Here is a 72,089-nt window from a genome sequence, read left to right on the forward strand (position 1 = left end):
GTGTGTGTGTGTGTGTGCACACGTGCACGTGCGTCCTCACCACCCACCCTCCAGTCCCTTGTTTTTGTATCAAAAGTTTCTGGAACTTTCAGGCCATTGGGTGAAACCTGAAGCTGAGACCTTGTCTGCTTCTCATGGTTAGTCTGGTGCATTGTGAGTTCAGAGCAGTGGAGACAGAACTACTTGAGTATGTTGGCCTCTTGGCCCTGAAGCTCCAGACAAGCACTTTGAAACCAGTTTATGTGGTTCATAAACTGATTTACGTGGCCTTCTTTGATCTTATTGCCTTTTTACCTACTTCCAACATCCATCCTCAGGGAGCTGAATTAGAGTTGCAGCTCCATGAGCATGTGACTGGGGTATCTTTCTGCTATCAAAGGAGAAGCTTCTGGTTGAAAAACTCTCACTCATCACAGCAGGACACCCAGTTCAAAATCAACATTTTGAAAACATGTTGAGAGAACATGAGTGAGAGAACACTGCAAGCAGGCACCATTTCCTGCGATGTCATAGGGCTCCAACCCTCCTCCCGCAAATACCCCAGGATAAGTGAGAGAGGCGGACTCAGAGCCGTGGGCCCGAGGACATCACCCTCCTCTCATATCCGCCCGGCATCTCGCCTCCCCACCGCATGGCTTCTCTGCATGGACAGGAGGGTGCTGGGCAACCAAAGATAGCTCACAGCTTACGACAGAGTGGCCCTTCATGCCTGTCTCCTGCCCAGATCAAGAGAGTTTAACTTTGGATAAAGAACACAACTTTGGAACTGACGGGACTGAGTCATCACAAAGACAGGAGCTGAACACTCAGGAGCCTGAAACCAAATGAAAAGCAGCCTGGGGCCCGCGTACCCTGCTCTCACATTGCTTATGGATTTGCAGGGAAATTATTGAGAGTTTATGTGGCCAACTGCTCCTTGAAATCCTGGTTAAGACAAAACTGTTAAGTGTCCAAGAGAAGAAATACAGGGTGAGGTCCAGAATTCAGAATTAGCAGCCAGTGCAGCTGGAGGGGCAGCTGGGGGAGTGGGGCGCACTGGACAGGGTGAAAGCCTGGGGTAAGGCGGGTTGGTTTACCCCAGCTCAGCCTCTGGGAGTGTCAGAGCATTCCACAGCCTCTCAGACGACGTGCACAGATACAATGCTCTTAAAATGTGCCCTGTCACAGTGAAGGCATTTTAAAAAATCAATGTTTGACCAAATAACATTGGATTCTTTTGTGTCTTTGTAAAAACTAGTTTCCTGTAGGTGGGTTTTTTTTTTTTTTTTTCCCATTCCATGGCTGAACTTACATTTTTAGGGCATAGAAACAGACTTTCAGAGCAACCACTGTAAAATAGGATAATCTCATAAGCTGCTCTTTACAATCATCTGTCAGCTGAAATAACAGGCTCACAGCTGGCCTGAGTCTCAATCTCTGCCTCCCCAGATCCAGGTGCTGTGTGAGTCCCCCTGGTCCCCCAGTCCCCGACTTTGGGAGAGTTGGTACCCAGAAACACAGAAGTGGCCTGAGACAGAACCAGAACTGGATCTCAGCATCTCTGTGGCACTGGCTTGTGGCCCAGCAACCACAAGCACCAGCCGGTCAATATTAAACCCCAACATGTGCCAGACTCGGAATGAGTCCTTTTTCATGAAGAAACTCAATTAATCCTCACCTCCCTCCTAGGAGACTGGCACTATTATTAAGCTCATTGACAGATGAATAAAAGGAAACCCAGAAGGATTAAGTGTCTTCTCCAAAGTCAGCTTCTGCGGGGAACCCAGAGAGGTGTGCTGGGCTGAACATGGCCCAGGCATCCAACCACATCACCTGATCCACAAAGCCCATGAGTGGCGCCAAGATGGACCCAGACCCTGGCATGGGATGTTGAGAGAGGAAGACCCTGTGAGGTCTTCCAGCTGCCATGCCCAGAGCTGCTTGCTCTGTTCCCCTAGATTTTGCCGTGGGCCCCTCTTCTCCCCTCCGCCTTGCTTCATCTGTATCATCAACCCCAAACTATCCTCTCAGTGCACTGAACTCAGCGTTCCTGGTTTAAGTTTTCTCAATGGCTCACTGGACACAGAGGCTGCTTTTAATTCAATCATGTCCATAATCGGTTGGTCCCATGAACTCAGTCATGAGTTTCCACATGGGCCAGTTGCTGAGTTATTCACAGCTGAAACTTGGCCTTGTGCTCATGAACCACAGCAGCCTTTGAAAGAGTTCTGAGTCCCACTCAGTTCGTCTGGAATGGGTGCACAGCCGTGTTCATTTCGGCCCTGGCCAGCAGCTGGGAAAGATTGCCATCCTAGTTTTGCAAGTGATGGTGATGAATCATAGCTCCAGCTCTCTCTGAGGCAGGAGCCAAGCTGACCTAATCTTGAGGTGAGGCGGGGGGATGGGTCCACCCCGTTCCGTGAACGTTTCTGCTTTACATTTCTGCTGGGTTTTATGAAGCCTGAATGTCAAGGGCCCCACGGTTTGCTAATAGAATCACCAGTAATGTAAGGAAGGAAAAAAGGGAGGTAGAAAGAAAGTCAGTCAGTTCATAAAGCCGCCCACACACCTGTTGGGCCAGAGTGTTGGGTTCAGTCAAGCCCCAAGAAGCCCACACTCCTGTAAAATGTCTCTGAGGACAGCCCCAACCATGAACCTTGAGACTGTCAGTCTTCCTTCCAAGGAGGAAAGAGGAGAAAACATGGGCAGAATGTGAGTGTCCCCTAATGAGATCTCGGAAAACATTTCTCCAAACAGTCAGCTGGAGGCTTGGGTCTTGGGTTTGTAGGAAGCTGGGCAGGGAAAGGGGTGCTGACTAAAGGGGAGGAGAGATTATTTTTCATGCAGAAGAGTTCACGAAGTCATGACGGCTTGGCTCCTGATCTGGCTGGTGACTATTCAGATGCTCAGAAGTCCCAGAGGAAATGAGAATGGGAAAATGAAGATAAATAAGAGTGGGAAAAATGAAGTCTGAGACTTGTAATAAGGCCAACAAGTCACTGGATGATTTGCTTTTGTGCCTAAAATATTTAACAAAATACTTCACTAATTGAATAATATAGCCAGGATCTATGTTGGTTATCAAACATAATTATAAAAGACATAGCTGAGAACCATCACTTAACAACCAGACCAATACTTTTGAAATGACCTACATGTTTCCTCCTGATTGGCCTGTGATAAGGAAAATCCTGAAACTTGTGTTTATCATTGCACCTTTTAAAAATAGTTTACACATGTATCTTTCAGCAGTACATGGCTTGTTTTTGAGCCTTATAAAAATGGTACCATAAAAATAGCTAGCTAGCAGGAAGCTGCTGTACAGCTCAGCTTGGTGCTCTTTGATGACCTAGAGGGGTGGGATGGGGGTTGGGAGGGAGGTTCAAGAGGGAGAGGATATGTGTATGTCATAGTTGATTCACATCATTGTACAGCAGAAACCAGTGCAGCACTGTAAAGCAATTATACTCCAATTTTAAAAATAAATGGAAAATAAAATAAAATGCAGATCTGGCCTCAAAAAAAAAAAAAGTACCATTGTGAATATGCAACCTTCTTTCACTTGGTTATTGCACTCAGAATTTTTTCCAAGATTCATCCAGTTTGTTCAGTTCAGTTCAGTCGCTCAGTTGTGTCTGACTCTTTGCGACCCCATGAACTGCAGCACACCAGTCCTCCCTGTCCATCATCAACTCCCGGAGTTCACTCAAACTCACGTCCATCAAGTAGGTGACACCATCTAGCCATCTCATCCTCTGTCAGCCCCTTCTCCTCCTGCCCCCAATCCCTCCCAGCATCAGAGTCTTTTCCAATTAGTCAACTCTTCACATGAGGTGGCCAAAGTACTGGAGTTTCAGCTTTAGCATCACTCCTTCCAGAGAACACCCAGGACTGATCTCCTTTTGGTCCGTCTAGTCAAGGCTATGGTTTTTCCAGTAGTCATGTATGGATGTGAGAGTTGGACTGTGAAGAAGGCTGAGCACCAAAGAATTGATGCTTTTGAACTGTGGTGTTGGAGAAGACTCTTGAGAGTCCCTTGGACTGCAAGGAGATCCAACCAGTCCATTCTAAAGGAGATCAGTCCTGGGTGTTCCAGTTTGTTATATGTTGCTAAATTAATTCATCTTCTTTGCTATTTAATATTCCATTGTATGGGTATACAACACATTTATCCAGTCCTAACAATGAACATTTGGGCTGTTTCCAGAGTTTTTGCCCTAATAACACTATTAAGGATGCAATTGCACCTATTTTCCAACCCACATACACAGATGTTCTCTATGGTGCATGTACCCACTCCTGGGAGTGGAATTGGAACTTCTGGCTTGGAGAGTGTGTTCAGCACATTCTCAGCTTTACAAGATAATGCTGCATTTTTCTCCAAAGTGATTGTACCAACTTACATTCTCACCTCTACAGCATTTAAATCTTCTCCAGTACTTAGTGTTTTCAGCCATATTGATTTTTGTTAATACAGTTCAGCCAAGATATATATTGTATGTTCTTAGTTTACATTTCCCTGATTAAAAAAGATATTGACTATATTTTGTATGCTTACTTGCCATTTATACTTCCTTTTCTATAAAATATCCAGTTGATTTTTTTTATTGCATTATTTCTCTTTTCCTTGGGCTTCCCTAATAGCTCAGTTGGTAAAGAATCCATCTGCAATGCAGGCGACCCCAGTTCGATTCCTGGTTCTGGAAGATCCTCTAGAGAAGGGATAGACTTGCAGTATCCTTGGGCTTCCCTTGTGGCTCTGCTGGTAAAGAATCTGTCTGCAATTCGGGAGACCTGGGTTTGATCCTTGGGTTGGGAAGATCCCCTGGAGAAGGGAAAGGCTACCCACTCCAGTATTCTGGCCTGAAGAATTCCATGGACTGTATAGTCCATGGGGTCACAAAGAGTTGGACATGACTTTTACTACACCGACAATTTGAAGGGATTTTTAATGTACAAAGAGTAACTTTACTTGGTTAAATTAAAAAACATATTCTAGACAGGAGCATGTTTCATTTTATTTTTACTATCTTTTTCATTTTATTTTTACTCACAGAAATCCTTCCTTTCAGTGCAGTTGAGTATATCAATTTTTCTTTTATAGTTAATGCTTAGGGTAAACTTCTCTGCCTCCAAAGTCTTAAAGATACTCTCCAGTATCTTTTTCTTTAGGTTCAAGACTTTGCCTTTCACATGGAAGGCTTTACATCCATCTGGAATTGATTTTTGTGTATGGTGTGATGTCTGGGTCCAATTTCATTTTTTCCCATCTTGATAGCAAACGGTCCCAACAGCACTTATGGAACAGTTAATCCTTTTCTAGTAATCTACGCTGCCACCTGTATCATATTTCAAATTTTAAAAAGGTGTGGGACTGTTTTTGGTTCTCTGTTGTTACGTGGGTCACTATGTCTCTCACGGAGCCAATACCATACTATTTCAGTTAGCCTTACTTTATTTTTTTATTATTTTTTGCAGCCCATAATAAATTTATTGTGTCTTCAAGACACTGCAATGTACACTCCTCTCCCAGAGAAGGTTCTTTCAGAGACCAAAAGTCCTTATCCAAATGGGTTGGTCATTTGTCATTTGCATAGGCAGCTGGATTCTTCCTCTTGGATTTCTCAGACACCTGCATTCCCCATGTGAAGACAAGATAAAACACTAGGAAGGGCGGTGCGAAGCAAAGGATGTACTCCAGAGTTCCACAAAGCACGTTGGCGATGCCCTAACAAGTGTGCTGATCCTATTATACTAGAGCCTTTGTTTTCCATTTAAATTGTATAGAAACTGCTGCATTCCTTGAAAACCTGTTAGACATTTGAGACAATTGACTTACTGGATGGCTAAAAAAAAACAACACACAAAAACCATGTTCTCTCTCTCCATTTGTTTAGAACTTTGATATCTGTTAACAGTATTAAAATGTTTCTTCACACAGCTCTGGCATAACTTTTGTTAGATTTCTTTCCAGTACTTAACTTTGAAAACAGGTGTGTTACAGCAAATAGCAGCTATTACTGTATTTTATAAATTGTTGCTGGTGTTTTATAAATGCAGTTAACTTTTTATGTCAATCTTTTAAATTTTTGTTTATTTTAATTGGAGGCTAATTACTTTACCATATTGTGATTTTTCCCATACATTGATGTGAATCAGCCATGGGTGTACATGTGTTCTCAATCCTGAGCCCCCCTCCCCTCTCCCTCCTCATCCCATCCCTCTGGGTTGTCCCAGTGCACCGGCTTTGAGTGCCCTGTTTCATGCATTGAACTTGGACTGGTCATCTATTTCACATATGGTAATATACATGTTTCAATGCTGTTCTCTCAAATCATCCCACCCTCACTTTCTCCTACAGAGGCCCAAAAGTCTATTCTTTATATTTATGTCTCTCTTGCTGTCTTGCATGTAGGGTCATCATTACCATCTTTCTAAATTCCATACATATGGGTTAATATACTGTATTGGTATTTTTCTTTCTGGCTTACTTCACTCTGTATAATAGGCTCCAGTTTCATCCACCTCATTAAAGCTGACTCAAACACATTCTTTTTTAATAGCTGAGTAATATTCCATTGTCTATATGTACAACAACTTTCCTAGCCATTCATCTGCTGATGGACATCTAGGTTGCTTCCATGTCCTGGCTATTGTAAACAGTGCTGCAGTGACCATTGGGGTACATGTGTCTTTCAATTCTGATTTTCTCAGTGTGTATGCCCAGCAGTGAGACTGTTGGGTCATATGGCAGTTCTATTTCCAGTTTTTTAAGGAATCTCCACACTGTTCTCCACAGAGGTGTAACTAGTTTGCATTTCCACCAACAGCGTAAAAGGGATCCCATTTCTCGACACCCTCTCCAGCATTTATTGTTTGTAGACTTTTTGATGGCAGCCATTCTGACTGGCCTGAGATGGTACCTCATTGTGGTTTTGATTTGCATTTCTCTGATGATAAGTGATGTTGGAGCATCTTTTCATGTGTTTGTTAGCCATCTGTATGTCTTCTTTGGAGAAATGTCTGTTTAGTTCTTTGGCCCATTTTTTGATTAGGTCGTTTACTTTTTCTGGTATTGAGCTGCATGGGCTGCTTATATATTTTGGAAATTAATTCTTTGTCAGTTGTTTCATTTGCTATTATTTTCTCGCATTCTGAAGGCTGCTTTTTCACCTTGCTTACAGCTTCCTTTGTTGTGCAAAAGCTTTTAAGCTTAATTATGTCCCATTTGTTTATTTTTACTTTTATTTCCATTACTCTGGGAGGTGGGTCATAGAGGATCTTGCTGTGATTTATGTCAGGTAGTGTTCTGCCTATGTTTTCCTCTAGGAGTTTTATAGTTTCTGGTCTTACACTTAGATCTTTAATCCAGTTTGAGTTCATTTTTGTATATGGTGTTAGAAAGTGTTCTAGTTTCATTCTTTTACAGGTGGTTGACCAGTTTTTCCAGCACCACTTGTTAAAGAGATTGTCTTTCCTCCATTGTATACTTTTGCCTACTTTGTCAAAGATAAGGGGTCCATAGGTGCATGGATTCATCTCTGGGTTTTCTGTTTTGCTCCACTGATCTGTATTTCTGTTTTTGTGCCAGTACTGTACTGTCTTGATGACTGTAGCTTTGTAGTATAGTCTAAAGTCAGGCAGGTTGATTCCTCCAGTTCCATTCTTCTTTCTCAAGATTGCTTTGGCTATTCAAGATTTTCTGTCTCCATGCAAATTTTGAAGTTATTTGTTCTAGTTCTGTGAAAAATACCATTGGTAGGTTGATAAGGATTGCATTGAATCTATAGATTGCTTTGGGTAGTATACTCATTTTCACTATATTGATTCTTCTAATTCATGAACATGGTATATTTCTCCATCTATTTGTGTCATCTTTGATTTCTTTCATTAGTGTTTTATAGTTTTCTATATATAGGTGTTTTTTCTTTAGGTAAATTTATTCCTAAGTATTTTATTATTTTCATTGCAATGATGAATGGGATTGTTTCCTTAATTTCTGTTTTCTCATTGTTAGTATATAGGAATGCAAGGGATTTCTGTATTAATTTTATATCCCACAACTTTATTATATTCATTGATAAGCTCTAGTAATTTTCTAGTGGTGTCTTTAGGGTTTTCTATGTAGAGGATCATGTAATCTGCAAACAATGAGTTTTACTTCTTTTCCAATCTGGATTTTTTTTTATTTCTTTTTCTTCTCTGATTGCTGTGTCTAAGACTTCCAATGTTGAAGTCACCACTACTATGTTGAATAGTAGTGGTGAGAGTGGGCACCCTTGTCTTGTTCCTGACTTTAGAGGAAATGCTTTCAATTTTTCACTATTGATGATAATGTTTACTGTGGGTTTAACATAGATGGCTTTTATCATGTTGAGGTATATTCCTTCCATCCCTGCTTTCTGGAGAGTTTTTTTTTTTTTATCATAAATGGGTGCTGAATTTTGTCAAAGGCTTTCTCTTCATCTATTGAGATAATCATATGGTTTTTATCTTTCAATTTGTTAATATAGTGTATCACACTAATTTATTTGTGAATATTGAAGAATCCTTGCATACCTGGGATAAAGCCCACTTGGTCATGATGTATGATCTTTTTAATATGTTGTTGGATTCTGTTTGCTGTAATTTTGTTGAGGATTTTTATATCTATGTTCGTCAGTGATATTGGCATTGTTTTCTTTTTTGTGGCATCTTTGGTTTTGGTATTAGGGTGACAGTGGCTTCATAGAATGAGTTTGGAAGTTTACCTTCCTCTGCAATTTTCTGGAAGAGTTTGAGTTACTGGTGTTTTATAAATGCAGTTGGCTTTTTATATCAATCTTAAATCCAGTCATCTTGCAGAAACACTCTTAATGAATTTTCTATAGATATTTTGAGGCTTTTTAATGTAGATTGAACCATATCACCTAATAAGTAGTGATAGTTTTGTCTTTTTCTTTTCTTAACTTCATGACTTGTAATGTTATTCTCTTACTGTGCTAGCTATAATTTCTACTGTCAAAAAGATGGTGATTGTGGTATCTTCATCTTGCTCCTAAATGGTATCCAGTTTAAAATTAATGCTTCTAGCATTTCACCATTGAGAATAATGTGGGCTATCATTTTGGTACACACCATTGATCAATTATTAAGGAAGTCCCTTTCCATTCTTGACTTACTATATATATATATATATATATATATTTTTTACTTTTATGAAATGCTTCATCTATTGAAAAGCAGGAGATAATATGTTACATCTATAAATTTTTTAATAAACAACTCTTACGTTATTAAGACAAATTCATCTTTATCTTGGTGTATTCTCTGCTTTGTTACAATCCTATCTTTGATTTCTTAATATTTTATTTAGGATTTTTGCATACATGTTCATGAGTGAGATTGTCTGGCAGCTTCCCTTTATTCAGTCTTTGTTTGGTTTTGTCATCAAGGTCATAATGACCTCTTATACTACATATCTCTTATGCTACACTACATTGCTTCCTCTTTTGTGTATTCTCTGAAAGGGTTTGTGTGAGACTGAATGAATAATATTTCCATAACATCTTATGGAAAAATACAAATCATTTTTTGGCCAACGCAATAATCCAAAATTTTGTTTTAAAACTCACCTATAAAACCATCTGAGTCTCTGAGGAAAGGTTATATAACTTTCCATAAATTCTTTAAGAATAATGGAATTATCAAAGCTTTCTATTTTTTCTTGAGTATGTTTTGATAAGTGATATTTTCCTTGAATTTTTTATTTCACTTTTTAATTTTCATGTTTATAGTATATTGTTATATATAGTATATATATATATTTATTGTTAAATATATGATTTAAGGGCTTCCCAGATGGTAAATAGTGATAATGAACCTGCCTGCCAATGCAGGAGAAATAAAAGACACGGGTTCAATCCCTGGGTCAGGAAGATCCCCTGTAGGAGGGCTTGGAAATCCACTTCAGTATTTTTGCCTGGAGAATCCCATGGACAGAGGAGCCTGGTGGCTGCAGTCCATGGGGTCACACAGAGTCATAGGTCACACACGACTGAAGCAACTTAGCTTGCACACATGCATATGATTTAAATATAATTATATAATATATAAATAATATAAATATATAACACAATAATTTAATATAATTACATTATAATGAATATATAATATGTTATATATATTACAATATATTATATATATTTTATATAACATATGTTATATATTATATATATATTTCATAGCATTCTTTCTTAATATCTCTCTCTATCTATATTTATGGTATTCTTTCACTCCTAATTTTTTGTTTATGACTTCTCTATATTTTTCTTGATTCATCTCAGCAATGCTTTGTCTATTTTATTAATCTATTTAAAAATTCCTTTTGACATTGTTGCTTATGTCTTTGCTTCCTACTTCACTTATTTTTGCTCATTCCTTCTTTTACTTTTTAAATATTTTCTGGAGTTACTTTGATAACTTCTTGCATTGGATACTCAGCTTCTCAAGTTTTTGCCTTTTCTTCTTTCCTAAGAAAAACTTTTAAGGCATATATATATATCAAACTATTGCTTTGGCAATATCTCATGAATTATATATATATACATATTGTCATTCAATTGTATTTTAAATTTCCATTAAATTAAATGTTGTTCCTTTTTATATACATTCTTCAGAAGCATACTTGTTAAGCTAAAAATTGTAGGTTTTCACATTTAATTTTTGCTATTTATTTCAACTTAACTGGGTCTTCCCTGGTGATTCAGAGGTAAAGAATCCACCAGCCAAGCAGGAGACATGGGTTCGACCCCTCACTGGGGAAGATCCCCTGGAGAAGGAAATGGCAACCACTCCAATATTCTTGCTGGGGAAATCCCATGGACAGAGGAACCTGGCAGGATATAGTCCATGGTGTCACAAAAGAGTCAGACATGACTTAGCAACTAAACAATTACATAGTAGCCAAAGAATATGTTGTGTGTGATTCCAGTTCTTTGAATTTATTGAAATTGGTTTATGGCTTAGCATGAGGTCTCTCTAAGTTTTGTGAATGTTCCATGTGTAGAGTGTAGAGATGAATGTGTATTCCCTAATTTCTGGTTCTGTGCATGCATGCATGCTAAGTCACTTCAGTTGTGTTCAACTCTGTGCTACACTATGGACCGTAGCCTGCCAGGCTCCTTCGTCCATGGGATTCTCTAGGCAAGAATACTGGAGTGGGTTGCATACCCTCCTCCAGGAGATCTTCCAAACCCAGGGATAAAACCTGCATCTCTCATGTCTCCTGCACTGGTGGGCAGGTTCTTTACCAGCAGTACCATGTGAGAAGCCCCCTTCTGATTCTATAAATGTCCACTATATCTAACAAGTTGATCATTCATTTCAATTTTTTCCACATTTTTACATTTATTTTGGTCTGCTTGACATACCAGTAATTGAGAGAAATATGTTAAATTCTCACACCAGGATCATGAATATGCTTATTTTTCTTGATTGATAGATACAATCAATCATATTTTGAGGCTATGTTATTTTACCAAATTCAGAAATCAAGAATTATATATTTTAAATGAACTTAACCTTTCTTTGTAGTGAACTTTTTATCATAATGATTGTTTTTTCTTAAAGTTTTTGTGTTGGATATAACTGCAGATACCACTTTTTTTTGCTTTATGTTTTTCTAATATGTATTTTTTCATCTTGTTTTTCTAACTTTCCATGAAGTTTTAGTTGTTCATGTAAATTAGCAATCTTGTAAGCTACCTAGAACAAGACCTGGCCTAGAGTAAATATTCAAGAATGACCAAGATTAATTAATATCTTTGGAGAAGAGAGGAGAGTTTCCAATGTTAGGGCAGCCTAGGAATTGGACATAAGTCAGCTTTCAGTCAAATTCATTTTGTACTTTGGTTTTCCCTTCGGCAACACAGTTTTCCATCTGTCAAGAGAAATCTACTGCGTCCAAAACCTTAGAAGTGTTTATGAAAGGACTATATAAGTAAAGTATGCGATAGCTTTGGTTTCAGGATCCAAGACAAATTCAGTAGGAAAAAAAATCTCACAAACTTTCTCTACTGGAATGAAAAGTCCGTTGTTTTTTTCCTCAAGGAGTAGCAGTTGAGGAGCAGGTGGAGTTATTAACATCCCTAGAGGCTTTCAAAACAGTGCCGTCTGGATCCTGAGATAAAAAATCCTGACACAGTCAAGTTGGGACTAGAAAGTCTCCTCTCACACATCAAGCAGCAAATGGAGCCTGTTTTGTTCCTCATTAAGATGTGTCCAATCCCAAAGAAGGGCAATGCTTGAGAATGTTCAAACTGCCACACACGTGCTCTCAGTTCACATGCTGGTGAGGTAATGCTCAAAATCCCTCAAGGTAGGCTTCAGCAGTATACGAACCCAGAACTTCCAGATGTCCACACTGGATTTAGAAAAGGCAGAGGCACCAGAGATCAAATTGCCAACATTCACTGGATCATAGAGAAAGCAAGGGAATTCCAGAAGAACATCTATTTCTGCTTCATTGACAATGCTAAAGCCTTTGACTGTGTGCATCATGACACACTGTGGGAAACACTTACAGAGACGAGAGCACCAGGCCACTTCACCTGCCTCCTGAGAAATCTGTACACAGGTCAGGAAGCAACAGTTAGGACTGGACATGGGAAAGGAGTACGCCAAAGCTATATATTATCACCCTACTTATTTAACTTCTATGCAGAGTACCTCTTGCAAAATGTAAGGCTGGATGAATCTCAAGCAGGAATCAAGATTGCTGGAAAAACTATCAACAACCTCAAGTATGCAGATGATACCACTCTAATGGCAGAAAGCAAAGAGGAACTAAAGAGCCATTTGATGAGGGTGAAAGGAGAGTGAAAAAGCTGGCTTAAAACTCAGCATTGAAAAAACTAAGATCATGGCATCCAGTTCCATCGTTTCATGGCAAATAGAAGGGGGAAAAGTGGAAACAGTGACAGATTTTATTTTGGGGGGCTCCAAAGTCACTGCAGATGGTGACTGCAGCCATGATTTTAAAGACACTTGCTCCTTAGAAGGAAAGCTATGACAAATCTAAACAGCGTATTAAAAAGCAGAGATATCACTTTGCCAACAAAGATCAATAGAGTCAAACCTATGGTTTTTCCAATAGCTAAGTATGAATGTGAGAGTTGGACCATAAAGAAGGCTGAGCACCAAAGAACTGATGCTTTCGAATTGTGGTACATAATAAGACTCCTGAGAGTCCCTGTAGACAGCAAGATCAAACCAGTCAATCCTAAAGGAAATCAGTCCCGAATATTCATTGGAAGGACTGATGCTGAAGCTGAGGCTCCAGTACTTTGGCCACCTAATGCAAAGAGCTGACTCATTGGAAAAGACCAATGCTGGGAAAGATTGAAGGTGGGAGGAGAAGGAGGCAGCAGAGGATAGGATTGTTAGATGGCATCATTGACTCAATTGGGCATGAATTTGAGCAAACTCCAGGAGACAGTGAAGGACAGGGAAGTCTAGTGTTCTGCAGTCTATAGGGTTGCAAAGAGTCGGACATGACTGAGCGATGTGAACAACGACAACAAGATCTGTCTGGGGGATCTTCCCCAGCAGTCCAGTGGTTAAGACTTTGCCTTCCAATGCAGGGGGCACTGGTTCAATCCCTGGTTGGGGAGCTGAGACCGCCATGCTTCATGGCCAAAAACCAAAAACATAAAACAGAAGCAATGTTGTAACAAATTCAAAAGAGACTTTTAAAAAGGGTCCACATCAAAAAAAAAAAAAAAAGATGTGTCAGATGAAGAGAGTAGGGAACCATGCCTGTCTCTAGCCTTTCACAAACAGTTTAAGCCAAAACTATACAAAATCCCAATTGTGTTCAGTAGACTTTGTGCCCACCTGTGGATCAGACAGCTGTCCTACCAGCAGTTCCCAGCTGGGCTGATGGATAATGCAACAACCTAATTATTCAACTTGGAGTTTCATCAGCAATGTGTGCCAATGCTGGACCAGGGGCTAAGGCTCCTTGCTCCCAGTGCAGGGGGGCCAGGTTTGATCTCTGGTCAGAGAACTAGACCCAAATGCTGCAACTAAAGATCCCGTGTGCCCCAGTGAAGACTGAAGATCCTGTGGGGGGAGACTAAGAGCTGGCCCAGCCAGATACATAGATCAGTGTTAAATAAACCAACGAACGTGTGCTTTGCTAACCAGGGACGACATCGTAAAGCTGGGATGCGTACATATGAAAGAGTAAATGGATAAAAGTGGGAGTGTTGGCCATGGAGAAGCTGCCTGACGCCTTTCAGACTGTCAGCAGGGATTCGGAATCAGACACGCAGCAGCAGCCACTTTGAGATCAGGACTCCAGCCCTCCTTTCTCCATTGGACAGCTAAGGGCCTGTGTGGGGGGCAGAGAGGGGCTCAGCTTGGTGTGGCAAACACACAACAGGAGAGAGGAAAATTGAAACTAAATATTGTAATAAAGTAAAAAAGTAACACACAAAGTTCATCAGAAAGGAAACAGAGGTCTGTGAGTGCTGCCATAGCACAGAGAAGGTGACAGTTCATGGGACGAGTCTGTGTGTGTGAGTGTGTATGATAGAGTGTGCGAACATGTGTGAGTGTGTGTATGTGAGTGTGCGTGTGAGTGTGCATGTGCATGTGCATGTGGGTATGTTTGAGTGTGTGTATATGTGTGAGTATGTGTGTGGACATGTGTGAGTGTGTGTATGTGAGTGTGTGTGTGAGTGCATGCGCATGTGTGGGTATGTTTGAGTGTGAGTGTGTGTATATGTGTGAGTGTATGTGCATGTGAGTGTGTGTGTAAGTGTGTGAGTGTAAGTGTGTGAGTGTGTGTGTATGTTTGAGTGTGTATATCTGTGAGTATGTGTATGTGTGAATATGTTTGAGTGTGTATATATGAGTATATGAGTATGTGTGTGAGTGAGTATGTGTGTGAGTATGTGTGTGAGTGTGTAGACAGGAGGCTCATTTTTAGGGACTGGCTTGCATGTGTGCTGGATTGACAGTGCTGAAATCCACACGCAGGGCAGGCTGGCGGGCAGGTAGCTCAGGTGAACGCTGGTGCTGCCGTCCTGGTCTTGAGTTTGAGTCCCGCAGGCAGCTAGCTAGAAGCTGGGGGCACCTGTGTTTCAGTCTTGGGGCAGAAAGGCCCCTTCTTTCAGGAACCCCGTCTTTGCTCTTAAGGCCTTCCACTCGTCAGATGAGGCTTACCCACACTCTGGAGGATGGTTTTCTTTACTCAAAGTCTGCTGGTTGTAGACATGAATCACATCTAAGAAACGCCTTCCCAGCTGCACCTGGGCTGGTGTTTGAGCCACGTCTGGGCCTCGCGGCCCTGCGGATGGACAGGTGCCGTGAGCTGTTGCCATCAGGGAAGCCGTCTCTGGGGACATGCTGGTTTATCAGAGAGGGGACCCCAGGAAGGATCCAGAGTAGGGGAGGGGAAAGGCCATCCAGGGAGTGGAGAAAAGCTGATGAAGAGTGTGCCCATGGGCTAGTTGTTGCTACGGGCAACTGGGACCCATTCCTGCCAGGGACCCTCTGTGGCCTTGCGGGCTTTGAATTACAACCAGCTGGCGACAGCACCTGTGCAGCAAAGCCCAGTGGCCTCATCCTAAGCCTGAGCCCTGGTGTCAGGGCTGCCTGGTGGCCCATTACAGACCCTGACCCTGAACTTCACAAGCAGGAGTGATTAACCCCTGTGTTCCTACCTGGACACATCCCCAGACAGTGACCCCTCAGCTGTGTCAGTCTGGCTGAACTGCCCTGCGTGTGGGCTCAAAAATTTCCTGGTGGGGCTGGAGAAAGCTTCTAGCATACCACCCCCCTCCAAAAAAAAAAAAAGACTCAAAATCAGGGAGCAGGCCTTAGCCTCATCTGCCAGCCTCGCCCAATTCAACCTTTTACTGTGTGACTTTGGCAAACTAACCCCTCTGAGCCTCTAATTCCTTATCTGTGGATGGGTGGGCTTGAAAATTAAGGAGAACATGCTGAGAATGAGGCTGAAATTTCAGTCGACCTTTCTCCTCTCCCCCGCCCTGGGCCAAGTTGAGCAGTCTGGATTCACTGTTTCCAAAGCAGGGAGGCTCTGCTCTCCTTTCCTGCCTGCAAGCTCCAGAACCTCCCAGCAAAGCAAGGAGGTCTGCGTCGAGGGGTCAAGGTCATCAGACTTTGCCTCCCATGACTCACTTTCTCAAAGAAGATGGGCTGGAGATGCCAACATGGAAGAGAAGGATTCCTTTGATTCTCCAGAGTCGAGTCCGTTTTGATGTCAATGGCCTAACCCAGTTCCCATAGGACTGACCCCACTTCATAGTCTTATCTGGGAATGACTCAGGCCACTCTCATAAAGTGCTTTCTATGGTGACCTTCTCATAACCTCCACATGGAGTCTGCCATCCGAGGACAAAGCAGCTGTCCTAGGAGCCGAGGCACCCCCTCCATCTATATTGACCATCGAGTCTTTCACGGCACCGTCCTGCCCTCCATTCTCTTTGCTGACCATGACCCAGTGCCTTGCCCTCAGTAGGAGAGGCTCTTGGCCATCTTCCCAGCTCTTGCACCATTAACACACTTCTATAGGGACTCTCCACCTTCTCTGATCCAGAAGGTGACAGGCTCTCTGAAGGGTTTCTCATAATTTTAGCTGGTATGTATGCAGGCATGGTATTCAGTGGCTCGTTTAATCTCACAGAAGCCCTACGAGATAGGGGCTAGTCTCTGCCCATCTGAGAGCTAAGGGGATGGATGCAGGTTGTTGCTGTTGTTGTTCAGTTGCTGAGTCGTGTCCTACTCTTTGCGAACCCAGGGACGGCAGCACGCCAGGCCTCCCTGTCTCTCACCATCTCCCAGAGTTCACTCAAGTTCATGTTCATTGAATCAGGGGGATTAATAATGTGGTTAGTGTTTAATCAGTATGCAGTGGAGTCAGGATGGGAAGCCGTGAAGTCCAGCTCTGGAATCTGCTCTCTCTCTCTTTTTTTTTTTTTTTAATTTTCTGTCTTATATTGGGGTATAGACAATTGACATGTTGTGATGGTTTCAGGTGAAAGGCGAAGGGACTCAGCCATACATATACATGTATCTGTTCTCCCGCAGACCCGCCTCCCATTCAGGCTGGCACATAACATTGAGCAGAGTTCCACGTGCTACACAGTAGGGCCTTACTGGTGATCCATTCTAAATATAGCATTATCTGCCACGTTGTCTTTCCTCCTCTCTGAATATCTTGAATTCTCTCTGGCTGAGAGAGAATGGTTTATGAAACGAGTGGTGGGCCTGATCCACCAGGAAAAGAATTGTTTGTCTGAACTGTGTGTCTGAGAGGGAGAGGTGAGCAATTAAGGTAGAACCACGCTGTATAAATGGGATAAGCACCTTCCTCCCCTCCCACCCCGAGGAGCCGAGGAAGCCTGTCCACCAAGATGGGCCTGCAGACATGCTGACCTGGGCGTCGGGGGCGTGGTGGGGAAGATCCCCTCCTCCAAAGGCCTGCCCCAGGCCTAGCGCAGGGCAGCCTCAGTTCCATGGGACGTTTCAGAATTTGGGCCACCTCAAGACACCCCAAACCAGAGAAGACTGAGCCCCCTGCCCACCCCTGCACAAGTCACTGATTATAAAAATAGAGCTCGACTATGAACTAAGCATAAAGAAGTCCTGAAAAGTTATGATTTGCACCTGCGAGCCACTCCATTTATTTAAAATCAAACAACGGGTTCTTTTTCAGTTCTGTTTGTGCTCTGCTGTGCTCTGAGCACCTTCCTGGTCTGGCCTTTGGGCAAGTCCAGCAGTGCTCCTGTGTTTATAATAAAGTCCTCTTTCTCACTTGAGTTTCCATGCCTGTGGTTTCTGCTCCTGCATCTGACTTCCAGTGGCTGAGTCGCTCAGTTGAATATCTGATTTTGCAGGAAGCACCCCCCACACCAAGCCCTTTGCAAACACAGCAACCATCTGCAATGAATTACAAAGGCCTTTTAGGCTATGTTTTGACCCATTACTGTAAGTCTTACTGTTCTCAGTTGAACGTAGGTTTTTGGTAAATGTGTTTGCCTGAAGATGTGCTCAATGAATTTTTAATGACATCTTCATAGAGTTGAGAACGAGTATGTAGACAGGGAAACTTTGTTTATGGGAAACAGCATGTGCTGGGAATGGGCTGGGGGACCTTTAAACATCTGGTGCTATTTTGGAGGAAGCGTGATCAACCAGTTTCATTGTGTATGGAGACGCGGAGGGAGCACTCGGTCAGGGAAGACAGCCATCCATGTCATGACCAGAATTGTCTCAAAATCAAGTTTGCTGGTGCCATGAAAGGTCCCGGGGGGTGTGATACATCTGCTCCTGCAGCCACAGGACATGGTACCCTGGGTCACTGGGCCCGTGCATGGTACCAAAGTGGTCCCATTTCAAAGGGATGCACCCAACCACCCTCCCTGTGTTTGTCTCCAAGGCCGCCTGTGCAAAGCACCAGGCACTTATTCTCTCTCAGTTCTGGAAGCCCGAAATCGAGGGGTCAGCAGGGCCACCGTCTCTCAAAGCTCTTCTGGAGGGTCTGTGCCCTGCTCTCCTCCTGGCGCCTGTGTCCCCAGCAGTCTCAGGGTCCCCGCTGGTAGACACGAGGTGCTGACCTGCATCGTCACGCCATTCTCCCCCTTGTCTTCACAGGATTCTTCTCCCTCTGGGTCCATCTGTCTCTGTGTTCCATCTCTTTTTCTTACAAGGACCCTAGTCATACGGACTTAATGACCTCATCTTAGCTCCATTTCACTGCCAAGACTCTATTTCCAAATCGGGTCCCTTCACAAGTGCAGGGGCTAGGATTTCAGTGCATCTTTGGGGGCCGGGGGACACAATTCTGCTCAGCGCAATGTCCACCCAGAGCAATGTCCAGACTTCCCGCTTCTTCCCCACACCTTGCCTCCAGCTCTGAGTGGGAGCCCAGGCCTGCCCTGTTTGGTTCCCTCGCCCCCTCCAGCAGCTCCCCCAGTTCCCCCACATGCCCTGGGCTCAGCTTGTGGGCCCAGTGGTCTTGGGCCTTCCTGCAAGCCTCCTCCCACCCCAGGTTCTACCCACCAGCCTCCAGACCCTGCTTGGATTCGCCTTCCCCCAGGCTAATCCAGGAAGGATTCTGGAAATCTCACAGGGCCTCCTTGTCTGCTGATCATGGGGCCTGGGGCCCACTCCTGAGGCTGGGGTTCGGTCTTCTCCATGGGGGAGAGCTTGGCCCCCTCCAGCACCTGTGAGGGTTGGGTCTTTCTTGGCCCCCCAGGACCACTCAGATGGTTGGCATCTGCTCCTGGTGGAGGGGACACCTTCCCTGGAGGTGAAAAAGGCTGCCGCTTGCTTGACAATCTTATCTCGTCTCTAAAACTTTTAGAACATTAAGGGTGCACAATGCTTTGTACTTCGCAGGGGGCACACAAGAGCATAAGTAGGTGCTGCAGCCCTTACTAAATCAACGAACAAACAGATCATTGTCTCTGTGAGACGTAGCAAACCATTTGACTTGGTACTGATGCCAAATTGACCAAACTACTTGGGCATCTCCGAGCCAGGAGTTCTACACCACAGTTTGCAGAAGGATTCCTTCCGGCTGCTCATTGCACATCAGATTTCTGCAGTTCCCTAATTCCTGCATCTTGTGAGCAAAACACCCAGATCAGAGCCCATTGGGTCCAGGCCCTCAGCCTTGCTGCCCCTTGGGGTGGGGGCAGTGGAGATGGTGGTAACACTGCACATGACTCCAGAATCCAGGGGCCTGGAATGTTCCCTGAGCTCACTCTCCTGTCCTGCCTCTTAAATTCTATTCTCTCTTCTCTTCTCAGAGAAGGCCATGGCACCCCAGTCCAGTACTCTTGCCTGGAAAATCCCATGGACAGAGGAGCCTGGTGGACTGCAGTCCATGGGGTCATGAAGAGTCAGACACTTACTGAGTGACTTCACTTTCACTTTTCACTTTCATGCATTGGAGAAGGAAATGGCCTGAAGAAGGCCAGGGACAGAGGAGCCTGGTGGGCTGCCGTCTATGGGGTCGCACAGAGTCGGACACGACTGAAGCGACTTAGCAGCAGCAGCAGCTCTTCTCTTCTCTTCTATACTCCCTATTCTCTTCTTGCTTTACTTACAAGGTTAAAAAAAAAGAATTGCTGTACACCTGAAACTAACACAGCATTGTAAATCAACTCTACTTCAATTAAAAAAAAAAACAACAACCAAAATTGGGGCGAGGGGAGCAGCAGGGAAGGGGTGAGTGTCCAGACAGTGGAGAAAAAGGAAGGGGAAAAGAAGAGACAATGAATGGAAGCACAAACAGCCCAGGGGCACGTGGTCACTCACTGCGGGATTTCCTCAGCCACAAGGAGAGGTGAGGGCCCAGAGCAGTGGCTACACAGACAGAGGAGAGCCAGCACGGAGGACAGTTCTCTCTGGATTTCTGCTCAGCCCACCCAAGACCCCAGCTGAGCTTCAGTGAGCTTTTCAGGTCTCAACGTCCATCTCCCACTTTTGTTCCTTGTGAAGCAGGGAGGGGATGTTCTCATTTGGATTGCTTCTTAGCTCGGTTTCTTTTTTCTCCTTCTGGGAAGATTTCCTGCATAAACGATCTCTCTCCAAAAGTTCATTTACAGGGGCTTGTTTTTCTTTAAAAAAAAAAAAAAAGTCTACGGATTTTTCTCTGCAGACTTACGTCTGAAATACACCCCGTTCCCGCTCCTGAATAGTTTCCTCTGTACATTTCTCCTTGTGGGTTTTATGCTAAATGGAGCCAGGGTGGCTACCACCAGACAAGGCCCTTTGTGCTCCCCTCCTGGAGGCCAGGGGTGGTTCGGCAGGTTGTCAACACAGAGAGAAAGCAGGGTTCCTGCTGGACCCTTGCCAGAGAGCATGCTCCTTTTTCAGACAAATGATGAGCTCCCCTTCTTGAGCCCCTTGAACAGGCTCCCCTTCATGAGAACTGCGTTGGCTCCCCTGCTGCAGATCTGGAATCCTTTGAACACACCATGTTGTCAAGTAAAGGCCTAGACCCTAGGGAGCACGGCCACCATCATGAAAACATCATGAGAATGTGAAGTTGGCCAGGGAGCACAGCCACCTTCATGAGAACTGCATTGGATCCCCTGCTGCAGATCTGGAATCCTTTGAACACACCATGCTGTCATCAAATAAAGCCCTGGACCCCTCCCTGGTCACCATCCGCCAGCCCTGGTCCACTGACAGGTGTCCATCACGTAGGCTCTGGGCCGGCAGAACTGGGAGGACGCGTGTCAGCAAGGAAGTGAAGCTGGAGTGTGGAACATATAACATTAAGCTTAAGGTTGGAGGCTGGAAGGAATGAACGCTTTATTTGCTTAAGGCAGCTCGGTTGCACCTGATTTTCATAAACTAAATCAGACCGAACGGTATTTAAGACAACCGGACACACTGGAACATGGGATAGAACATGAAGAAAATCCAGAAGTTGGCAATAAATACACTGAATAAATTCAGCCAGTCATTTCAATTCCCTTTTGGTAAGACATTCATGGGAATCGGATGTTTGGAGGGTCTCCACGAGTTTTTACTTTGCGGAACGCTTAATCCCCTTGTGTTGTGACAACAAGCTGCACTGCAGCGTCGATGGGAAGAAGGAGCTGGTGTCTGAGACACAGCTGGGTCTGATGCAAACTGTGCTTCCTGCTGGAAATTTTGGAGGCTCCCCAAAATATAGGTAAAGACGATATTCAGGAAAATAGCAATAACTAACAGTTTTTTAAAGAATCTTTTTTTATGTGGACCATTTTTAAAGTCTCTGTTGAATTTGTTACAACATTGCTTGTTTTCTGTTTTGGTCTTTTGGCCATGAGTCATGGGGGAGCCTAGCTTCCCGACCAGGGATCGAACCCGTACCCCCTGCAATGGAAGGTGAAGTCCCAAGCACTGGAGCACCAGGGAAGTCCCAAAAACTAACATTTTTGAGTATGGGCCTCAGGTACTTGGTTAACTGCTTTGCATAAATTATTTCATTTAACCCTCATAAACCTCATGATGGGTTTCCCAAGCAGTTCAGTGGTAAAGAATCTGCTTGCAATGCAGGAGACATAGTTTCGATCCCTGAATCAGGAAGATCCCCTGGAGAAGGGAAATGGCAGCCCACTCTAATATTTTTGCCTGGGAAATCCCATGGACAGAGGGGCCTGGCGGGCTATAGTTCCTGGGGTCACAAAGAGATGGACACAGCTTAGTAACTAAACAACAAAGCCTCACGATACAGTATGATTCCACTTTCTGTGTGGGAAAGCTGGGAGCCAGCCCAGGGACTCACCCGCAGTGACACACCTCGTAGCTGTGACATGAACTCAGCTCGTCTGGCAGTTGGACTCCATAACCTGTGCTCTCCTTGCCTACAGTTATTAACCGACTCTCGGTTATCCAGGAGCTGATCACTTGGAGTCGTCTTTTTCATTGTTGTTCTAGCTTTACTGAAATGTCATTGACAGATCACAGCATAAGGTTAAGGTGCTGACATGATGTACTTGTATGCTGTAAAATGATCACCACTTCAGGGTTAGCTGATACCTCCCTCATGCAGAGTTATGATTTCTTTCCTGTGGAGAGAACATGGACGATCTACTCTCTTAACACTTGTTAAATGTATCATACATGGTATCAATGTCAATTACCATGCTGCACATTAGATCCCCAGAACTCATTCGTCTTCTAACTAGAAATGTGAACGCTTTTGCTCACCCCCTTCTCCTGGTGACCACCACTCCACTCTGATTGTATGACTTCAGTTGTTTCAGATTCCACATGGAAGTGAGGTCATACAGAATGCCTTCTCTAACTTATTTAACTTAACACCCTCAAGGTCAGTCCATGTTGTCACAAATGTCAAAATTTCCTGCTTTCTTATGGTTGAATAATAAATAGTCCATTATATAGGCGTCCCTGGTGGCTCAGACAGTAAAGAATCTGCCCGCAATGCAGGAGAAGTGGGTTTGATCCCTGGGTGGGAAAGATCCCCTGGAGGAGGAAATGGCCACCCATGCCAGTGTTCTTGCCTGGAGAATCCCATGGACAGAGGAGCCTGGTGGGCTACAGTCCTCGGGGTTGCAAAGAGTCAGACACGACTGAACGACTAACACTTGTACTTCACTTCATATATGTTGTATATGTAATATACATCTTCTTTATCCATTTGTCTGTTGATGGACACTTCCCTTGTTTCTTAAGTCTTGGTTACAGTGAATTACCCTACAATGAACATGAGGGTGCAGATATCTCTCTAAGACTCTGATTTCCTTTCCTTTGGTGGGCATATATCTGGTCTCATCTTCAACCCACTCCAGTATTCTTGCCTGGAGAATTCCATGGACAGAGGAGCCTGGAGAACTATAGTCCGTGGGATTGCAAAGAGTTGGATACCACTGAGCAACTGAGCACACAGCACACATTATAATATTACTGCAGAGGCAGTAATATTAGCTGTGTTACCATTTCCTGTGAAAGGCACAAAGCTAATACAGCATGAAATCTCAACCCACGAGACATTTATAGTCCATTTGTAGAGATAAGACTAAAAATAATTTCAGTTACAATTCAAGCTGACATCAAATGTTTATTGAAATCCTATTTTATCAAAGCTCAGGATCTACACAAGTAATCAGCAACTCCCAATGTCCAGATCTCTCCCGTGAAGTCAGCACGGCTATCACATAGAGACTCCTATCTGAGTGTCATACAATCTTCAGAATTCTGGAGTGAAGATGGGACCCAGATGAACCTATCTGCAGGGCAGCAGTGGAGACGCAGAAATAGAGGACAGACTTGGGCACACAGTGTGGGAAGGAGAGGGCAGGATAAATTTAGAGAGGAATGTTGAAATATGTACATTACCATATGTAAAACAGATAGCCAGTGAGAATTTGCTGTATGATGCCGAGAGCTCAGCCTGGTGCTCGGTGACAACCGGTGGGGTGGGATGGGGTGGGAGGTAGGAGGGAGGTTCAAGAAGGAAGGAACTTATGTATACCTATGGCTGATTCATGTTGATGTATGGCAGAGACTCACACAATATTGTAAAGCAATTACTCTCCAATTAAAAATAAACAACAACAACAACAAAACGATGGGACCCAGCAGAGGGCGCATGGGCAGGAAGGGAGGGTCAGAGGTCAAGGAAGAAACAGAAAGATCCCATGGCCAGTTCAAGCCTCCCTCTAGCCATGTTCCCCAGCCTCGACCCCCCTGCCACCGCATCCCTGCCTTCTTTCCTTGTTGAGGAAGGAGAGGCAGGCAAGAAGAGACCAGAAAGAGGGACAGAAACAAAAAGAGTATTAAGGAAAAGATGGGGGGGGGGGGGAACTGCCAGCAAAAGAGAAGGTTTTAATGATCTTTGCACTGCTCTGAAGGTGAGAAAGAGAAAGAAAATCTCTACAAAAATAACCCTTCACGCTTAGCAATTTCAAGCAATGATGTTGTAACATTTGCTTCTCTGGAGAAGAGCAAACAGGCAGAAGGAAATGAATGGACAGGGCTTCTCTACATGGGATGTGTGTACCTCAAAGGAATCTGTAAACTCAAAGTTTTTCAAGTTACTTAGTTCCTGTGATTTTTCTGAGGAAATGGTTCTGGAGCTCCCATCAGCACCTCAAGGATTTTCCAATCCTGCAGATGAAGGCAGAGATATGTTAGAAGATGTAGCTTTTTAAAGTTCTCCCTTGGCAGGCTACTGTGAATCTTCCCCCAGGGAGCTTCCCCTGAAAGGATAAAATAGTGACTTGACCAGACTTTCCAGACACCCAGATGTTACAGAGTCGTTTCCAGGCCCATGTCCATATCCTTCAACCATGTCCCTTATGATAAGATTTCAGCTTTTCTCACTATTTCCCAGTTGCTTCTAAACATACACTGGTCAGTTTCTTTCTTAGCATGTGGCATCCACAAAGCCAGCATTGTACTCCAGAGTAAGTTCAACCAGCACAGAGAAAAGAGAGTCACCAGCCATTTTTTGGACACTGTGCTTCTGCTGAAATAATTTAAGATCGCAAGAACTTTTAAAAATAAGTACATAACCCTCTTGCCTTGCATCAAGCCTTTTTGACAAGTGAAATTTCTAAGTCTTCCTGTATCTATTACCTCTGAACTCTATCAGTTTTCATTTCTCTTCTACTTATATGGTTGATTTTAAGAGGAATAAAGGAAAAAAATTATGTTTATCTTTTTCCAATTTTATCTTGTTGGATTCAGTCATTGTTATCAAATGCTGATTTAGGTTGATCAATGAATCAATGCTCTTTAAGCAGAAAGTGATCAAACAGTTGTCAATCAAGCCATTACAGCATCCAGTCCACATCACTCCATCATGGTGATTTGAAATCCATGAAATTCTTTCTTAAGCAACTTGCTGAAACTTACCCTTCCCAGGTGGCACAGCAGTAAGGAATCTACCTGTCCATATAAGAGATGTAATCAGGAAGATTTCCTGGAGTAGGAAATGGCGACCCACTCCAATATTCTTGCCTAGAAAATTCCGTGGACAGAGGAGCCTGGTGGGGTACAGTCCATGGGGGTCACAAAGAGTCAGATACAACTGAGCAACTGAGCCCACGCACACACATTCACAATTTGCCTCATGAAAACTGAGGTCGAGAGACAGATTTTGGCTCAACAATTAAAGCTCCTTGGAAATAGAATTGATGCTCCAGAGGGCTGCGAGTGTCCTGTCATTGAAGATTGTCTAATGTCTAGCCAGTCATGGATCAGAAAAAAAAATAGAAAATGTTCAGGTATCATAAGACGTATTGAATTTTGCAATCTGTATGGTGACTCACAATTCCAGTATTTTTTGACCATAGATGACTTCAGCAGGTAATGAATAAATCAAGTGGTGGCTTCAGGTGCAGCTTGATCCAGAGCACAATGATGTCATCATGATCCCTCTCCCTGCTCGGCTTGCTGTGTGTGTTGGTTTCACCTGCTGGCTGTCTCACTTAGCTACAGTCAGACAGCTACAGTATCTTCCCGAGCCTGCGTACTCAACCTACCAAGCCTGAAGGATTCCAGCACTCCCAGCAAACTGCTTCAGGCTTACACTGATCAGGCTGGACTGGGTCACATGTCCATCCTACAACAATCACTGTGGCCAGAGAGATGAGACCTACTTCCGTGGCTATTGGTCCCTGGATAGCAAGTCACTCCACAACTTAGGGACTCGAACAACAGTCACTTCATTATGGCTCCTGGTTTCTGTAGGTTAGGAATTTGAGTAAGCTCACCTGGGCAAGCTCTGGAGTCCCTTGTACTTCTGCAGTCAGACGGGGCTGGGAGATGGAAAGGTGGGGGAGGGGTAGTTGGTACTGGGAGCTGGCCCTCCTCCTAGAGTCTTGGAGCTTCTCCATGTGATCTCTCCAGCTGGGCCAGTTTGAGGTTCCCTCACAGAGTGGAGGGCTTCCCTGGTGGCTCAGAATGTAAAGCGTCTATCTGCAATGCGGGAGACCTGGATTCATTCCCTGGGTCGGGAAGATCCCCTGGAGAAGGAAATGGCAACCTGCTCCAGTATTCTTGCCTGGAAAATTCCGTGGCCTGAGGAGCCTGGTAGGCTACAGTCCATGGGGTCGCAAAGAGTCGGACACGACTGAGTGGCTTCACTTTCACTTTCACTTTCTCATAGCGTGGAGGTCTCAGAACTGTCAGAGTGCCCACCTTGCAGGGTCCCAGGAGAACAAAGAGTGAGTGAGTGTCATTTTTGTGACCCAGCCTCGGAAACCACGCAGCGTGACTTCACCCTATGCTACCGAGTGAAACAGTCACAAAAACTGTTACAGCACAGACTCTGCCTCTTAATGGAAGAGCAACGAGGTGCTAGAAGAACGTCTAGAAGGACGGCCATCTTTAGAAAATACAATCGCTGCATATACCAGTGGGCTTAATCCAATCCAACCCCAGTCCTGAGCTGCGAACCCTGTAGGTGACAGTTCCCCCTGAAAAACCTGCATGTTGTTGATGGAGAAGAAAGACATGGACAGTGACATGGGAAGGCCACTGTCTCCCTAATTTGATGTTTTAATGTATATTCTATAGTTACTTTATCATGTGACTTAAATTTTGCAGAAAACTTATTCTTCAGCAAAACAAAACACAAATGTTTAATTTTAAAAGAAGATTTTATTACATTACACCTCATTAACTCAGTTAGGTCCAACTGAAAAGCAGTCTGATACATTAGGCTGAGGCTTTTTTTGTGTTGGTAGCACAGCATAGCACATAAACAGACTAATGGCATTAACAAAGGCAAAAGCCAATAAACTATTTTTAGAGGCAGACAGTTTTAACATTGTTGAAGAACAAGGGCTAATTACAAATGTTTCTGAGAACCTGCTCATTCAGCACTTTTGAGATTATGAAACTTCTGTCCTATCCTCATCCTGGCTATAAAATTATTAATTCTAGGAGGAGTTTAGCAAATACAGCAAAATGCGTGGAAAATAAAGCCTTATCTTTTCCCCAGCCATCCACAGCTCAGTATATTTGTGCTTTTGCTGAAGTAACATTGACCCTATCCTATTTGTAGTCAGGCTTCATATTGTTTAATAATTGCAGGAAATGACTGCCAAAAGAAAGATGAACTTTATTATTATAAATTCATACTCAAAAGGTAAAAAAAAACTGCCTTTTGTGGATGCACAACTGTTGTTTCAAAGATTTCCTTTCCTCCAAAATAGAGGAAATATATGTAAACACACAGCTGGTCTACTTTGCTGTACAGCAGAAACTAACAAGACACTGAGAAGCAGCTAAGCGTGGATGCTCAGTCCCATCAGTCATGTCCGACGCTTTACAACGTGGACTGTAGCCCACCAGGCTCCTCTGCCCATGGGATTCTCCAGGCAAGGACACTGGAGTGGGCTGCCGTACCCGCCTCCTGGGGATCCTCCCGACCCAGGAAATGAACCCGTGCCTTTTAAGTCTCCTGCATTGACAGGTGGGTTCTTTACCACTAGCGCCACCTGGAAAGCAACTATACACCATAAAATAGTTTTAAAAGATTTCCCTTCCTTCCTCCAGGTTGGCTGATAGATTAATTAGAGCACTCCTGCTCTGAACCTTTTTTGTCTTTCTAAATAAATGCATTGGCAAGCTTATTAAAATGGAAGCCCTCTACCCTCTCCCTGGGAGGGGTGGTCAACTTCAGTTAATCACCTGTTGTTGATGGCAACAGATTGTCAAAGGGGTTTTCTGTTGTAAATCCATGGCCTCCCAGGACTGGCAAGGGGGTTGTTAAGTGCAAGGAAAGATGCTCAGTGCAGGTCTCACTGCACCCTGACACCGCAGCCCACTCCCAACAGAACGATGCTCAAGCAGCTGAAGGATCGGTTCCACAGCTCTACGGTTTGGCAGTGGCTCGGTGAGATTTCTGAGCAGTTTCTTCAGATGCCTATTACACCAACCCTCAATAAAGGAGCCAGCTAAGAAGCTCAGTGTTCAGACAATGGTTCCTTGTCAGGGCTGTATGAATTCCAACAGCAGGCTGGCATGATGCCTTTAAAAAAAAAACATATTGACTAATTGGCCTATTATTTTCACATTATGCAGGATGTTGGGAGGGTTGCAAAAACTTACTCTCCAATTTTTGTTTCTTGCTGGATACACTTAGTCTGAACTTGTGATTCCTTTGTCTCTGGCCCAGTGCCCCATGGACTTATATCTGATTCCTGCAGAGAGAGGGGGCTGCAGGTAAAACTAAAATGAGCTGCCTCTTCCTCGAACTCCAGACAATATCAACATTCAAGGTAGTACGACTAACACTATACAAAAAACACTAACAAATATTGAATGGTTAATGGCATGCGTAGGGATGCAGGGCACGGATGTCTGCAGCTCCCTTCAGTTCCGTTCAGTCGCTCAGTCACGTCCAACTCTTTGCGACCCCACAGACTGCAGCACACCAGGCCTCCCTGTCCATCACCAACTCCTGAAGTTCACTCAAACTCATGTCTGTTGAGTTGGTGATGCCATCCCACCATCTCATCCTCTGTCGTTCCCTTCTCCTCCCACCTTCCATCTTTCCCAGCATCGGGGTCTTTTCCGATGAGCCGGTTCTTCACATCAGGTGGCCAAACTATTGGAGCTTCAGCTTCAGCATCAATCCTTCCAATGAATACTCAGGACTGATTTCCTTTAGGATGGACTGGTTGGATCTCCTTGCAGTCCAAGGGACTCTCAAGAGTCTTCTCCAATACCATAGTTCAAAAGTATCAATTCTTTGGCATTCAGCTTTCTTTATAGCCCAACTCTCACATCCATACATGAATACTGGAAAAATCAAAGCTTTGACTAGACGAAGCTATGGTAAAGTGATGTCTCTGCTTTTTGATACACTGTCTAGGTTTTGGTCTACAAAGTTGGCAAAGGGATGTCTCTGCTTTTTAACACTGTCTAGGTTTGTCATAGCTTTTTTTCCAAGGAGCAAGCATCTTTTAATTTCATGGTGCAGTCACTATCTGCAGTGATTTTGGAGTCCCCCAAAAATAAAGTCTCTCACTGTTTCTATTGTTTCCCCATCTATTTGTATGAATGATGGGACCAGATGCCATGATCTTAGTTTTCTGAATGTTGAGTTTTAAGGCAACTTTCTCACTCTCCTCTTTCACTTTTATCAAGAGGCTCTTTAGTTCATCTTCACTTTCTGCCATAAGGGTGGTATCATGTGTGCATCTGAGGTTATTGATAATTCTCCCGACAATCTTGATTCCAGCTTGTGCTTCATCCAGCTCTCTTAGAAATGCCTAAAAGTGCAGAATGCAGAATGCCTAAAAGAAGTGCAGCTCTCAGAGAAATGCCTAAAAACAATAAGATGGGCTGATGAATGGGTGGATGAAAAAAGAAGAAGAAATGGTGGAGCCAAGTAGTCCTGGGTGGACCAGGGGCAAGAGCTCCCCAGAGACCTACCCCAACCCCAGGACTCATTGGGGGGACCTTGCAGATGTTCTGAATCTTGCATTAAGAAAGCCAATGGCACAACACTGTAAATCAACTATTCTTCAATTTTAAAAAGAGAAGGAAAGCGACTTGGAGTACCAGTTACACATGAAAATGTGTATGATTTTTCAAACCTACAGTACAGATTTGTTTTGATCAGGAAATTTCACGTCATGAACTAAATTATGTTTGTAACTTTTTAAGATGACTCTTCTTTTTGTAAAAAACCATTTTCTCTTAGCAGAGTTTACATCATTTACCACATTTACCAAGTTAAGCAAAAGACAGAAAACATTTCCAATTAAATATTATCAGAGTTTATTCCCTGATACATAACCATAACGTGTTAGTCACTAAGTCATGTCTGACTCTTTGCCACCCCATGGACTGTAGCCCACCAGGCTCCTCTGTCCATTCTTGCCAGGGATCCTCCAGGCAAGAATACTGGAGTGGGTAGCCATTTCCTTCTCCAGGGGATCTTCCTGACCCAGGGTTCGAACCCAGGTCTCCTGCATTGCAGGTGGATTCTTCACTATCTGAGCCACCAGGGAAATTGATCCATAACCATATTAGACTCAGGATCCATTCCATTGTGTCTTAGTCCCTGTACCATCGACAAGTCATGGTTTAAACATTGGAGTGAGAGTGATGGGATGTGTTTTGGCCACATTACTGCCACATAACTCCAATTTTCTATACAAGTAGAAGCCAAGTAATGTGAAGTGGGCCCCCGAACATCCATGTACTCTGCTCCCAACCCACAAGCAGAGTGGCTCTGATGATATCTGGAACCACCAGGACACCCTCCAGATATTAAGCGCTCTTCCACCTCCTTCTTTCATATTAAAGTGTGAATGACTCAGGAACACTCATTGAATCGTGCCCACATAGAACTAAGCTTTAAAATCAACACACACACAAAAATGTATGACTGATTGACATATAAAAACAAGAGGCGAAGGTAAAGAAGACTAATTTCTTTACACTCAAGCTGAACAAGAGACTTATATCTCAGTTACCATGATGGCTCATTTGCAGGAGGTCTCCCAAACTTTCCAGTGCCAGTCATTCTTACTTTGCAAATCTTGTCCCAGCTGCTGGGGTTAGGGGAGGGGGTATCCACTGCTCAGAGTGGAAGAGGGAGCACAGCGGGGACAGGTAACCCCCCAGATGCAGTCTCAATTCCCCCCCTAACATAAACCACCGCAGAGTTACCGGGACTTAGAGTCAAGAGTCACATGGAGGAGAGGAAAAGAAGCAGCATGCACTGGGAATGTATGGACAGTGGGAAGTGCCACATGACAGGAACCGGGGCTCCCAGAAGTCCAGGCAGGAGCACAGTCAAGGGAACATGACAAGGTCAAGGTCACTACCAGCACCCCCTACTGTGTGTGACCTGATTGAGCACAGGGCAGGTTCTCAGCATTTGCTGCTCAGTTCTGGAGTAGGCTTCCAAAAGGTAGTTAGTGATCAACACATGTGATTAGAGGCTCTCCTAGTTTCTCTAATAGCGAGACTCTTTCACCCTGACTACACAACCCTTCAATTCAGTATCAGCTTGCCAGTCAAGGTCAATATTCCACATTTAGAGAGTCATTCCTTTGACTTCAAGCTTTATCCCTTATTGTATTTAATACTCATTACAGTAACAACCTTCCCTGGTGGCTAAAAGTTTAAAGCATCTGCCTCTAATGTGGGAGACCTAGTTTTGATCCCTGAGTTGGGAAGATCTCCTGGAGAAGGAAATGGCAACCCACTCCAGTATTCTTGCCTGGAGAATCCCATGGACAGAGGAGCCTGGTGGGCTACAGTCCATGGGGTCGCAAAGAGTTGGACATGACTGAAGTGACTTAGAACACAGCAGCACACAGTAACATTGGTCGTGGTAGTTTGCAGCGAAGTAGACGTAGATTCCTAAGAGCCCTTCCTGAGAACATGTTTTGATAGTGGGGAAGACGCAAAGTGTAAGCAGGTTGGGAGCCTGGTGTGGAGCCAACAGGCAGATATGCAGCAGAGATGGACCTGGGGAGGAGGAGAGGCTGGGAGGTAGGATTCTCCAACTTGAACATTTTATATGAGAGCTTTCTTATTGACTCTCACTTAAGGACAGACCCAATAAGCTCAGGATCATTCAGAACATAGAGAAGGGCTCTTTTCCAGGACGTTTGCTGTTCTTCTTTTTCCTTAACCTTGGCCAGAAACACACAAGAAGATGATTTTGGCAAGAAATGAATGACTCCACGTAGCCAACCCCCTCTCTAGAAAGAAGTCAAAGGACGGTGCCTGCTGAGGGGTGTCTGGGTCTCAACTTCAAAGCCAAGATGAACCGAGTGGGCGGGGCTGCCCTGAGAACCCCCAGGCAGGCAGAAGGGGACCACAGGGACCCTGCCTGGAAGGCAAGTCATGGAACCCAGGAGCCACAGAGGAACGTGACAGCAGAATTGAATGTTGACAGGGAAAAGTCAGTCTCAGTCCACACATATGTGGGTGTTGGGTCCAGAAAATGGAGCAAGCCAGGAGAGGAGGCCGACCAACTCGAGTGGTCCCAGAAAGATGGACACAGCCATCACAAAGCCCCGGCCCAGCACTGCTGGTTGGGGGTGGAGGGTAGGGAGCTCAATTTTCCAGCATCTCCACCAAACACAGATTGTGCCATCTTGCCTTTATAGGTAGGAAGGCTGAGGCCACATTGCTAGTTAGTGAAAAGCTGAGCTACTGCTCCAGACTGAGAGAGGAAGGTTTCATACAAAGGAGGACACACGATTTATTAGGAAAATATTATCAAAGGATTATGATTCCTCCTTTTCCAGAGATTGAGAATGCTTGCTCTGAAGCCAGCCTGTAAAGTGTCCAGTGCAAGCCTGCAGATCTGGAAAAGTCCTGGGCTGGGTGATCCATTCACAGGAAGCAGGCAGGAACCAGAGCTGCTCACACGTGACCAGTTGCTTCAGCTCACTGCTGCTCACCGGATCTACATCCTCAAGGAGGGGAAAAAAAATACCCATCATGCACAGGTTTGAAGATGAAACAGCATCACTTCTTCTGCTGGCAAAGCAGGTCAAAGGGCCATCTGAGTCTCAAGGAGAGAGGCAAAGGGCTCCACCTTCAGATGAGAGGACAGATGAAGCCACATTTCAGAAGAGAATAGGGGGACTTCTCTGGTGATCCAGTGGCTAAGAGTCCGTGCTCACAATGCAGGGGGCCTGGGATCAATCCCCGGACAGGGAACTAGATCCCTTATGCTGCAACAAAGATCGAAGACCCCACAGGCTGCAACTGAGACCTGGCACAGCCAAATAAGTAAACAAATATTTTTTAAAAAGAGAGAATACGGACTGGCGAGGATTTGGGAGGATTTCCCAGGTGGCATTAATGGTAAAGAACCCAACTGCCCATGCAGGAGACAACGTGGGTTCGATCCCTGGGTTGGATGGACCCGCTGGAGGAGGGCATGGCAACCCACTGCAGTATTCTCATCTGGAGAATCCCGTGGACAGAGGAGCCTGGAGGGCTACTGTCCTTAGGGTGGCAAAGAGTCGGACACGACTGAAGTGACTTAACCAAAACGCATGCAGAATGTTGGTAGCCATCTTTGGAAACAAACATCCGCAGAACCCCAAACTCTGTACAATGCCAAGCACCCCAGTCTTGAGGGCCACCAGTGACCTTCTCACGTTATCAGGACCACTTCAAAGACAGCTTGCATCCAAGCCAAGGGCACAGGGCCGAAGGTGACCCCACCCTTCAGTTAGTTCACAGGCTCCGTGTCCTCTGAGGGCCGGCCTGAAAGCAGAAAGGAGTAGGCGCCCATGAGTCAGATGTGGGCCCTGCTCACAGAACATGGTCCCTTGAGAGGAGAGGCCTGTGTTCAGAGGGACTGAGTCATGTTCCCTCTGGAGACAATGAGGACTTTTGAAAGCAGGGGTTCACCTGGGTCTATTAAGTACCTCATTTTTCTAGGCATTCTGTCACACTGTGCTACTAAGAGGCTTTAGAAAATAAACCTTTAAGCTGAGATGTTATTAAATCTACAATTTTTTTAAAAATGTAAAGTGATTTTTTAAAAAAGTCCTCTTGATCTTGAAAGTTGAAACATGAGCCATAACCATCCAGAGCAGAGGAGGCGGCAGGGTGTGTTCTGTTTATCAAGGGCAGATGCCAAAACTCAAACTCAGAGAAACTCGGAGGAATCCTGCCTGTCTTGAGAGTGTCAGGTTGTTGTTCAGTTGCTTAGTTGTGTTTGACGCTGCGATCCCATGGACTGCAGCACGCCAGGCTCCCTGCCCATCACCAACTCCCAGAGTTGCTCAAGCTCATGTCCATTGAGTCAGTGATACCATCCAACCATCTCATCCTCTGTCATCCCCTTCTCCTCCTGCCTTCAATCTTTCCCAGCATCAGGGTCTTTTCCAGTGAGTCAGTTCTTCGCATCAGGTGACCAAAGAATTAGAGTTTCAGCTTCAACATCAGTCCTTCCAATGACTATTCAGGACCGATTTCCATTAGGATAGACTGATTGGATCTCCTTGCAGTCTAAGGGACTCTCAAGAGTCTTCTCCAACACCACAGTTCAAAAGCATCAACTCTTCAGTGCTCAGCCTTCTTCATAGTGCAACTCTCACATCCATACATGAATACTGGAAAAACCAGAGCTTTGACTAGATGGACCTTTGTCTGTAAAGTGATGTCTCTGCTTTTTAATATGCTGTCTAGGTTCATCACAGCTTTTCTTTCAAGGAGCAAGTATGGAGCGTGTCAGGTGGTAGGAGCCAATCTAGGGATGACAAGGTTCCCCAGGGCACCCACTCTGCTGAAGCTAAACCCAGCCACTGCTGACAGCGCTGGGATGTTCACGTGGGTGCATCCCCGTGGGCCAGGGCTCTCACTCCTTCCTCCATCCTTGGTCTAAGAAAGTCAGAGAAGCTGGTCCTCTCTGCAGCCTTCAGCCTCCAGAACAGACCACCGGGCTCCCAGCACAGAAACCTTTTTCTATTGTGAGCGTAAGCCTGTTTGTCCATGAAAACACAGTTGCTTTCCTCAGTTTACCTGTTACTTGGCCAGGCTGAACCATGAGACCTGCTCACAAGGTTGCTACCGATGCCCCATCCATTACTGAGGTCCTCTGTGGGCCACCCAAGAAACCCAGAGAGATACAATTGAGCTCTGGAGGCTCCAAGCCTAGCACAGAGGACCAAAATGTACATTTCTAGGTGAAAACCGAAGAACATTTAGACATTCAACGTTTCTCAACCAGTAGTTTCTGATTTCTTTTAAATTTGGGAGCTTGTTTTTCCGGGTGTATATGTGACACACTCTCTTCTCCAGGGTTTTTGAGGTGGTAGAAACATTAAGGTTTAGTCATTGAAAGGTGAAGGAAGGAACATCGCTCAGTCATGTCCGACTCTTTGCAACCCCGTGGACTGTAGCCTACCAGGTTCCTCTGTCCATGGGATTTTCCAGGCAATAGTACTGGAGTGGATTGCCATTTCCTTCTCCAGCGGATCTTCCCGACCCAGGGATCGAACCCAGGTCTCCCGCATTGTAGACAGACGCTTTACCATCTGAGCCATCAGGGAAGTCATTGCTGCCTGCAATTTGCAAAGGTGCCTGACCTCTGTGCTGCAGCCAAAAACACAATAAATAAACAATCCACAGCCCCAGATGTGTGGACACCAGGCTGGGAGGAACCAGGATGAGAACTCACAGCCACCAGGCAGTGATCCTATCTCATGCTTTTACCAAAGGGCGTTCTCCTTTGCAACTGGGATGCTTTACATTAGAAAGCTGACTTTGCCAGAGCCTCGCGGATCTAATTACCTAATACTGGACATGCTATGGGGTGGGGCTGTCGAGGAACGAGACAAGCAGAGGGTGATTATTTTAGAGTTCCACATAGGATTTCTGTAAGGGCTTCTGCCTATGGAGATACTGTCATAATTATTTCTTTCACCTGAGTGGATCAGAACTGAGTATTTTACTCATGATGGAATAAATGATAAGCCAAGATTGTCTTGGGTCTGACTGAGCTGAGATGCTATTTTGAGCATGTGCCATTCATATTTCCTGGCGTGTCTTCTCCCTGGTTCTCTCCCTTTCTACTCTTTGCTTCACTTGCCCTCTAGATTTCATGTCCCCCTTTTTAATCTTGAATCACCCCCAGATGCAAACGAAGTCTTTTAAAGATGACACAGGAAGGCATTTCTTCATGAAGCCTCAAGCCTTGTGCCCAGCAGGCCTCTTCCTTAAGGTTTCAGAGGCTGACGAGGGCTCCTCAGCTCTGAAAGCAGCTTGAAGCAGAACTTAAAACTGAGAATTGTCCTCATTAGCTATTTTCCAACACCAGAATCGGCTGCCTCCCCTGGGAGGGTCAAGTTGCAGGTGTGAGTCTTAAGTGAAGATTCCTTCCTAAGGAAGATTGCTCCCATTGAGAACACCCCTGGACCGAATGGTCTAATGGTAAAATTGCTTTTCCAATGGCAACCGAACCTGACCCCACGGCCACGCGGAGCTGGTGAATCGGAGGGAACTAACGATGATTTGGATTTTTCAAAGGCTACCCAGAATAGCATCAACGTTCTTTTCACTAGCTCCTAGGCAGTCATGATGATGCTCAGATAATGCTTATCTCTAAGGCATTTACAGTCATGTTCATGGGGTGAAGTTCATTGATGATGCATTTCACAGACACTCATCACCATCCCCAGATGGAAACTGAAACTTCCCACGGAGCTTCAGATAAAAGATCAAACAAAGGCCAACTTTCTCCAGGCCAGATACGGGATCTGAGGATGTGTCTCCCATGAGTGCCCTTCTCCCGCCAACGTCAAGATTTGGGACAAGGGTGGGGCATCCGAGCTAAGCCCTGCTGACTCTGGCCACGCACTGAGTCCTTGCTGCCCTGGGAGAGCCCCTACGAGGGTCATGCTCCCAAATCAAAGAGCGTGCGTGCTTGCATGCTAAGTCCCTTTGGTCATGTCTGACTCTTGGTGACCCCATGGATGGTAGCCCACCAGGCTGCTCTGTCCATGGGATTCTCCAAGCAAGAATACTAGAGGGGGTTTTCATTTCCTACTCCAAGGAGTCTTCCTGACCCAGGCGTTGAACCTGTGTCTCTGATGTCTTCTGCACTGGCAGGCCAGTTCTTTACCACTAGTGCCACCTGGGACGCCCTAAATCAGAGAAAAGTTCTATGAAATATTGATCTTGGGGGACCAGAAAGAGCTGCTTGTAGGAAGTTTCGAATGGAAAATTCTTCACAGTTCTTAGGTGGATGTGAGTGGAGGTATGAGCCTTGTACTCAGAAGCCAATGTGAGCCCCTGTGCACAGACCCAAAGCAGGCCCCCAGGGTGGCACTTCTGGTGACACCCCAGGGACCCTTGCTTCCACTCCCACCAAAGAGAAATTGGACCAGGGAGCTCTCAGGACTCGGGGTTGGGGCCCCTAAAGCTAAAAACCTTTTAAAATTATCACTGTTTTCTGTGGCCGAAGGACTTTCTCAACTTCCCACCCATCACCTCCCTGTTTCTGATGCTGAGGGAGATGGTTCATACAGCTGGGGCCTGTGGCAGCCTTACAGCGAGACCTCAAGTGCTTTGACACTTTGCCCCCCAAAGACCATGCCTCTCTCCCCTGGATTCTGGAGGCGTCTATGACTGCTCTGACCTATAAAAGGGGGGGTGGAAATGACTCTCTGAGGCCCCTAAGGCAGGCAGAAAAGGACTTGTTTACCAAAACACTCGCTCTTGGGGCTCTGACCCTCCAGGTCAGAAATCTGATGACCCCAGGGCCACCAGGTTGGGAGGAAGCTCCAGCCACATGAAGAGGCCATGCATGTAGGCACTCCGGTAGAGAGCCCACCAGGCCAGCTTTCATGCCATCTCAGCCCAGGCACCAGACATGTGAAGGAAGAACCAGTTCCATTGTTCAAGGCCCTCTCAGATATTCTGGTCTCCCCAGGTGAGACCTCAGACACCATGGGGCAGAGATAAGCCAGCCTTGTGTGCCGCATTTAAATTCCTGTCCCATAGCACCCACATGCATAATAATAAGCTTCTGTGTTTATAAGCTCAGGCCCTGGGGTGTGTGTTAGCAGCACTAGACAGCCAGAGCACATCCTAAGGTTCATCTCTTATCCCAGCTTTCACAGAGGAACCACAGACCGCTGAGCCTCAACCAGCAGCAGACAGCCGCACATGCCTTGTGTGTGCTGGGTGCTGTGTGTGTAAGAGGTTGGTGTAAAGGAGGTGAAAGCCCCAGCCCCAGCCTCCAAGTCACTTCTGATGAGTTGAAAGGCCCTCCTCCACCACCTCCTGCACACGCAGAAGTGAAGGTTATATTTAAAGAGTGAATCTCGCAGCAGCCCTTCACTGTGGAGGGACCCTTCCTGAACCCATCAGGACCACCTCCTGAAACCAGGACAGCAGCAGGCACTAACCACCCCACATTCAGAGCGTTTGCACTCCAAGGGGCAAAACCACCTAGGACACAAGGGAATCTGTCCCCTGGAGTCTGAGAGCTCTGCCCCTGGCAGTGCCACAGAGGGCCTAGGGTCTTCCCAAAGCTCTTGGAGAGGCTGTTCTGACCACTCAGTGGAAAGCCAGCATGCAGACCCTTCCCAGCGGAGCAGAGCCTGACTGGTCATGGGGAGCGGGGAGAATTGGAGCTGGAAAGAGGCAGGCGCCCCTGGCAGCACATGAAACAAATGAAGATCACATTTGTGAGTCATGACACCAGGGCAGAAAAGCCTGGAGGCATCCTTTCTCGTGTCTCCTCTCCAGCCGCCCGATCTACCCACCGCTCTGTCTCCAACACCTGCCTGCTTGGAGCGAGCCCCAGGGGTGCCGAGGACACAAGGAATCCAGACAACCAGACACTCACGCAGGAGTTAAATTCCAAGGGCTCAAGTTCTCTGGCCAACAATGACTTCACGTTCTTGGGAATAAACTATTGACCAGATGCACAAAGAGAAGATCCGTGTGCGAAAACGAACACAGAGACCAAGATAGGAGTCTGAACCCAGAGAGGCTTTCCCAGACAGATCAACCTCGTGGGACTCAACTCCCGAGCCCCAGATCCCCAAAGCCCTCGGAAGAGCAGCCTTGCATCTGTGTGAGCTGAGGCTTCCTTGGGTTCAGCCCCAAAGACAGTGTGTCCTCAGCATATAACTTCCAGGAAGGTAATGCCTTTGGGCTCCACTTACTTGGAAGTCCAACTTAAATATGATCACTGTCTGGAAAACTCGCTTTTTCTGTCCTGGCAAATGTCCTTTCTATCTGTTTTAAATTTAAAAGCAACACATGTCCCAGAATGTTTAGAAATATAACCCCACATTCCTGTCCACGGGTCGTTACTTCAGCAAATCTGAAATCTTCTCTCTAGGTCTCACATTGGCAGCTGCTTTGTACAGAAAAAGAAACTGAGGCAGCAGCTAGGGGAGAAGAGGGGGAAAGTCAAGGTGCTGCCCAGCAGAGACCGGGACTTTCAGCAGTGAGCATCCTGGGGGCAAGAGTGTGTCTTGTCCCTTTTCTCAAGAGCATCATGACACCTGGCACCCAGCAAGGATTCTAATAAGAATATGGGGAATTAATGGATGGATAAATGAAAAGCAAATACATTAAATGTGTGAATGGAGAGCCAATGAATAAGTTAATGAGTTGCTTGGAAAGATTGAAAGCAGGAGGAGAAGGGGACAACAGAAGATGAGATGGTTGGATGGCATCACCAATGCGATGGACATGAGTTTGAGCAAGCTCCAGGAGTTGGTGATGGACAGGGAAGCCCGGAGTGCTGCAGTCCACGGGGTCACAAAGAGTCGGACACGACTGAATGACTGAACTGAACCAAACATGTACATACATGCATGGGTAGATGAATGCGTACTGAGATGGCTCTAGACAGCACCTTCATCTCCCACAAGGATCTGAATATCAAGCCTAGCCCTCTGTCCCAGTTTCCATTCATGCATCTCTAATGGCTCTCTGGTCACATAGCTCACTGGATGACCTGACATTCCTTTAAAATTAACACTGAAACTAAGTTCATCATTATCTCACCACAGAATCCAGCTCCCTGCCCACCCCCTACAATGTCACTAGTTTCTGTCGGAGGCACGATGCCTCTTAATGATTCCCCAGGGACAAATTTAGAGTCTTCTTTACCTCCTAACTTCCCTGAACCTCCATATCTAGTTGGACAACCAACTCTTTTCCTTATTTTTTCAAAACCTCTCCTGCCTGTCTCTCCCTTCCATTTCACGCGTTCCGTCACGGTTCAGTGTCTGGTGTATGTGTCGTTACCACTGGGCCACAGAGCTCTGTCACTGGGATCCCACATCCAGTGTCCCTTGCTCCTGTCTTCTTCGATGGAATAAAAGCCAAACACCCAAGCCAGATATTCCAAGTATTTAAAATTCCTGACCTTTCTGATCAACCTGTTTGTTCTTATCCTATCCTTGCAAATTTGTTCCTTACAGCCAATCTCACCTATAAAAGGTACAATTTCTCTTTCTTGGCTCTTGAAATAAAATTCACAATTAAACACTCAGCCCAGGGACTTCCTAGTGGTTTAGTGGCTAAGACTCCATGCTCACAATACAGGGTTCGATCCCTGGTCAAGGAACTAGATTCTGCAAGCAGCGACTGGGGATCTGCACACCACAATGAAAGATCCGCATGCTGCAACGAAGATTGAAGATCCCGCCTGCTGCAACTAAGACCTGGCACAGCCAAGTAAATCAATAAGTATAAATAAATATTAAAAAAAAAAAAAACTCAGCCCTCTCCCTGCCTTCCTGATGGGAGGAGGAGCCTTCTGGGACTGCAACCTTGGAAAGTCTCACTCTTTAAGGAATCTGACAGATCTCTTCCCCTTCAGGATGGCAGTGGCCGTCTTGCTTTGGGGTCTTATGCTCTGCCTCATTTTAAACGTTTTGTGTCTGTCTTCACTGTGATGGTGTTGGCAGTGCCACCCTAGCTTGGGTCGTATCTCCCCGGAGATGCTAACACCAATCATAGTCTTTGGTACCTTGTCTTTGAATACAGAAACCCCAATTCTCACATTCATGGTGGAGGAGAGGAAAAGTATACCCTTAGTTAGTTCACTTAGCACACTACTTTAATCTGTTCATCCTCTCCAATTGACTGAAGCTTCTGGAGAACAGTCATTCTGTCTTATCTATCTTCTTGTCACCAGCACAGAGCACTCGAAATCTTGATGGGATAATCATCGCGATCGTCACAGTCATTGCGGTATGCAGTTATACACAGCACTCTACAATCAGCTGTGAGAAAGCTGTACAGGCAGGTGAGACCGCTACCACCAAGGAAACGCGATTGGAATGATACGATGGAAAATGAATAGGACCCACTGTCCTACAGACTGTGCCCCTGAACTGACGAAAGTCTTCCCTTATTGAGGGAGATTTTGTTGGTTAGCCAACACATAGGTGGGGATTTATCTGATGCCTTTTAACCTTCACCATCATCTGGGGATAAGAAGGGCAATGTTAGGGATAAACTTCACCTTCTTTAAACTTGACTTAGAGGTTAAACTTACACTCAGACAGATACATGCATATACCAATTTATTAATCTATAGACAATTCCAATTCAATTAGAAAATTTGTTTCTTTGTTCATGTATGAATCTTCAGGGAAAATCCTTAGCTGACGTCGGATTTAGTTGCACAAACCTGTTGACAAAGAGTACGTACATGCACACACTAAGTTGCTTCAGTCTTGTCCAGCTTTTTGTGAGCCTGTGGACTGTAGCCCTCCAGGCTCCTCTGTCCGTGGGATTTTCCAGGCAAGAACACTGGAGTGGGTTGTTGTGCCTTCCTCCAGGGGATCTTCCTGACCCAGGGATCAGACCAGCTTCTCTTAAGTCTCCTGCATTGGCAGGCAGGTTCTTTACCACTAGCACCACCTGGGAAGCCCAACAAAAATACAAGAGAAATAAAGTCAAGGCCAGAAAACATGAAAAAATAATATAAAAATAAGTATGAAGAAAAGCTTTAAATAGCCAGTGTGACTTATGTTTTCAGACAAATATCTGCTCCAAAACAGCTGAATGGTTTCTTAACAAATAGCAAAAATAAAGATAATTTAATACTTAGTTCTTGAGTACAATTTTGGCCTTTCGGTATTCAAAGATATGCTTAAGAAAGATGTGGTTTATTTTACTGGATTAACTTTCAGATAAATGGTTTAATAATGTTTATAACACATAAGCTTTAAAACCTGTTTCCACCAGCTTTTAAGCATATTGTATTTCTACTGCCAAGAATTTTGTAAAAGTTCCTAATCTGTTCAACCAGAAGTGACAGAGCCATTCCTTTCTTTATATGCAAACAGTAGAACTTCTAAAGCTATTGTCTATATGGTGAAATAATAAAATAAATATTATAAGAAAGAACTGAATGATTCTGTGCATACAGGGATTGATTGTGAAGGGACTTTAGCATACAAAAATAGTGGACAAAACTGAGCCCTTCTCTGTATCCTGCAACCTATGCTAAATTCAGGCAGCTTAATTTCTACACCATCCGCCCCGCCTATTGTAAGTTAGAATTTGTTTGTGCCCATTGGACGTGACTTTGTATAAGCATCACCTTTTCACCCCTAAGGTCGTCCCTGGTGGCTCAGATGGTAAAGAGTCTGCCTGCAATGCAGGAGAACTGGGTTTGATCCCTGAGTTGGGAAGATCCCCTGAGAAGGGAACAGCAACCTACTCCATTATTCTTTCCTGGGGAATCCCATGGACAGAAGAGCCTGGTAGGCTACAGTCCATGGGGTTGCAAAGAGTTGGCTCCAATCATGAAACTGGTCATGAGTTAATTGCTTGATCTATCTGATGCATGGATAGATTTGGGCACTCACAGTGGCACTGGAATAAATATTCCCTAAGGTTCCTACTAATTAGAAGTCTATGATTTATCCAGTGAAGACTCCTTAGACTGCAAATAAAGGGAAAATCTGAACTGAAGCTTTAGAGCAGGTTTCAATATTAATACTCTATACTAGAAATGTTCAAGTTTTTCAAGTATTCCTGGCTAGGTTACTCATAAAAATAAATTACTAGATGCCAGGATGTAAGTGTCTGCTGGGCCCGGCTGGGCTAGGCCCTGCAACCAGAGAAATGCCAGTAATTCAGATACAACTCTAAAGGGAGCAAAAGGGACCACTGTTTCCAAAGCAGGGAAAGAAAAAGGACAGATGGAAAATGTTAAGCAGCCTTCAGCAGTACATCCTAAGGGTCAGAAAGGAACCAGGTTGATTTTTCACCTGGCTCAGAAGGAGGTGGAAATGAGCCTGTGTTCAGTCTCTAAGTTGCATCTGATGCTTTGCGACCCCATGGACTGCAGCACACCAGGCTTCCCTACCATTCACCATCTCCCAGAGTTTGCTCAGACTCATGTCCATTGAGTTGGTGATACCATCCAACCATCTCATCCTCTGCCGTCCCCTTCTCCTCCCGCCCTCCATCTTTCCCAGCATTGTTACCGAGTCCAAGCTCACTCTGCTCACCATACAACAGGCCAGTGAATCCGAGAGAAGAGGGGTTGAGGCATGGAAGAGACTTTAATCAGGGACCCAGCTGACAGAGAAGATGGCAGTCTTGTGCCTTAAAATAACCGTCTTATCAGGGTCTGGATGCCAGGTTGTTTTATAGCTCAGAGATGGAGGGAGGTGAGGAAGCAAAGTAAAAGGGACATTAATCTTGCAAACATTTCTTAGAATGCCAAACCTCAGGCAGAGGATGTGTTAATTTCTTCCTTCCTGCCATCTACAGGTGGACAAGTTTCTGAACAAAGGCAATTTAGTTTAACAGTCAGGCAGAGGGGCAGCATTCTCTGAGGCAGACCATTCTGTATGATTACAAAACAACAAAATGCAAATCAAAGAGACAGTTCCAGCATGGAGTCAGGAGCGGCTTCTTCTCTGCAACAGCATCAGGGTCTTTTCCAACGAGTCGGCTCTTCCCATCAGATGGCCAAAGGGTTGGCTCTTCAGCTTCACTATCAGTTGTTCCAATGAATATTTAGGGTTGATTTCCTTTAGGATTGACTGGTTTGATCTCCTTGCTGTCCAAGGGGCCCTCAAGATTCTTATCCAACACCACAGTTCGAAAGCATCAAAGAATTGATGCTTCTGGTCCAACTCTTCTTCTTGGTCCAGCTTCTTCTTGGTCCAACTCTCACAACTGTGCATGACTACTGGAAAACTGGACGACTAGAGATGAGATGGTTGGATGGCGTCACCAACGCGATGGGCTTGAGTTTGAGTAGGCTCCAGGAGTTGGTGATGGACAAGGAGGCCTGGCATGCTGCAGTCCATGGGGTCTCAAAGAGTCAGACACAACTGAGCAACTGAACTGAACTGAACTGACTGGAGATGAAGGAAAAGGCTGAAAATGGCTAGGTTGCACCCACCAGAAGACTTCTTCCTGCTGGGGGCTTTTGGGAACAAGAAGAGCTATTCACTTCCCAGAAAGTCTTGCCCAGGCCCCTGAGCCACCTGCCCATTTCCTTTATTTGCTGATGCTGAGTCAGTCTACGAATTTCACTTGATTGACCCAACGTAGACAGGCATCCTGGGCCACCGAAGGTGAATGTCTACACTGCCTGTAAAATATAGACCCCTGGGCAAACTGTATCACACATTGATCTTTGAAAGAATGTTAATTGCAAAAGAATAAACACATCTCCCGCAGAGAGAAGAGGCCTCTACCTTCCAGCCTGAGTGTACAGACTTGTATCCATGGAAGCATCTCTCAGAGCCATAAACCCAGATCTATTTACAGTGTGCTGTGCATTCCATTGAGTCAGGCCAACGGAATGTGTGGCTCCGAGTTCCCAAGTGTGATGTGCGGTCTAGAGGGTCCTAGAGTTAATGTGCTGATGCTTTCATGTAATTAAATCAATACCAACATTTCCAAGGCAGGGAGGGAGACATTCTTATTGTGGAAAATCTCAAACATAAACAAGAGAGAAAGCTAGAGGATGAGTCCTCCTTTGCCCACTGTTCAATTTTAATAATATTTAACAATCCCAGTATTTTACTGATCTTTGCTTGCTTTTTCCACCTCTCTTGCTCTCTGTTTCTCTCTCTCACACACACACATATATATACTTTTTTCTGAACTATTTTAAAATATATCTCAAGATGCAGATGTAGAAAATTCACTGTGGACGCAGTGGGGGATAGGAAAGGGTGGGACGAATTGAAAACGTAGCATTAACATATGCACACTACCATACGCAAAATAGAGAGCTAGTGGGAAACTGCCGTGTAACACAGGGAGTCCAGCCCGGGGCTCGGCCATGACCTCCAGGGGCAGAGTAAGGCTCCAGAGGAAGGGGATATATGAATACTTAGAGCTGAATCACTTCATTGTTCAGCAGAAACTAATACAACATTGAAAAGCAATTGTACTCCAGTTTTTTAAAAATTGGTAGAGTAATAATAACCAAAATAATAACAGATCTCAAATGAAAAAAAAATTGAGCATATCTCATGTATCATGCCATCTTGCATGTAAATTTTTCAGAAGACATCTCTAACTGATAGCATGAATTTTTCCATGATTGCCTTAACAGTCACACCTAACAAAATCAGCAAGGCTTCCCTATTACCAGTTAGTATCCACTTTATATTTAAATTTCCCCATTGTTTCTTGCATTGGTAGTTACAATGTTGGAATCGCCACCCAGACCAATCCTGTGTTGCTATGGTTGTGGGTCTAATCCAGAAACTTCAAGCTCTCCATCCCCTTTGACTTCCTCCCATCCCAGTGGCAGAGCGAGAGGGCAAAGCAGCATACGCTGTTTACTTTATAATATTCTGGGTTTGTCACCCTTTCCAGTGTTCAAAGCTGAACTCGATGTGAGTGCCCTCGTGATCTTTGGGAAAGTAACCACAATTTGAATGCTAGCCCCTCTCTCTCCTCTCCTTTCACACGTTGCACATCTGGTTGTCCTTCCCAACTTCCCACTCTGCTTTCTGGTGCCCTGAAAGCTGTTTCCTAGTCCCTTTCTTTCTGCAGTGTCTCTTTGCCCGCCAAATCTCATGGCTTCAGACACCAACTTCTGAAAGACTAACCCTCCTGACACCTAAGCCTTCGCTCTGGTCAAGTCAGGTTGCTGGGCTTGGTCAGGAAATATTTAACTGGAGTTCACACCAGGAACTGACCTTCTGAATCTCTGCATTTTGCCAAAGAAGCAGGGAGGCCATGTGTCCTTCAAGATCTGCAGTTTGTTGACTTGCAACCTCACCTAAAATAGCGTGCTTGCATGCTAAGTTGCTTCAGTCGTGTCCGACTCTTTGTAACCCTGTGGACTGTAGCCCACCGGGCTCCTCTGTCCATGGGATTCTCCAGGCAAGAATACTGGAGTGGGTTGCCACTCCAGTGGGATCTTCCTGACCCAGGGATCGAACCTGCATCTCTTGTGTCTCCTGCATTGGCAGCCTGGCTCTTTACCACTAGCGCCACCTAGGAAGCCGACCTAAAATAGCAGGGTGGCTCTAATGCTAAGCCCATGCCCACCAGCATTGCTGTCCCATGGCCCATCAGCTGGCCACACAACAGTCAGGCTCCACCTCCATAGAGCTCTCTCTGGGGTGCTTAAAAATGGCACCTTTGTGGTCAAAGCAGAAAGGGAAAATCATACCATTCTTTCCAACTACATAACTAGTTTTGAGGTTGCATATGAAGCTCTGTTGTGACTTTACAAGCCACAGTGAAAACATTTCACTACAGAAAGTCTGTGCCCTTCTGGAGAGCTTGGAAGTGACCTTCAAGTGGCTGAGATGTCAAATGAACCAGAATCACTGTGTGTTAGGACCCATTTGGTGTGCTTATTAAAATAATCCCAGGGGCTGCTTTCTTTTCATTCATTTGTCTCTAAAAGAAGCATTTTACTGCATTCCAACCCAGAATCTTCCTTTTACCAACACCTACCTGTCCCTGTCACTCATGACACCATGTGCCTGGTTCACTCATGGCAGCACCTGCCCCATGCCAAGCCCACTGACCAGGCTCACCTTGTGTCAATCACTCTCTTTCTGTCTACACAGCCAGCCTGCAGCTCAAGACAACATCCTGAGAGCTTTTCAGTTATATGTTAGCTAATCCCTGCTGAGCTGGAGACTATTTCAGAAAGTGTTCATTAAAATATAAACTCATTTGAGGTACGCCAATCACCAAAAGCCTGATTCCACTGATATGAAGTATGCAAATGAGTCAAAATCACAGAAATAAAAAGTACAATGGTGATTGCCAGGAGCTGGAGGTGAGGGAGCTCGTGTTCAATGGCTCTGGAGTTTCAGTTTTGCAAGCGGAGAAAGTTCTAGAAATGTATTTTACAATAATGTGAATGCACATTTCTGAACTGTACACGATGAAAGTCTAAGGTCATAAATTTAACTTGATGTGCTTTCACCACAATATAAATAGATAAGAAGTGAGAGAAACAAGTAAATAAGAACTCACTTCAAGCAGTCTTACACTGATTTGGCCCTAACCTAAAAATAAACACCTCTGATAGCTTTACAATTCTCATTTTTACAGGACTTTTCTTTTGTAAATGAGAAAACTGAATATTTCTCCTTTCTGACCGTCTGTCACCAAAATTAGTTACCAGTTTGAGGTTGTAGCAAAAGAGCAAATTAGCCAAGATGGTGGTGTCAGCCTGTCTCATCCCCACGACCTCTTGCTTTCACTCCATGTTTTGTAAATACTGATTATGTAACAGCTGAGATCCCTTACAGCACTGTGCACGCACGTCACAAAGCACTTACCTGCCCGTGGGCTACTCCTGTCCCCCACAGCCAGTCCCTCTCATCAGGAAGCTTCCACAAGCCTCTTATCCTTCTCCATCAGAGGGCAGGCAGAATGAAAACCACAGTCACAGAAAACTAACCAAACTGATCACACGGACCACAGCCTTGTCTAACTCAATGAAACTATGAGCCATGCCATGCAGGGCCACCCAAGACGGACTGGTCGAGGTGGAGAGTTTTGACAAAATGTGGTCCACTGGAAAAGAGAATGGTAAATGCTTCAGTATTTTGCCCTGAGAACCACATGAACAGTGTGAAAAGGGAAGAAGATGCAACACTGAAAGACGACCTTCCCAGGTCGGTAGGTGCCCAATATGCTACTGGAGAACAGTGGAGAAACAGCTCCAGAGAGAATGAAGAGGCTGAGCCAAAGCAAAAACAATGCCCAGTTGTGGATGTGACTGTTGATGGAAGTAAAGTCTAATTCTGTAAAGAACAATATTGCATAGGAACCTGGAACGTTAGGTCCATGAATCAAGGTAAATTGTGTGAGTGGGTGAGTGAAAGCAACTCATTTGTGGCTGACTCTTTGCCACCCCATGGACCATACAGTCCGTGGAATTCTCTAGGCCAGAATACTGGAGTGGGTAGCCGTTCCTTTCTCCGGGGGATCTTCCCAACCCAGGGATCAAACCCAGGTCTCACACTTTGCAGGTGGATTCTTTACCAGCTGAGCCACCAGGGAAGTGATCAGACAGGAGATAGCAAGAGTGAACACTGACATTTTAGGAATCAGCGAACTAAAATGGACCAGAACGGGTGACTTTAATTCAGATGACCATTATATCTACTATTGAGGACAAGAATCCCTTAGAAGAAATGGAGTAGCCCTCATAGTCAAAAAAGAATCCAAAATGCTGTACTTGGGTGCAATCTCAAAAATGACAGAATGATCGCCATTCATTTCCAAAGCAAACCATTCAATATCACAGTAATCCAAGTCTATGCCCCAACCACTAATGCTGAAGAAGCTGAAGTTGAATCGTTCCAGGAAGAACTACAAGACCTTCTAGAACTAACACCCAAAAAATAATCCTTTTCATCATAGGGACTGGAATACAAAAGTAGGAAGTCAAGAATACCTGGAGTAACAGGCAATTTGGTCTTGGAGTACAGAATGAAACAGGGCAAAGGCTAACAGAGTTTTGCAAAGAGAAAAAACTGGTCATAGCAGATACCCTCTTTTAGCAGCACAAGAGATGACTCTACACATGAACATTACCAGATGTTCAATACCAAAATCAGATTGATTATACTCTCTGCAGCCAAAGATGGAGAAGCTCTATACAGTCAGCAGAAACAAGACCAGGAGCTGACTGTGGCTCAGATCATGGACTTCTTATTGCCAAATTCAGACTGAAATTGAAGAAAGTAGGGAAAACCACTAGACCATTCAGGTATGACCTAAATCAAATCCCTTATAATTATACAGTGGAAGTGACAAATAGATTCAAGGGATTAGATCTGATAGATAGAATGCCTGATGAACTATAGATGAAGGTTTATAAAGAGGTGGTGACCAAAATCATCCCCATGAAAAATAAATGCAAAAAGGCAAAATGGTTGTCTGAGGAGGCCTTACAAATAGCTGAGAAAAGAAGAGAAGTGAAAGGCAAAGGAGAAAAGGAAAGAGAAATCCAACTGAATACAGAGTTCCAAAAAATAGCAAGGAGCGATAAGAAAGCATTCCTCAGTGAACAAGACAAAAAGATAGAGAAAAACAATAGAATGGGAAAGACTAGAGATCTCTTCAAGAAAATTAGAGCTACCAAGGAAACATTTCATGCAAATAAGGATACGATAAAGGACAGAAATGATATGGACCTAACAGAAGCAGAAGATATTAAGAAGAGGTGGCAAGAATACACAGAAGAACTATACAAAAAAGATCTTCATGACCCAGATAATCACGATGCTGTGATCACTCACCTAAAGCCAGACATCCTGGAGTCTGAAGTCAAATGGGCCTTAGGAAGCACGACTATAAACAAAGCTAGTAGAGGTGATGGAATTCCAGCTGAGCTATCTCAAATCCTAAAAGATGATGCTGTGAAAGTGCTGTACTCAATATGCCAGCAAATTTGGAAAACTCAGCAGTGGCTACAGAACTGGAAAAGATCACTTTTCATTCCAATCCCAAAGAAAGGCAATGCCAAAAATGTTCAAACTGCTGCACAATTGCACTCGTCTCACACGCTAGAAAAGTAATGCTCAAAACTCTCCAAGTGAGGTTTCAACAACATGTGAATCGGAAGTTCCAGATGTCCAAGCTGGTTTTAGAAAAGCCAGAGGAACCAGAGATCAAATTGCCAACATCCATTGGATCATTGAAAAAGCAACAGAATTCCAGAAAAACATCTGCTTCTGATTCATTGACTATGCTAAATGCTTTGACTGTGTGGATCACAACAAACTGCGGAAAATTCTTCAAGAGATGGGAAGCCAGACCACCTTACCTGCCTCCTGAGAAACCTGTATGCAGGTCAAGAAGCAATAATTAGAACCGGACATGGAACAATGGACTTGTTCCAAATTGGGAAAGGAATACATCAAGGCTATATATTGCCATATGCAGAGTACATCATATGAAATGCCGGGCTGGATGAAGCACAAACTAGAATCAAGATTATCAACATCAATAACCTTAGATATGCCACCCTTATGGCAGAAAGAGAAGAGGAATTAAAGAACCTCTTGATGAAAGTGAAAGAGGAGAGTGAAAGAGATGGCTTAAAACTCAACATTCAAAAACCTAAGATCACGTTATGCAGTCCCACCAGTTCATGGCAAATAGACAGGGAAATAATGGAAACAGTGACAGACTTCATTTTCTTGGGCTCCAAAATCACTGCAAATGGTGACTGCAGCAATGAAATGAAAAGATGCTTACTCCTTGGAAGAAAAGCTATGTCAAACCTAGACAGAATATTGAAAAGCAGAGACATTACTTTACCACCAAAAGTCCATCTAGTCAAAGCTATGGTTTTTCCAGTAGTCATGTATGGCTGTGAGAGTTGGACTATGAAGAAAGCTGAGCACCAAAGAATTGATGCTTTTGAACTGTGGTATTGGAGAAGACTCTTGAGAGTTCTTGGACAGCAAATCAGACCAAACCAGTCAATCCTTAAGGAAATCAGTCCTGAACATACATTGGAAGGACTGATGCTGAAGCATAAGCTCCAATACTTTGGCCACCTGATGTGAAGAACTGACTCATTGGAGAAGACCCTGATGCTGAGAAAGATTGAGGGCAGGAGGAGAAGGGGACAACAGAGGATGAGATGGTTGGATGGCATCACTGACTGGATGAACATGAGCTTGAACAAGCTTTGGGAGCTGGTGATGGACAGGGAGGCCTGGTGTGCTGCAGTCCATGGGTTCTCACAGAGTTGGACATGACTGAGTGACTGAACTGAACTGGAGCAGACACAAGCTTCACCTGGAAAAGCCCTTGCAACTGTGGGCTGTTAGGTTATATTGTTATGTCTGCTGCTACAGCTGCTGTGCCAGCCAGGAGGGAATAAACGTGTCTGCAGTTCCTACGGCTCCTCACATTCTCCTCCAGCTTGCGCCTTGCCTGCCATGGGTTCAACGAACAGTGCACACAGTGAGGTAGTGAGGCGGGAGTATTATTCATTTTTTTAAAAGCTATTTCACTGGACCTCAGAGTAAGCATTCTTTTGGAGTCTAAACCACTTTCTTGTATGCATCTTAAATTATTCTGTTCTGGATATTTTCATTTTACTAATAAAGAGGGAAGGGAGCTGAATTTTCAGCATTTATCAACTTCTATCTCTAAAAGAAAATTTAATTTTGGAATCTTTGGGAGTATCTGGCAAGATCCAGAGCCAGAAATGTCATCCAAATCTTTCCCTAGCTTCCTGAGGGTTGACTGGGTGTCACAAAAAAGCCAGATTCCAAATTCATGTATGAACGCTTTCTAAATGGCTGCTCCTTGGGTCTACTGAGTCTATCTGGAGGTGAGCACAGGTCACATGGACTTATCAGTGGGGCGGGAGAGCTGGGTCAGGACCTGTCTTATCCTGAAGATTCTTCTGCAGTCAAGATTCAGAAAACTGAGAAAATGCCTCAAGCAAGGGTGTCCCATGAGCACATAGGAGGGCCCCTGGGCTCTGCCAGGAGAAACAGAAACACCCCTGACTCGAGCTGGCCAGCCAGTGCAGGTCAGGGAGGAGCCAGGGAAGCTGGTCCTGGGTATTCCTTTTTAGTAGCTCTCCAGGTGGTTTTGATCTTAACCCTCACTGTCCATCAAAACCATCTCGAGAGCTACTGAAAAAGGAACGCCAAGGACCAACTAACTAAAAATCTCTGCGAGGGAGAACGCAGGCATCTCACTCTATTTTCTAAAAATCCACTGGTTGATTCTGAGGTAGAGGGAAGCTCAGAGCTACTGGTCTAGCACCGTGGTCCATAGTCCTCTGGGAAGATCTTCATGAAGCGATAAGGCAGCATCTCAATTCCTGACTCCTCTCTTCCTTGTCAAAATACAACGCCTTTGGGCTCTCCTACACCTGTGTGTGGGGCTTCCCTGGTGGCTCAGTGGCAAAGAATCCACCTGTAAATGCAGGAGACGTGGGTTCCATCCTTGGGTCAGGAAGATCCCTCGGGGGAGGAAATGGCAACCCACTCCAGGATTCTTGCCTGGAGAACCCCATGGACAGAGGAGCCTGGCCGGTCAAGGTTCAAAGGATGGCAAAGAGTCACACAACTAAACAACCGAGTACACACACGCACACACATACGTACCTTCATACAGGACAAGATGTGGTCCTCGGCCAACAGTACTCACATCACCTGGGAGTTGGACAGATTTCAGGATCTGGGGCCTCGGCCACCCCCTCTGAAGGAAACTCTGCCTAGTAACCAAGGCCCCAGGTTACTCCTACATTCGTTAAGGTTTGAGAAGCCCTGTACCACACCATTTCATGATTCCGCTTTTATATATTACAAGCTCTTCTATTAGAGATCCTCTAAAAATAAAGGACGCTGTTGGAAATACAGTCGCCTGTTTTCGTCATGCACACCAAGGTCTCCCACTCCCCAGTAAGAGTCATTCCCTTTCGCCCTTCCTGTTGTCACTCTGTGATAAAGTCGAGGACAGCTATTTTTCTCTCAAGCTAAGTCTGTCCCTTGGTCCAGTTGGACATCTAAACCTCAGAGCTGTTTCTCAAAAAGAAACAGAAGAAACCCCACCCCAACACTGTCCCGAAGGCCAAAAGGGGAGAGTTATTTTGTACATGGGGATGCTGAAGGCATTATTCCATCTCCTTTACAATTTTATTTTCTCTTCTCATCCAGACTAGTCCAGGAAATAATTTATTTTCAAGCTTTTTTGTTCTTTTTTTTTAGTTTCCAATTAAGAAATCTTGGAAAGTAGTTGACCTAAATTTACTGTAACCATATTTTCCAAATAAAATTCCAAACACATGGTCTGATAAGTATGCATGCACTTACCACACAATTTAAAAATAAAATTAGAAATAAAATGCAATGCTTTTTTCTCTCCTACTTAAAAAAGTAACCCATGTTTATTTTAGAAACTACAGACAAGTCAAAGGAACAAATAAAAACATCTGTAATCCCACCACCCAGAAAGAACTACTATTAACATTTTAATCCATATTCCTGTCCAGTCTTTATCTATAACAGAAGATAAATTTAACAAGTTAGGTAGTACACTAAATATATAATTTTAATTCTTGACCTTTCCATTTAAATCTATGTCACAAGGATTTTCCCATGTCATTGAAGATTCTCTGTAAACTTTATTTCTAATGGCTGCATACTATTTGTATATGCCATAATTAGACTTTGATAAACATTCTTATATCTTTGTTCACACTTCTGAAAATTTCCACCACATAGCCAAGAAACAAAATTACTGCATAATAGGATAAAATTGAGTCTCTTCATGTACATCACCAACTTTTTTCATGGAAACATTGCACCAGCTTATATTTAACACTCGTTTCTGAAGTTACTATGTGAAAATATTTTAAATCAGTACTGTTCCAGAGAATTCAGAAGATTTAAGAAATAAGTTTATTGAGCATGTATTATATGCCAGCGTGTGATAAGGGCTTTGTATGTACTATGTCAGTTACTCCTTACAAAAGCGCCATGAGGACAAGATGCTGTTATGAGTCCCATTTTACACATGGAGAAGGTTTGGGTAAGTAGCCCAAGTTATACAGCCAATTCCTTGTAAAGTTCAAATAGTGAAACTGATCCAATGTGGAGGTTTGTTTGTTTTTCTGACTTCAGTGATCACACTCTGTACTCTCTACTCAGGGGGCTTCTGCCCGGAGGGTCCCATCAGAGGGTCAGAGCCTCAGAACAGGGTCCTCAGCTGTCAGGACAGACAGCTGACCCAGGCCAAGATCCCTGAGCAACGAGCCCAGAACGCCCCGTGCTCGATGCCAAGCTCTCAGCGACACTGACGAACTCGGGAACAGCAAAGCAGTAGCATGCCGTGGTGAGTGAGGAGGACTGACACGGCATCTGTAGCACATGCGAGACACCCAGGAGCCCCTTGTAGGGGATTTCATGGAAGGAGAGCAAAGTTCTAGGGCCTCAGAAGTTTCACTAGTGGGCTTCAGAGTCATGGCAATCATTCTGAACTAAAAGCAATTGTGACCTAGAGAAAGGTGACTTTCATCTTTCCTTTATAGACCAACTGATGTGGGGCTTTTCAGGGCACCCTCTACCCTGCATATTTTGCAGGCTGTTCAGTGCTCAGGGGGTCCTTCATGGATGGGGCTCAAGACCCAGCCCAAGCTCCATTGCCAATCTGGGCATTCATGGAGCTCCGCCCACCTGCCGTTTTGTCCCTGACTCTGCTCCCCCTCCCCACCTACTTCCACAGCCCTGGGCACACTGCCCGTTACCTCTCCACCCCGTCATGCCAACCTCAGGGCCTTTGCCTATCTCTTCTGTCTGCCTAGAAAGCTTTGGCCCATCTCTGCAGCTCAACCACCACCTTAAGAACAATGCCAATGCCAATGCCCCCTCCCAAGCCCGTACCCCACGCCCTCCAGGGGGACAGTGAATTCTGTTTGTTTTGTTTGCTGATCCTTCCAAGTGCCTAGAACATTCCTGGCAAATAGCTCTCCATAAATATTTGTTGAATCGAATGAAATCACCAAATGGGTAAACCATGGAGATGATTAAGTCTTGCTTCAGTTATTTTTACACTGAGAACACCGACAGCCTGAGAAATGAAGTGACCTTAGCCAAGATCACTTGCAGGTTTTCTTTCCCCAAATGCCCAGACTTTCAGAACCGGCCTTGAAGTCCTCCAGCTCAGCCCAAACAACACTCTCCCTCCATGAGGCCGATACCCACTCCAGATCCGGTTAAAGCAATTGGACGAAAGGCATAAATGATGACCAAGCACCATCCTTCCAGGGAGTAAGCTTCAGAGGAACCTCCAACCTAAAGGAAATCTCTCTTTGAGCTGTGAGTCAATTACATACATTCTCCTTTCCTACCCTCCCGAGAGCAACCATCTAACAAGGGAGCCACTGGAAGCCAAGTCCCCAACCCACCTTGTTTAGTAGTTCAAATCCAAGTCCCATCCTGTCTCTCTTTTCCAAGTGGCCAGACCCTGGAAGAAATCATTCCAGGCAATGAGACTGAGTGAGCTGCTCTGGGGATGTTCAAATCACAACTCGTTACAAATGCCAGTGTCATAAACACCTCTCTCAACTATTTCCCTCTTTCCTCACTAAGGGTTTGCAGAGAACAAACACAGATTATACATAATTTTGGAGCAGATTTATTTTTTCCATGATCTCTGCTCTCTTCCAACAAGCAATTTGTCGTATATGTTAGCTTAAAATCAAATAAAAACCTGGCAATGGCTATCAAAATTAAGAATCTCCCCAAAATAAAAGCTCTCTCAACAAGTATGTGTTCTGGAATTTCAAATACAAGGTCCATGGACCCCCAGGAGATCCTTGTGTGGGATTCTGTGGTCTGAAAAGCCCCTAAAATTGTTTGCAAAGTTTTGTGGACATACGAAGACATGCTTTCTTATTGGTGAGCGCTCATAAGATTCCCAAAGGAATGTTTCTCCCCAGATTACTGAGAACTGTTGATTTTTGACACAGGGGAGCATGTTAAAACCTAAATGGGTGACAATCAAACTTAGCTTCACAGTGTGGAGTGCAAAATGTGTAGTAGCAGGGTATATCGGGTTGGCCCAAAAGTTCGCTTGGGTTCTTCCATACTGTGCACGGGAAAACCAGAACGAACTTTTTGGCCAACCCAATGTCTACATCAGGTTTTCCTGGTGGCTCTGTTGGTAAAGAACCTGCCTGCAATGCAGGAGACTCGCCTGAGTGCAGGAAACCTGGGTTCGACTCCTGGGTTGGGAAGATCCCCTGGAGAAGGAAATGGCAACTCACTCCAGTGTTCTTGCCTGGAGAATCCTGTGGACAGAGGAGCCTGGAGAGCTACAGTCCACAGGGTTGCAAAGAGTCGGACACGACTTAGGGACTAAACAACACCACCACCACATTCATGAGAGATTTTTAAATATTGAGAGCTCTGACATGGTAGACATCATCATCGCGTATCTTCTCTGATTCTGGCTCTGAATCATCAGGGAACAGCAGTCTAAAATACTGCCATCACCCAGCTCAGGACTTTCTAAGAATCCTTCCTTTGGAGTCACGTGAGGCCTAAGATCCGCACAAAAACTCCCCAGTCCAGAGGGGCAAGCTCGGCTCTCCCAGGAGCTTCACCCAAAGAACCAGCAAGGAACGAACTGTGCCCTCTTTCCCAGAATGGGTGCCATGCCACCAAGCTCTCACAAGAATGTGTGAGAGCAACGTGGGTTAACAATCAACTCTCCCGGGCTTCCCCGGGTGGCTCAGTAGCAAGGCATCCGCCTGCAAATATAGGAGACACGGGTTCCATCCCTGATCTGGGAAGATCCCACATACCCCGGAGCAGCCAAGCCTGGGCACCACAACTTTTGAGACTGCGCTCTAGAGCCTGGGACCCGCAACACTGCGCCCGCCTGCCACAGCTATTGAAGCCTGCACACTTTACAGCCCATGCTCCGTGACAACTGAGGCCGCTGCAGCGAGAAGCCCGCACACCGGAACTAGAGAAAAGCCTGAAGAGCAGCGAAGACCATTCACAGCCAAAAAAAAGAGAGAAAAGAGAATCAGCTCTCCCCAGGCACTGATGGAAAATACATCATGCACGTATGTGTCATCATATGAAGGTTGCCTGGAAGAAAATGATTTGGAAAGGGATGGAGACCTTATTTATAGCTTTAAAACAGAGACTGCTCAAAACGCGGGAAACAGGCACTTCTCTCCCCACCACCACCGTGTTTTTGGGTGTCTGTCTTTGGCGTGCATCTCCGAGTCTTTGTGAGTTCCCACGGCAACCCCGCATGATGCACGAACTCAAGTCACCGTCACAATTTCCTAGTAGTGGGGAAGCATTTAATCCCCAGCAGCAGCGATTTTCTCATTTAGCAAGAGGATGAAAGGCAGTGGGAAGGTCTGGCTCGGTGTGGAAGCCTCAGAGTGTCCTCGTGCACACAGGCTCCAGGGAAGTCAGTCTTGACGGAGAGATTGGAAAGAGGAGCTCACTTACCTTCGCGGATCACAGTTTCCAGCGGAGTTTCCAAAAATTCATTTTGTGTATTTTCTGGCAGATCCACTTCTAAGTTATTGGATTCTAGCAGACTCAGGTCAAATATCAGCGTGTGTCCTTATAACTGAGTCACCAACATCAAGAACTGCCAAAGTGGCAGAACAACCTCTCAAATCTCCTCCTGTGCCCCTGTGTGGGGACAGCCCCGCATGAGTCCAGACAAAGGCTGGCTTCCCTTAGCTTGGCCACAGCCTAGCCCACTTCCTTCTCACACATATAGGATGATAGCCACTTGCTTGCCAATAACACTCTTACCCCTGTGAATGTACCCTGGAGAAAAATCATGTCCAAGTCATCAAATCTAACTGGTGGAGGGCTACTGCCCCCTAGGGATCATTTTGGGAATGTGTGATAGTATTAGTTACCCTTTGCGATCCCATGGACTGCAGCCTGCCAGGTTCCTCTGCCCATGGGATTCTCCAAGCAAGAGTACTGGAGTGGGTTACCATTTCCTTCTCCAAGGGATCTTCCTGACTCAGGAATCGAACCCGGGTCTCCTGCATTGCAGGCAGGTTCTTTACTGTCTGAGCCACTAGGGAAGCCCAGTTCTTTTTTGAGAATTGTGAAGATTGGATGTTCCTATATTGAGCAGGTGGAGGCCAAGAACACAGAAGACAATTTTGCGCAACTGTTCCATGTCCCACCAGACAGTTATGTAGGTGAGAAACTTGTTTATAGTTTTCTGAGCTTGGAACCCAACTCTGCTTTTACATCCAACTAGAAAGTAACTTTTGTACAGTCTTAGTAAGGTGAAGTCACTCAGTCGTCTCCGACCCTTTGCGACCCCACGGACTGTAGCCTACCAGGCTCTTCCATCCGTGGGATTAGTAGACACTGACTTCTCCAAAAATGCAATCATCATGTAAGTCAAAGAGAAAATTGTATGTTGTGTCTTTGAAATTTTACTGAGAGTTCAGCATTTCAAAAAACCGCAGCACCCACAGCAACACGGCTTGTGGCATGAAGTTGTCCTGACACTCCTGTGGCAGTGTGTTTCCACTGACCACATGCAAGAAGTGTGGGTGACAGCCTTAATATTCCCCTTTATATGGTGCTGCTTACACACTTACATCTTTTTTGGGGTGTTAGTTCTAAAAGGTCTTGTAGGTCTTCATAGAACCATTCAACTTCAGCTTCTTCAGCGTTACTGGTTGGGGCATAGACTTGGATCACTGTGATATTGAATGGTTTGCCTTGGAAACGAACAGAGATCATTCTGTCATTTTTGAGACTCCATCCAAGTACTGCATTTCAGACTCTTCTGTTGACCATGATGGCTACTCCATTTCTTCTGAGGGATTCCTGCCCGCAGTAGTAGATATAATGGTCATCTGAGTTAAATTCACCCATTCCGGTCCATTTTAGTTCACTGATTCCTAGAATGTCGACGTGCACTCTCTTGCCATCTCTTGTTTGACCACTTCCAATTTGCCTTGATTCATGGACCTGACATTCCAGGTTCCTATGCAATACTGCTCTTTACAGCATCGGACCTTGCTTCTATCACCAGTCACATCCACAGCTGGGTATTGTTTTTGCTTTGGCTCCATCCCTTCATTCTTTCTGAAGTTATTTCTCCACTGATTTCCAGTAGCATATTGGGCACCTACTGACCTGGGGAGTTCTTCTTTCAGTATCCTATCATTTTGCTTTTTCATACTGTTCATGGGGTTCTCAAGGCAAGAATACTGAAGTGGTTTGCCATTCCCTTCTCGAGTGGGCCACATTCTGTTAGACCTCTCCATCATGACCCCCCCATTTTGAGTGGCCCCACGGGCATGGCTTGGTTTCACTGAGTTAGACAATGCTGTGGTCCTAGTGTGATTAGATTGGTTAGTTTACTGTGATTATGGTTTCAGTGTGTCTGCCCTCTGATGTCCGCTTGAAACACCTACCGTCTTACTTGGGTTTCTCTTACCTTGGACGAGGGGTATCTCCTCATGGCCGCCCCTCCTGACCTTGAACATGGAATAGCTTCTCTAGGCCCTCCTGCACCTGCACAGCCACTGCTCCTTGGATGTGGGGTTGCTCCTCCCGGGCGCTGCCCCTGGCCTAGGACGTGGGGTAGCTCCTTTCAGCTTCTCCTGTGCTGCCGCAGCCTGGCACTCTTGGCTGCCGCCCCTGACCTCGGACATCTGGTAACTCCTCTGGGCCACACTATGTGCGCCAGTTGCAGCCACCTGCGCTTTTTTGGACACCCAAAAAAGATGTCCTTTTCATTATAGGGGACTGGAATGCAAAAGTAGGAAGTCAAGAAACAAACACCTGGAGTAACAGGCAAATTTGGCCTTGGAATATGGAATGAAGCAGGGCAAAGGTGAACAGAGTTTTGCCAAGAAAATGTACTGGTCATAGCAAACACCCTCTTCCAACAACACAAGAGAAGACTACACATGGACATCATCAGATGGTCAACACCAAAATCAACATATTCTTTGCAGCCAAAGATGGAGAAGCTCTATACAGTCAACAGAAACAAGACCAGGAGCTGACTGTGGCTCAGATCATGAACTCCTTATTGCCAAATTCAGACTTAAATTGAAGAAAGTAGGGAAAACCACTAGACCATTCACATATGACCTAAATCAAATCACTTACAACTATACAGTGGAAGTGAGAAATAGATTTAAGGGACTAGATCTGATAGACAGAGTGCCTGATGAACTATGGAATGAGGTTCATGACATTATACAGGAGACAGGGATCAAGACCATCCCCATGGAAAAGAAATGCAAAAAAGAAAAATGGCTGTCTAGGGAGGCCTTACAAATAACTGCGAAAAGAAGAGAAGTGAAAAGCAAGGGAGAAAAGGAAAGAGACAAGCATCTGAATGCAGAGTTCCAAAGAATAGCAAGGAGAGATGAGAAAGCCTTCCTCAGTGATCAATGCAAAGCAATAGAGGAAAAGAACAGAATGGGAAAGACTAGAGATCTCTTCAAGAAAATTAGAGATACCAAGGGAACATTTCATGCAAAGATGGGCTCAATAAATGACAGAAATGGTATGGACCTAACAGAAGCAGAAGATATTAAGAAGAGGTGGCAAGAATACACAGAAGAACTGTACAAAAAAGATCTTCATGACCCAGATAATCATGATGGTGTGATCACTCACCTAGAGCCAGACATCCTGGAATGTGAAGTCAAGTGGGCCTTAGAAAGCATCACTACAAACAAAGCTAGTGGAGGTGATGGAATTCCAGTTGAGCTGTTTCAAATCCTGAAAGATGAAGCTGTGAAAGTGCTGCACTCAATATGCCAGCAAATTTGGAAAACTCAGCAGTGGCCACAAGACTGGAAAAGAACAGTTTTCATTCCAATCCCAAAGAAAGGCAATGCCAAAGAATGCTCAAACTACCACACAATTGCACTCATCTCACATGCTAGTAAAGTAATGCTCAAAATTCTCCAAGCCAGCCTTTAGCAATACATGAACCGTGAACTTCCAGATGTTCAAGCTTGTTTTAGAAAAGGCAGAGGAACCAGAGATCAAATTGCCAACATCTGCTGGATCATGGAAAAAGCAAGAGAGTTCCAGCAAAACATCTATTTCTGCTTTATTGACTATGCCAAAGCATGGATCACAATAAACTGTGGAAAATTCTTCAAGAGATGGGAATACCAGACCACCTAACCTGCCTCTTGAGAAATCTGTATGCAGGTCAGGAAGCAACAGTTAGAACTGGACATGGAACAACAGACTGGTTCCAAATAGGAAAAGGAGTACGTCAAGGCTGTATATTGTCACCCTGCTTATTTAACTTCTATGCAGAGTACATCATGAGAAAACGCTGGGCTGGAAGAAACACAAGCTGGAATTAAGATTGCCGGGAGAAATATCAATAACCTGAGATATGCAGATGACACCACCCTTATGGCAGAAAGTGAAGAGGAACTAAAGAGCCTCTTGATGAAAGTGAAAGAGGAGAGTGAAAAAGTTGGCTTAAAGCTCAACATTCAGAAAACAAAGATCATGGCATCTGATCCCATCACTTCATGGGAAATAGATAGTGGAACCAGTGTCAGACTTTATTTTGAGGGGCTCCAAAATCACTGCAGATGGTGACTGCAGCCATGAAATTAAAAGATGCTTACTCCTTGGAAGAAAAGTTATGACCAACCTACTTAGCATTGAAAAGCAGAGACATTACTTTGCCAACAAAGTTCCATCTAGTCAAGGCTATGGTTTTTCCAGTGGTCATGTATGAATGTGAGAGTTGGACTGTGAAGAAAGCTGAGTGCTGAAGAGTTGATGCATTGAAGTGTGGTGTTGGAGAAGACTCCTGAGAGTCCCTTGGACTTCAAGGAGATCCAACCAATCCATTCTAGATCAACCCTGGGATTTCTTTGGAAGGAATGATGCTAAAGCTGAAACTCCAGTACTTTGGCCACCTCATGAGAAGAGTTGACTCATTGGAAAAGACTCTGATGCTGGGAGGGATTGGGGGCAGGAGGAGAAGGGGCCGACAGAGGATGAGATGGCTGGATGGCATCACCCGCTCGATGAACGTGAGTCTGAGTGAACTCTGGGAGTTGGTGATGGACAGGGAGGCCTGGTGTGCTGCGTTTCATGGGGTTGCAAAGAGTCGGTCACAACTGAGCGACTGAACTGAACTGAACTGAACACATTTACATATTGAAAATAAAAGCTGTACTATTTTATTGCCAATTATTTTCTTTTTTTTCTTCTTTATTGAACATCTAGGCCATTGTATTGGTTCTTTAAATTAACTTCTATGAGTGAGTATTACATATAAAATTGGTAAAGCAAAATATTTGCTTTAAAAAAAGATTTTAAGGGACTTCCCTCGTGGTCCAGTTGTTAACTCTGCACTTCCACTGCAAGGGGCACAGGTTTGATCCCTGGTCAGGGAATTAAGAACCCACATGCCATGTGGCCTGGTCAAAAAATTAAAAAATAATAATAATAAAGACATATATATATTTAAAGGGTCATTAGTTTGAAACAGATTTAAACATTGGTGTGAACCATGAAAACTCCTTTATATTAAGAGCTGCCGAATTAAATGGTCTTTAAGGATTTTATATGGGATATGAAATGAACCATTTCTATTTAATGGTGCCCTACAAAGAACAGTGAGTTCCTAGTATTCAACCATAGGTACACAAGAGAATAATGTGACATCTTTTTAAAAATGCCAAGACCTACTTAGCGACTTATGCTGAAGCTGAAACTTCAATACTTTGGCCACCTGATGCAAAGAACTGACTCATTGGAAAAGAGCTGGATGCTGGGAAAGATTGAAGGCGGGGGGAGAGGGGGATGACAGAAGATGAGCTGGTTGGATGGCATCACTGACATGATGGACATGAGTTTGAGTAAGCTCTCGGAGTTGGTGATGGACAGGGAAGCCTGATGTGCTGTGGTCCATGGGGTCACAAAGAGTTTGACACAACTGAGTGATTGAACTGAACTGAACTTAGTGACTAAACCACCACCACTACCACCACCCTGGCCAATGAGATGAAATCCCAAATATCAATTGCATGTACTTGCACCTTAAGACAGCCCCTTGGAGGAGTGATTCTCCATCTACATTACATGTTAGGAGGTACCCCCAAAAGTAGCAGCAATCCCACTAGGAAAGTCTGAGTGAGATCAAGGCTACACAAGTTTTCTTAAATTTCCCAGGTGACTCTAATTTATGACCATTGATGGGCATCATTCTTCCAGAACATAACTAGAAGTTCTGAGAGCCTAGGGCTCCCCAGGTGGCTCAGTGATAAAGAATCCACCTCCCAATGCAGAGGACTTGGGTCAGGAAGTCCTCTGAGTCTTCCTTCCATTTCCCTGGAAGAAGAAGTGGGAACCCACTCCAGTATTCTTGCCTGGAGAATTCCATGGACAGAGGAACCCATGGGGTCTCCAAGCGTTGGACACGACTGAACAACTGAGCATGCCTGCATGCTCAGCACCTGAGAGGTCAGTCAAGAAAGGCTATGGGCTCTGGAAATTAAGCATCAGGCTTTGATGAGAGCTACGCCATTTGCTCTCTGTGCCTTGGCATCTTCTCCTGTTGAATGAGGACCACAGCAACGTCTGCTTCATGTGGTGTGGGAATTAAACAAGTTCATTCATACATGGCCCTTGGAACAGACCAGGTCTTCTGTACTCCAGAGCCACCCAGTAAGACTTAGAATAATATGAGAAAAATATTTATTTTTCTCAGTAAAATCCCAATCCTTGTCATTCACATGTCACATTTCATTCACATCTGTTTCTAAGATGATAGAACATTCTGATTTAAAACTATGATTTTGCTTCAAGATGGCAAACTACCGTCATTCAAATGTCCACTTCTTTTAATAGTGCTCTTTTAAAAAAACCAAAAAACTTCTTTTTTAATATAGGCCATTTTAAAAGTCTTTACTGAATTTCTTACAATATTGCTTCTATTTTACGTTTTGGTTTTTTGGCTGTGGGATCTTAGCTCGATGGTGAGGAATCAAACCCTCACCCCCTACACTGGAAGGCGAAGTCTTAAACACTGGACCGCCAGGAAAGTCCTTCAATCGCACTCTTGATTCAGTTGAAATCTGACTTTGTCTCTTGTGGTCTATGTATATCACTCCATCTGCCACACTCTGAGGCCAAGGTTAGAGGCTCAAGTGAACCCCGGAAGGAGTCCAGAGGGAAAAAGTGTCCCACAGTCATTATAAGGTGAGCATCAATATTCTCAAACACGTTTTTCCATATTTTTGAGAGCGACTTTCAGTGTATAGAAAGCATGAATAAACATGTTAGGTCTTTATGTCAATGGAGAGGTTTAAAAAAAAATTAGATACTGCTGGAATCTGAGAGCTCAGGGATTCCAAGATGACTTTGAGAAGAGAGAATTTCTACAGAGCTCAGATAGTTGACCACACAAAGGAAATCTATTTGAGAAGCTGTCCAGCTAGCTCTGTGCATGCACAGACATTGTAGTATTATTTTCCTGGCACTCAGCAATTCGTTCCCCGGGTCTGAGAACATCATTTAAATCCTAATTGATGCTGTAGCTGCGCTTGACTGAGAGACGAAGATGAGTCACAGCTCCTCGCTAGTTTAAACCACGTATCACAACTGGAATAATGATTTACATTCTCTTCTTCACTTTTCTGATTTAATTCACAACAGTGTGTGTGTGTGTGTGTGTGTATTGTATACACACAGTATGTGTGTGTGTGTGTTGTATACACACAGTGTGTGTGTGTGTGTGTGTGTGTGTGTGTGTGTACAGAGAGTGCTTCCCTGATAGCTCAAACAATAAAGAATCTGCCTACAATGCAGGAGACCTGAGTTTGATCCCTGAGTCAGGAAGATTCCATGGAGAAGGGACAGGCAATCCATTTAGTATTCTTGCCGGCAGAATTCCATGAACAGAGGCGCTACAGTCCATGGGTTGCAAAGAGTCAGACATGACTGAGAGACCAACACATGTACAGAGAGAGGGTACAATTTTATGGCCTGAGAAATCCGAATCTTTTAAGACAGGCGGAAGGTGGGAGGGTCACGCAGTCAGCTTTCTGCCAGGGAGGGGAGGAGGACACCTCTGAGAACGGGAAGGCAGCACCATCCCAGGCCTCCAGCATCCCTGCATCCTGGGGTTGGTGCAGCTGCTGTTCTTGTATAGGTCGCCTTTCCCCTGTCACGTGACCAAACATCTGGACTCGGAACCGGCAAAAGTTTTCCTTTAAAGGTCAAGATAGTAAATCAGTTACCAGTTCAGTCGCTCGGTCGTGGAAATATTTAAGGCTTTGTGGGATGTCCCTATCTGATAATCCCCCTTGTTTTCTTCTCACTCTTTTTTTTTACAACCTTGTAAAAATTTAAAGTCCTTCCTCGCTCCAGAGATACACGAAAACAGACGGCAAGCTAAACGTGGCTGTCGGACGACAGTCGGCCAACCCCAGCTCTTGATAAATGGACCTAAAACTGGTGCCCAGGACTTAGTCAGAGCTGAAGTTTGCAGTCCTGGTTTGAGCAGACTATGGAGCTAGACGGAGGGTCAGAAGGAGAAGACAGAGCAGGCAAGGACAGCCAGCAGAGCCGGGACAGGATCTGGGTCCCCACCGCACTTCACTCCGGACGTGTCTCAGTTCAGTTCAGTCGCTCAGTCGTGTCCGACTCTCTGTGACCCCATGGACTGCAGCACAACAGGCCTCCCTGTCCATCACCCGCTCCCGGAGCTTGCTCAGACTCACGTCCATGGAGTCGGTGACACCGTCCAGCCCTCCTCTCCTCTGTCTGCTGCTGCCTCTTTCTCTGGACTCTGGGGAGTCCAGAGAGGATGTTGGGGAGACCCTTCGTGTACATCAGGCAGTCTCAAAACACAGAAATGAGACCTCTTGAAGAGAATGGCCGGCACATTCCCCTTCAGAAAAGACTGGAATTCTCTAAACTCAGAAACCCTCTCTGGTAATTCAAGCTACTGTGGCCAGGGGTGTCACCTGGCCCCCCTTCTCGTTGCCCTGTGAGAACTGGGGCTCAGGACTAGTGCAAAAATAAGTCTGCTCATCTGCCGCTGAGGGGAGTAAAGTCCTGCTTCTCTGACCCGGGAGTCCCGCGTCTTTCTAGGTCTGTGCCCTGACGAGATGTCGGCAGCCAAAGGAACTGTGAGCCAGGAAGGCGTTCCCCAAGGTCTGCCGTGGCGTCTTCAGATAACGTTAGGGACTATGTCTTGTTTTCACCTTTGAGTCTGACTCAGAATCCAGGATGTTGCCTGGCGGTGTGGATATTTAGTAAATGTGGACAGAAGGAAGGAGGAAGGGAAGGTAGGGAGTAAAGAAGAGGAAAAGCGAAGGGCAGCAGGAATCCTTTCCAGGCTCACTTGTGTAAACTCTGTCATAAGCATTTTCCATGACTGCTCAATTTTTCCAAACAGAAAGAAACCAGATCTTTCTAGTTCTGTCACTCTAAAGTAAAGGATGAATTTATCCATAGCCTTCCTTACCCGCAGCTTGGGGCGAGAATCCAGGACTGCAGTGAAGCAATAAATACTAAAAGGAGGTGTGGGGCAGGGGGTGGGGGGAGACAGTTTCCAAAATGAGTACTACATGATTCGAGAAGGAATATCTCAGGAGTCCAGTTGAACCGTTCAGCTGCAGGCTGCGATGCTATTAAAACAGCTGACGTATAGAGCCTTTGTGTAGTCACCCTAAAGGAGTCATTTGGAGCCAGCTGCCCTGGCTGGAGGATCCCTGGGTGCTGTGCTTAGTCTCTCAGTCATGCCCAACTCTCTGCAACCCGGTGGACTGCAGCCCGCCAGGCTCCTCTGTCCATGGGGATTCTCCAGGCAAGAATACTGGAGTGGGTTGCGTGCCCTCCTCCAGGGGATCTTCCCAAGCCAGGGATCAAACCCAGGTCTCCCACAATGCAGGCAGATTCTTTACTGTCTGAGCCACCAGGGAAGCCCAAGAATACTGGAGTGGTTAGCCTATCTTTTCTGCAGGGGATCTTCCTGACCCAGGAATCAAACCGGGGTCTCCCACATTGCAGGTGGATTCTTTACCAGCTGAGCTACCACGACCCAGAGGATCTCTACGTGTGACTAAATGTGTAAAGAAGCAAATAGGGCCTCAGATGAAGTGTCAGTTATGAAGATGCTCTCATGATAAAAGCTGACCCCAAAGCGATCACAGAAGCTTTGAAAGCATTCTGGGGGTAGAAAGCACGCTCAGGGAACATAGGGTCCACAATAGGATTATTGTTGTTATTATGATCGAGTTATTTTTCAAATAATTTTCAGTCATCTGTCATGGCTTTGAGGAAAGTCTTCAATATCATTGTCCCACACAGTGAATGTGGGTAAAACAGGAAACAGATGGAACTTTAACAGTCAAGTCTGGAGATTGAAGCATTACGGAAACCCTGGCACCAACCAGAAGTGTAACAGGTCACCTGCACCCTTTTGAGGCATTCAGAGCAGAAACGCAGCGTTTGGGTATCGACTTGCAGGGCACGTGAACAGGTGTCTGTGCTGCAGATGGCTGGCTGGTCCCCAGGGCTGGGTTCCTCCCTGACACCTTCCTCATTAGCAAATGGGACCAGTGTGATAACCCAGCCAGCCAGATGTTGCTCCATCCTTGACGTCAAAGATTTTGCCTGTCATTTACAGCATTTTGCAAACACTAATTCACAGTCCCAGGCCAGGCAAGCTCTGTATTTCCTGGGAAACTTTTAACAATTTTAAAACTTAGACATCAGAGGTTCTGATTCAGGGATGGAAACTCGGGAATAGGTATTTTTTTTTAACTTCCCTAGTGATGTTAAACGATCAAGTATTTAAAAAGTCACTGGTGTAGACTTTCTATTTTGGAGTGTGATTAGATTGTCTCGCTGTTCTTTTATATTATTCAATTATTGCTAGGTTGAAGTTACTCATCCAAGATTTGAGAGCACTGTTCCCCAATCCCGGTCAATGGTACTCCCAGTACTGAATGAATGAATGAAGGTCCACCCAGGGTCAGAAGGTCAGGAGGAACGATGTTTCTCTCGTGGTCTCCACGTTACTGGGAAAAGAAACACAAATCCCCCTTTTTAAGGAAACAAAAAGGGAAAGGGAGGGAGAGAAAGAGGGTGTAAGAAAGAAGGAAGAAAGAAATCACATTTAAAATTGACAGAAAATGTTCTTTGGCTTCAGGGGCCCTTGTGATAAGCCTCCAAAGAGAAAGGGCTGTGAGCTCTCTGGGTAAGGGCTGCGGTGTGAACACTGCTGGAGCCCACAGCTCAGATCCTGGTTCAGATGCCAGCTCCTTCCTGGGTTCCTCGGTCCCTCCAAGGAAGCTGGGCTCCTTCCAGGGTTAACAGGTGTCATGGGAGTTAAGTTGGGGGACTCTCTACCCAAACAACTATGGCAAAAACTGGCTTAAAGGAAAGTTAGCCGGGTTTCGATGCATCAAGATTTCTGGGCTTGAAACTTGCTAATGTGCTCAGAACTTTTCCTGAAAAGAAGCGTATTATTAGAGCTTGCCCTGGACACAATTGACTACGGCACCGATCGCGTGATACACACCCACGCAAGGATTGGCAGAGGTGCGCTGAGCACCCACTACGCCAGGCACTGTGCCGAGTGCAAAACAAGCCCCTTGCAGTCCCTGCCCCACCTCCATGGTGCTTTCCGTGCAGACATCTGGGGAGCACTCATCTTGGGTCCTGGGTCCCCAGTTCTCTCCCTCCTCTCCCCTCCAGTCCTGCATTTTCTCTCAGTCTTCAAGGTCTTTTGAGGACAGGGGTGGGTCTTTTCCTGGCTGGTCTCCAGCCTGGTTCCCACACTTTGACCTTCTGGGAGAATCTTGGCCTTGGCCGTCATTCCGCTTGCCCCTATAGACAGGATCGCCCGGGCCCTTTCTTCCGCTGTCATGCTTGTCACCTTACCCAGCCTCCCTGAGCCAAGCTGCTGGCATTCATCAGCACTGTCTGTCTCCTCAGTTCTAACCCTCTTCTTTTCTTTCCATATCCTCCTGGGCTTGCACCTGAAGCTCTTCTGTCGACCTGGTTCCACAGGTCCTCCAACCCATCTGTGCATTGGGTCCATGGGTCAGCTCTCTTAGCCTCCTACCCTGGCCCACCCTCTCCCTGGCCCATCTGGCTCAGCCTGGGACTCCTCCCCTGGGAGAGTCACCATAGTCCCTCTTCAAAAATTGATACTTAGCTCTACTGCATGGTGAAGACCCTGTATCTTGCTGGGGAACATCCCTCAAGGTTGTCTGCAAGTAAAGAAACAAAAATTAAATACTCACCCCTGTCCACATGCTGCTTCCTTCATCCATCCTCTGCCCTGAGTCGCCTGCCCACTGCGGGAGGAATCCGCCCCCCTCTCCAGAAGCAGCTCTGTTCTGGAAGCATGGTCCCCACCTGCCCTGCTCCGCATAAGCAGCAGTGCCCCATGCTCTGTGGGGTTTTTTGCTTTCTTCCTTCCTTTCTTTTTTCTTTTTTCTTTTTTTTGCTGCATTGGGTCTTTGTTGCTGCACACGGGCTTTCTCTAGTTGCAGCCAGCCAGTGGAGGCTACTCCTCTTTGTGGTGCATGGAGTTCTCGTTGTGGTGACTTCTCTCGTTGCAGAGCACCAGCTCTAGCTGTGTGAGCTAAGCAGTTGCAGTATGCAGGCTCAACAGTTTTGGCGCTAGGGCTTCATTGCCCCGTGGCATGTGGAATAGCCCTAGACTAGGGATAGAGCCCCCGTCCCCTGCAGTGTCAGGTGGATTCTTAACCCCTGGACCACCACCAGGGAAGTCCTCCATGCTCTGGTTTTATACAAAAGATCAGCTCTGCTTCCTGGCCACAGCCTACTGGACCAGGAATTAGCACCTGAGCGGAAAGCAGCTCCCAGAAGCTGGGCACTGGGCAGCCAGCCACCACTTCCCCAAGTGACTTGGATACAGCTTCTGTCCTTGGCTTCAGTTTCACCTGGAGAGCAACAAGATGGCCTGAGAAGAGACAACTGATCAGTTTTGCTTCCGAGCAGGGGAAGAAATGAGTGAAGACGGCAAGAGGGAGGAGCAGTAGATAAGCACCACCAAGACGCTTGCCAGGCCAAGGTCAATGGTGGAGCCACAGAGGCTGGTTAACACCAGAGAATTCTTTGCCTTTTGAGTCGTGTGTGTTGCTGAGAGGCAGCTCCACCCCCGCAGTCTCTGCACCCACCATGCTGGTAAATTCTGCTGGGCCACATGGACTTCATGTGAGTGGTTATGGATAAGTTTGGTCTGGTTCTGTTTGTTAGAACATAAAGGGGGTGGTTTTTAAACCAAAATCAACTCTGCAGAATAGAGATTTTTTTGTGTTTGAGAGGCACCTGAACCCCCCTGGGTTCTCCTGGGGCTTCCATTCCTTTGCACAGAGATCACCAGCAAATGTGAGGCCACAGCTGACACTTAGATTTGATCCACTTATTAATCTGCCCAACCAACTCCACAGCAAGCAAGAGCGGAAAGGGTTTTCTGGGTGCAGTAGGATTCATTGAAAATATTTGTGCAAAGAAAGTGAGTTTTGTAGGCGAAAGGGAAGAGAGCTCCCCATAGAGCAGGGGTATTTCCAGATGGTGAACCAACAATATCTGTAAAACTCAGAAATGCAAACAGGCATGAAGGCTGGTGACTCACATGCGGCAGGTGTGGGCGGCGCTGAAGGAAGAGCCTTCCTTCAGGTTAAAGGCACCTATTGTTTGTCAAACAAGCAGCCCCCTTCCACTGGGAAGCTTTCCCTACCATGCATCTCCATCCACAGGATTTCCACGGGCAGCAATGTTTTGTATGACCCACCCTTCTCCTGGCGTAACAGCTCTTAGATGTAGACTGCTGGTGCTGGGTGGCCACAGTCCCTACAATGTGGATGCGGGAACCCTGGCTCTCTGAGCAGAGAAGAATGATGCATGATGAGCAGAAAGGAGCAAGAGAGATTCTTGGTGGCTTCTAAGTCTCTGTGTTCCAGTTAATCCTGAGACATAGCCGGTTTTCGGCCCTTAGATTTTGGACGTCCCACCTTCTAAAGGTGCAGTTCAGTTCAGTCGCTCAGTCGTGTCCGACTCTCTGCGACCCCACGAATCGCAGCATGCCAGGCCTCCCTGTCCATCACCAACTCCCGGAGTTCACTCAGACTCAAGTCCTCTGTCTGGCACAGTCTGTGAGAGCTTCCAGAGAAGAAAGAACCCAGTGGCGGCAAGACGACTGGCCAAAAAGCTTGAACGATTGTCCGGGCTTGATGAGATTCAGATCTCCACCATGGCTTTAACATCGGGAATGAGCACATCCCTTGGAGGGGATCACTCTGTCAGAAGTGACGATGGAGTAGAGAGTTTCCCAGCATGTGGAACACTCACCATAGCAACGTGTTCCTGTGACACCTTTGTAGATGGCAGCATTTTTATAGCAGTGATGGATATAACAGCCTGGGTACTAACACAGTAGCTCCTAGGACAAGACTCAACCACAAAACATGTCAGAAAGCCAAGGGCATTAATTTAGACTCAGGGGAGCTATAACTTAACCCAAAGAAGAGATTTACCCAGCCTTTCCAAAAAGGAAATTAAGCAACTCAGCTACCAAATTCACCAGCAAGTCCTAATCTCTCCAAATGAAAGGGCAGCTGTGACTCCACAGGAAGCACCAGGGTCTGTTCCCTGGAGGGCCTGGAGCGGAGCTGAAGCATCTGGTATCCAGGGAAAGCTGATCAACTGAGAGTTAGGTCCTGGAGGGGCGCCATGACAACCGGAGCCAAAAATGTGTCCAAGTCCAGAGAAACATCACAGCTCATTAGACTAGTCTGTGTTTTCTAACCACCTATACAAATATTTGTGGATCTTTCCCTTGTGATCTAGGCTGATGATAAGCTTTGGGGAAATTTATAGTACAGTGATCTCACAAACTTTCCTTGCACCAGTCTTTCTTTTAACTAAGATCCCTGACATTAATTATTAGCCATATAAGAGGGAGTCTCTTGGAACAATGATTCCTCCAGGGCCTTCTTTTAGAGGAAAGGAAGGTTTACACAGAATCCTATCATTCCATGACATTCAAGCTTATTATCCATTAGTAATTCCAGAACCTCCAAAGAAAATGTGAATGCCTAACAAGAAGAAATCAATCTACAGCAGAAGTAAGTAAGTTAGTCCTTTGGCCCTCTC

This window comes from Capricornis sumatraensis, chromosome 13 (genome assembly GCF_032405125.1).
Source record: "Capricornis sumatraensis isolate serow.1 chromosome 13, serow.2, whole genome shotgun sequence".
NCBI classification, from domain to species: domain Eukaryota; kingdom Metazoa; phylum Chordata; class Mammalia; order Artiodactyla; family Bovidae; genus Capricornis; species Capricornis sumatraensis.